The sequence below is a fragment of the Zingiber officinale genome, chromosome 2A, assembly GCF_018446385.1.
Source record: "Zingiber officinale cultivar Zhangliang chromosome 2A, Zo_v1.1, whole genome shotgun sequence".
Classification (NCBI taxonomy): Eukaryota; Viridiplantae; Streptophyta; class Magnoliopsida; order Zingiberales; family Zingiberaceae; genus Zingiber; species Zingiber officinale.
Window position 1 is genome coordinate 105,916,172 of NC_055988.1, and position 72,089 is coordinate 105,988,260.

General features: G+C 36.8%; 2 protein-coding genes across 2 annotated transcripts; both read right to left on the bottom strand.

Moving 5' to 3' along the window:
* Positions 1-29,412: 29,412 nt before the first annotated feature.
* Positions 29,413-40,919, bottom strand: LOC122041864 (uricase-like). Its single transcript, XM_042601719.1, has 8 exons — positions 40,638-40,919; positions 40,465-40,557; positions 40,292-40,367; positions 39,694-39,803; positions 30,676-30,767; positions 30,261-30,434; positions 30,068-30,161; positions 29,413-29,681 (listed from the first exon to the last, which is right to left on the bottom strand). The coding sequence occupies exons 1-8, from the start codon at positions 40,833-40,835 to the stop codon at positions 29,598-29,600; spliced, it is 921 nt and encodes a 306-aa protein (XP_042457653.1). The 5' UTR covers positions 40,836-40,919; the 3' UTR covers positions 29,413-29,597.
* A 17,005-nt stretch (positions 40,920-57,924) lies between these two features.
* LOC122041865 (receptor protein kinase TMK1-like) lies at positions 57,925-62,734 on the bottom strand. The gene is made up of 3 exons (XM_042601720.1): positions 62,280-62,734; positions 59,778-62,152; positions 57,925-58,740 (listed from the first exon to the last, which is right to left on the bottom strand). The coding sequence occupies exons 2-3, from the start codon at positions 62,143-62,145 to the stop codon at positions 58,232-58,234; spliced, it is 2,877 nt and encodes a 958-aa protein (XP_042457654.1). The 5' UTR covers positions 62,146-62,152; positions 62,280-62,734; the 3' UTR covers positions 57,925-58,231.
* Positions 62,735-72,089: the final 9,355 nt, after the last annotated feature.

Here is a 72,089-nt window from a genome sequence, read left to right on the forward strand (position 1 = left end):
TTAGTTCACCATCTTAACATCTCACTTATATCTAACGTGTATTAAAATACATACAAGTCACCTTATAGTTCTTTGTGAGATGTATATTTGGTCTTGCCATAAACTAAGGGATCATGCATCTCTATCTAGGCATTGTAAAAATCATGATCATCCATCTAGGATGACACTTGATATAATCCCTCTTGTTGGGATATTTACCATTTATAATAGATGCCATTTGTCCTTAAATAACAAGGGAATTAAAGTAATGCATGATGTTACATGGCATACATCAAAATAAGCAATTTTCAAAATGAAAAGCAAGCTATAACTACATGATGTATGTATGACACGACATGGTATTTTTGTATTTTTCATAATAAAATATGAATGCTAAATATAAATATGATGTCATGACATATGATAGGCAAACAAAACATGACAAGTTAGCATAAATAAAATTTACCTAGATTACCTATCTAAGTATTCTTAACCCTAGCTAACTCAAAATTTAACCCTAAATTGCCCATGATTTTCCATGAAAATGTCAAAACCCAATTTTGACATTTATTTTTCCTTTCTAAATTTGTGCCAATTTAACTTAAACAAATTTCTCAAAGTATGGTACATTTTACTCTTTCCAAGAGTAAATGAAATCAAATTAAAACTTAGATTTGCCTTTTACCTTTTAAGAAAATATCAAAACCCCAACTTGGCATTTCTTATCCTTTTCTAAATGTGTCAATTTAAATTAAGTTCAAAACCTCAAAGTTTGACACATTTCACTCTTCCAAAGAGTGAACATCTTACATTATGACCTAGATTTTTCTTTAATTACTCTAAGAAGATACCAAAATCCCAATTTGGTATTTCTTATGTTTTTCCACATTGCGCCAATTTAATTCAAACATAATTCCTTAAGATTTGCCACATGTTACTCTTTTCCAAGAGTGACAATTTGGATTAAGGTTTACATTTCCCTTAATTCCATAAGAAAATGTCGAATTCTAAATTTGGCATCACTTTTGCTTCTCTCTAGTGTGTCAATTTAAATTAGATTTAACTCCTCAAATTTTGACACATTTTACTCTTTCAAAGAGTAACACTTATCATCCTTTTCATTTTCAAAGGTTAACAATCACTTTGAAAATGCTCTCAAGTGTCAACTTTCCCAAGGTTGGGTGTAGAGAATATGTTCCTAGGAACCCAATACCTATTGGTGCTCCTTGGATGCTCTAGGTACTCACTAGGGATGACTTCCCTAGATACCTTCCTAACGACCTTTCTTGGCTTCTTAGAAGCCTTGGTCACTTCCACTAGGTCACTTCTAGGGTTAACTCCCTTTGTAACCTTATTTGTGACTTTATTAGGCCTTTTTGGAGCCTTAGTCACATTGGTCTTGCCAAAAATACTCTTAGGGATTCCTTCCCTAGTATCTTTAACTTGACCTCTAAACCTAGGGTTGGTCCCATAACTATATGGAACCCTATGAAAGGAAGTCACATCCTTCTTGGCTTTAGGTTTGTATCCCAAACCTCTATAGCCATTGGATGGCTCTTGTCTAGCTTTTCTTAGGTTATGCTCATTTTGACCCCTAAGAATATTTTCCATTCTTGTTAAGGTCCTTTCTAAATTATCAAGTCTTGTCCTCAAGACTTGATTTTCTCCCCATAAATATCTAGATTTTGGTTTTTCATTGAATCCTTGAGCATTTCTATTTTTAGGCATATATCTAAAATCCTTGGTGTTATTGCCTAAGTTGTTATTTACCTTCCTAACCTTAGGTGTGGTAAATCTAGCATAAGGAGGAATATATTTATCCTTAAGGTTATCATGCCTCCTATTCTCATGATAAATAGCATTAAGATGATAAGAGTTATTTCTAGCATGCTTTTTATCATATGTCAACGGAATGAATTCATTAAATGATACCTTGGTTTTTACCTTGGAAGCTCCCTTCTTCTCCCACTTCTTCAAGTGCGCCAATTTCTTGAGCTCTCCTCTCCTTGGGCACTTTGTGTGGTAGTGACCCCACTCACCACATGTAAAGCACCTAATGTGCTTCTTCTCCTTCTTCTTCTTCCTACAACTCACATTAGTTTCTAAATTAACTTTAGTGAGTTTAGGGTTTACCTTCTTGAGCGAAGGACACCTACTCTTGTAGTGCCCCATCTTACCACACTCAAAACATTTGATGTGGTCCTTTGTGCTCTTCTTGGTAGTTGAACTAGAGGGTTGAACTTCCAAGATCTCCTCTTCCTCGGATTTCTCTTCTTCCTCTTCACTTGAAGATGTGGACTCTTCCACTTCTTCATCTCTTGAGGATGTGGAAGATCTCTCCTCTTCCACCTCTTCCTTCTCTTTCTCTTCCTCCTCTTTCTCTTCCTCCTCTTCCTTTTCCTCCTCGAATGTTGACCTCTTGTCAACATCGGATTGGTCCTTCTCTTCTTGGACCAATGAGCCATTTTCCTTGGGCTCTTCCACTTCTTGGATTTTTATAGGGTCTTCATGATAGGCAATGATCTTTTTCCAAAGATCACTTGCATTTGTGGTTTCACCTACACTCAACAAAATATTAGAAGGTAGTAAATTATTCAAAATTCTCGTTACCTCCTTGTCTGCCCCCGATTGCTCTCGTTGCTCTTCGGTCCAATGCCGAGGTCGGAGGCGTTTACCCTTCTTGTCCGTAGGAGCTTCAAATGGGTCACTCAAGACAACCCATTGGTTCCAATCCATTTGGAACCATGTCTCTAACCGCTTCCTCCAATAATTGAAGTCTTCTTTGTCGTACGGAGGTGGAATTCGGATATCCCATCTGAGTGGTCCTTCGGACTCCATCTTCTTCTTCCTCTAGCTTCTTGCTCTCTTGGCGGTTAGTCCGTAGAAGAGCGCCCTCGCTCTGATACCAATTGTTGGGACCTTGACGTCCGCTAGAGGGGGTGAATAGCGGCTCACCCAAATCGTTCTCTTCCTACGTTGTTAGCTTGCGCAGCGGAATAATACAAAAATAAACAAGCTAAACAAAATACAAGACAAGAAAGAATGCAAACCAAGCTACACGATCATTTACGTGGTTCGGAGATAAAGCTCCTACTCCACGGCGTGTCCGTAAGGTGGACGATCCCTATCCGTCGGTGGATTACTCCCCGGAAGACCTCCGGCTAGCTCAAACTCCTTGTGGGTGGAGAAACCTCACCACAAACTCACCAAGACCTCTTGGACACAAGGAAAACTCTTGAGCACTTGTAGACTACTAATTAGACCTTAACCAAGTCTAATTTCGTCAACTCAAACCAAGCTCCCAAGCTTTGGTTTTATAGCCCGCGGGTTGAAAACCCCGCCTACCAGTCGACTGCTAAAACATGCAGTCGACTGCTTTCACACATTCTGTTCGCTGCCAGTCGACTGCCCCAGTCGACTGCACCAGTCGACTGCTAAAACATGCAGTCGACTGCTACAGTACTGCTACAGTACTGCTACAGTAACGCTACAGTACTGCTACAGTAAACCCTAATTCTTATATTTTACTCCGAGTACAATCTCTCAGCACTCGTCCCTGCCCGACCAACCTAGACCTTGCCTTCTAGCCTCCTCCATCATCCTTGCGTCCCTCGGATGCCTCCCCATCCTTCACGTCTTGCCTTCTGGAGCTTCCATCGGCCTTGTCATTGTTGTCGGGTCTTCCTTTGCCAAGAGGTCGCGCCTCCGGGACTTCATCCATTGCCAAGTTACACTTGGACTTACGTTGCCAAGACTACATGCTTGGACTTACACCGCCAAGACTCATCCTTGGACTTTCCTCCTTTGCCAAGATCACACTTGGACTTCCTTGTTGTACCTGTATCCTGCACACTCACAATGCATATCAAATACAACAATAAAACTAACTTAAACCTTTGCCCAAACATCAAAACCTAGGGTCATTAGATTGCTCCAACAAGTTACACTAATAATCAGATTTTGTTGTATGATAAATAGCTTAAAGTTAGCTGTGTTGTTGTCTAACCTTGTTACCAAGTATGCAGGATTGAAAGTGTCACGCTCTGAGGGTATACTTGTCTCTCAAAACAGACGGTACCCCTAGTGATAATATAGGAAATATGATATTGAACCAGTTCAAGCCAACATAAAACACCAATGAATTATAATAACACCAAGTCACAACTAGCATTAATGATAATGCGTGTATGTATGCATGCACATGTGAGCATATTAAATTAACCAAAAGCATAACCAATGATATAAACATTCGATACAAAGAGGAAATTCAAACTATAAGCAGCGGAAAGTAAAGTAACAACTCATATAGAAATCCAAACTCAAAAATCTGAACTCGAGTGGGACTAGCAGCCAGGACCTTTGAGTGACACACATCCTCTATCTGCTAACCTGGAGGATCAAAGAAGAACAACAGGTAGTGAGCATAAAAAAATACTCAGTGGATAGAAGAAAACATTGCATAGATAATACACTGATAGGAGATCAAATGATGAAGTCTCAGGTAAAATACTTACTAGCCAACGTAGGTGTCCCAACATAGTCACCAGCTAACCAAAAGTATAATCAATAATATAGCACTTCATTAATCTACTCAACCGAGTATAACCAACAAATCAGGAGTACATACAGTACATCCAAACCTGCACGAACAAATACATGATCGACATACAGCAAGTATATAACAAACACTGACTGTAGGAGAATGCTCTACCACAGATGGTCCCGTAGGCAGTCAGGGTAAATGACTAGTCACTGTCTGCAAGAGAACGCTCTAGCAGGATGGTCCCATGGGCAGACAGGGTAAATGACTAGTCACTGTCTGCGAGAGAATGCTCTACCATAGATGGTCCTGTGGGCAGACAGGGTATATACCAATGGTCACTAACGACTCTCTCAATCACGCATGGGAGACAAGATATACTAACGGTCATTGACGACTCTCTCAACCACGAATGGAAGATAATGGTCGACAGGATATACTAACGGTTGTTGATAACTCTCTCAACCATGAAAAGAAGATAATGGTCGACAAGATAATCTAACGGTCATTGACAACTCTCTCAACCATGAATGAGAGACAATGGTCGACAAGATATACTAACGGTCGCTGACGACTCTCTCAACCACGGAGGAGAGATAACAGTCGACAGGATATAGCAACTAAGGATCTAGTGGAATACTCAAATTACTACACTAGGGTATAATCTTACTAATATATAGGCATAAGTCTATATAATAAGTAAGGGTCTATTAGGATACTCGGTATCCTATACTAAGATATAATCCTACTAATTTATAAGCAGAACATAGACAATCAGGTCCCCAAGTTACTAGTCACCTAGTATTATTATCTCAACTAATTCCAGCATATCATCACATATATAATATACAATGGGGTCAAGATCAAGTAATCTTAGGGGTTGATCCGCTAACATATATGCCCTTGCATCCAACTATACTACCTATAGAATCAGTGACTTATAGGCACGAACCTAAGTATATAACCATACTATAACCTAAATTCACGAACATAAGTTATAGGCCTAAATAACAACAAGGGTCTATTAGGATACTCAATATCCTACACTATAGTATGAAATAATAAACAAAGGTTTAGCAAGATGCTCAATATCCTATACTATGATATGATCATCCTAACAATAAACATAGAGACAAATCATCTGCTAAGGGGTCTAGCAGAATATCCAATGTCCTACACTATAGTATGGTAATATCATGCATATCCATAAACACAATCATGAATATTAAACATAACTACATAGTTATCCACAATAGATCAATATATAAGGGCAAACAATAAAGTATCAAACTCTGGAGTGATATAGGGTAGACTTAAAATAAGTAACCACGACATCATCAAAACATAACAGTAAACAATCATGCACTATAATCAAAACTATCAAGAAGATAAGCAGAATCTACCCATCTCGATGTAGTGTATCCAAATCATCTTCAAGTCCATGAGATCACATCGAGCTCAAATCCTATAATTATAGAATACGGGGAACCTAAGAATCTATTAATCAATAATCAAACCTTTGATTAACTAGTCGACTTATTAGTTCATCTTCAACTTAGTAATTTGAATCCTTTGAGGTTAGTCAACTAACTATATTTCCTAACTTGTGAATTAACCCATTTAATCAAGTCACATTAATTAAAAATAATCTGTTAATTAATCTAGTGATTAATTAAACTTAAACAGTAAATCCTAACCAGATTAATCCATCATTTAAAACTTACCAACTATTAACTTATTAATTAGAAATTTAATCATCAATTAATCAACCTAATCAATTAGTTAGTCAATACATTAATAACCAAGTATATAAATCAATATCCAGCAAACCTAATTAATCCTTCAATTAATCAATATATCAAACTGAATTAATTATCAAACCTAATTAGTGATATGTTCAATTAAACCTTATTGTGGACGTGCCTTAATCATATAACTCTAATTCCATTGTCCTGGCAATCGAACAATAATTGATAATTAATCCACCTTAGTTAATTACTATAATCAAATTAACACTAGCATTTAATCATTCGATCCTAACAGGAACAAAAAGCAACTAATTCGTTACCATATATCCTGCCTCTTCTTCTTCTTCAACGGCAGCGGTAGCATGGGAGGTCGGCAGTGGCCTGGTCGAGTAATCTTCTAGCAGGCGGCGGGGGATGCAATCGTGGCGGCAGGAGCGATGGTGGGGTATGCGACGGCCGGTGCAGCGACGAGGCAGGTGCCGCGTGTGTCACTCGTGCGCTTGATGAAAGAACAGACAAGTCTAGGATTGCCGGAGCTCAAATCCACCTCGAGTTGGCTGTGGCGACGGCGTCGTCGCACAGAGGCATCGTTGTACAGTGGCGCGGCGGCAGGTGGGATCAGGCGAGGTAGAAGAAAACGTCGCACGGAGGGAGAGGGAGGGCTACGACAGCATCACTGGGCTCGGCTGAAGATGACAATGGAGGTAGCGCACTGGCTGCAGGATCGGAAGCACGCGACGTACGACGACGGCTAAGAGCAGCGCGATGGTGTCGACGCGGGACGACGGCCATGGGCAGCAGCGCGTGCATGAGGAGGGACGACGCTGAACCGAACTTAGGTTAGGAAATATAAAGTTAGGCTAATTGACATTATCAACTCCTCACTTAAATAGGTATTCTTAAATAGTGTCTAAATCCTGTCCATTTGTCCCCATACAAATCTAAAATGATCTCTTTAAAATCTAAAAAAATATAGTAAATTCCATAAATTCATATCAACTTAATTCCTGATAAATTATTCACTAAAATAATTTAATTAAGTCAAATTTTAATTATTTACATCTTTATCTATATTTTGGCATATTATAGAAAGATAGGGACCTGACACCAAGCTAAAGCTCAGTTAGGTCTAGAGGACCTGATAACTGGCATGAAGTCCAAATAGGCCAAGAGTAACCTGATATTTTGTAGAAAGTTTAGTTGGGTCTGTGGGACCTGACAATTGGCTGAAGTCCAGATGGGGCATCTGGCAGGAAGACATGGTGGGTCGAAGAGTCAAGTAGGTTTGCAATGGTAAGTAAGGTAAACACTTAAGGAGATAGTTCTAGTGAAGGCGAGTCCCAGTTAGAGGCTATAGGTGTTGGTCCAACTTAGAGTCATTTTAGAACTCTAAGCTGAGACTGTGACTAATTCTTGGTCTTGAGAAGACAGGATCTAATTAATAATCATTCTATTTATGTTATACTGTTCTAACTCCGTGTTGCGGGGTGTTTTTACTAACACTTTGATACAGGAAAACAAAGCTGGAAAAAGGGCTTCGGGTTCCCAGAGCATGTCTGGGTGCCCAGATATCTAAGCGCTCAGAGGTGCTCCAAGCTTCCGGACAAATGGATAGGCACCTCGGACAATAACTTGAGGTGGAGTTCATTAGTTGTCTAGCCCGTGTTAGCGGTCCTGGCGCCCAGAGGTGGATAAAATTTACGGATAAACTTTCGATGAGGTGCAGCCACGTCAGCACACTCCAAGCACCCGGAGAGGAGCTCCAGACGCCCGGAATAGCCTATATAAGCAGCTTCGACTAGCAGCTTCAGATCACCAATTCCTATGACTTTCATACTCACGCGTTGTTCCGAAAAGGTCTCCGGGATATCGAAAAGCTACTCCGACAAGAGACGATCGAATCTTCCATTTTTGTATTATCAGTATACTTTTATTTCCTGTAATTATACTTAATCTTTGTATTCATCATTCCTGATTATAGTGATTGACCAACGAAAGCACTCAGCGAGTGCAGACCTTAGAGTAAGAGTCGTCGAAGACTCCAAACCAAGTAAAACTATTTGTGTTAGCCCTTGTGTTTTCTCTATTCTTTTCCGTTACGTATTCTCGATTTTTGAACAAATAAAGAACGTTATTCCCCCCCCCCCCCCCCCCCTCCCTCTATCGTCTTTACGATCCTACAACATCCTCCAACATGGATTTACCATCCCTGTTAAAAAAAATAACAGTATTAAAAATATATAAAAAAACAAACTCAATCAAATAACCAATGTTCATACAAAAGAAATTCACGAAGAATCACCACAGCCGCCATCATCATCACCACCATTGATAAGCGTGAAGTATATAAGATTTTCATATTATTTTTACATCATATTTGACTTACTTTTGTATGCATGATTTATGATATCTTGACTCTATCATTCATTTTCATGCTTTATTTCTCCTAGATACTACTCTCACGTATTTTTGTTGATAGTGATGTGAATCAGAGCAAAATTGGAGGAAGGAGATCAAGTTTGGATGGCACAGGTCGTGCTAGGCTCGACCTGCTCACCACGGGTGCCTGTGCCTAGTGGCACGGGTTGTGCCCTGCTTGGTCAACTTGCCACGACTGCTCGTGCTCTGCTCTACCTCCATGCCACGACTGCCCGTGCCCAGCTACACGGGTCATACCTGTTGGTGCAAACTGCACTAGAATCAAACCTAAGTTTTGATGTTGTCAAAGGTTCAAGTTAAGTCTTGTTATGATCTAACAAGTTGACTGAGTGTGCAGTATGTTTATTAAACCGGGAAAGTCCTAGCTGGAGGCTAGGCAGAAAAGTTTTAGCAGATCGTGGAACCTAGGTGCAAGTCCAAGTAGGTCAAGGGGACCCAATGCTTGGCGATATGATCGAGAAGTCTGGAGGACTGAAGATCAAGAGAAAAGTCCTGGGGAGCCGATCAAGGCTGAGTGAAAAGTGCAAACTGGATCTGGAGGATCAAAGTTTGGCAGGTAGGTTGAGGTAAGCAAACTGGAGGAGCGACAGTGAGGTCGGGTTCCCAGAGGGAACAACCTTAGGTCGCTGATCCAACTGAAGAAACTGGGAAGGTTTCTAAGTTGAGATCAAGACAGCTCTACTGTCTATATTACTCATGCATTATATTACTGTGCTGACACTTGTTTTGCAGGAATATTGTTTAAACTCTATTTTACATATTCGGCCTGATCGGTCGATCGAACAGAAGGATTGGTCGACCGAACTAGCTTGACTCAGATCATAGATCAGTTCAGATCAGGCAAAGCAGAGTTCAGTCCGGTCAAAAGCTTGATCGGTCGACTGAACCAGAAGATCGGTCGACCAAACCATAGTGACTCAGCATAGGACAGATCATCAGAACCGATCAGCAGCAAAGGAAATAGAAGCTGATCGGTCGACCGAACCTGGGGATCGGTCGACCGATCCAATCAGCATTTAATCATCATTAAAGGGTGATCTCGGCAGATTTCAACGAACAAGAAAAAACCTTGTTCGGTAAACCGATAAAGGGGTTCGGTCGACCGAACCATTGAAGGCTAGTTAATGCAGAATTTACGAGCCAGCGTCAGACTCCAGCTGTTGGTGATCGGAGCTGGTTCGGTCGATCGAACAGAGGGATCGGTCGACCAAACCTCAGTGCACCTATAAATTAAGGCTCGAGGTCAGAGGCCAGCAACAATTTTTCTGATCACAAGTTATTGCTCTGCAAGCAACTCATCTTCATAAGTACAGCAAGCTACGTCATTCGAAAGCACCGACCTACGCTAAATCTTCGATTCATTTGTCGGTATATATATTTTGTTTTTCACTTAATTGCAAATAAGATAGTAGGCTTGCTACTATCTTATTCTATTGTACCTATACGATTTGCTTCTCTTCGAGGACTTCGGAGAGAAGAGTTTTAGTGTTTGCCCATCGGTGTGTCAAGGACCGCGGGCCTTCGAGTAGGAGTCGAGCTAGGCTCCGAACGAAGTAAACAAACTGTCTCTATTTACTTTCCGCTGTGCACGATTTTGATTTCAAGAAATGATTAGTTTTAAAAGAACGCGATATTCACCCCCCCCCTCCCCCTCTATCGCGCTACTCGATCCTATCAATACCCAGATTAATCAGCTTGCCACGACCACCTGCGCCCCATTAGATCCAGAGCCCTGTGCCTGACATGGGTGCCCATGCCTAGCGGCACGACCCATGTCGAGCGTCTAATTGAAGAGATTATAAGAGGACTCTCCTCCTTTGGAGGAGACCACACCTCCAATGCAAGGAACCACTCTGAAGACACCAGGAATCTTCTCCCTAAACATTTCTTATCTCTATTATCTTTTTTTGATTATATAAATGCTTCTTTTAATATCTTTGGTTTGTAATTTTCTTACAATGGAGTAGTTCTCTTAACTCTAGGATATAAGGAGTAGCCCTTTTGATATGTGAACATCTTTTCATTTAATCTACTGAGTTTGCATGTTTCTTATTCAACAAAATATACCTTTATGGTCCAGATCTACCGTATTAACACGACCTTGATGCCAAACGCATGAGATTCATATCCCACGAGAGTTTGGGGATAAACCGAAAGGAGAACCTGAGACGCGAAGAGTCGGATGTGAAAGTGCAACCCAGTATGCCGCAAGGAACCCTAGGCCGTCATAGAGCTTAATGGATCAAACTTAATTCATTGTCATGCAGTAGGAAAAGTGGTTAATTAGAGGTCGAGGGATCTTGTGACAGGGTCCCCCTAAGTTTCGATTACTAGTTACGATCCTTCCGAAAGTAGACAATGATTCCGGTTGGTACGCCATTGTAGTACCAAAAGTTCACATTGAATATCATAGGATGGTCTACCTATATAAATATCCATTGAAGATAGGAAATCAAACATAGATTACGTGTTTACCGTCATTTGGGTGAAATCGAAGTCCTAGAATCACTTCTCCCTTCACTCACTTCCCTGACTCAACTCTCTTCTCTGCCTCTCCTTCAAACCTCTCTTAACTCTTTCAACTCTCATTCTCTTAAGCTTTCTTGTGAGCACACACCACCACGATCATCTAGATAGCTTGTTTTGTGAACTTAGCTAGTGTTTAATCAATAGTCCCTGTGGATTGATATTTTATTACTTGACAACACTTCTGTGCACTTAGGGATTTGTACACATTAAATTTTTGGCACCGTTGTCAGGGACTGTTTCAATTAACATTAGTTGATTAGTATATAAGTTACTCTAGATATTTTTCTTTTTTTTTTAATTATGCACTCATTTTTTTATCAATCCAAAATTTGTTAGGTGTCTTGATTACTTTATATCTTCTATATCCATGTGTTATGTTATGATTTCTCCCTGTGTCTTGTGATTTTGTTGCTACTGTTTCAGACGAGACTAAGAAATTTATTTCTATTAAAACATGGATCCATATTTTTGATAATTTGGAGGCTTCAATGAAACTTATAATTCTGAAAATAATCAAGTGGAGTATGCTTGCAGAGTTTGTGGTAGCTCATCTTATCCGACTTGTTTACACCACATATTTCAACAAGTTAATATTATGTCTACGGAACCCAATATTCTCCACCTCCACAACAACCACAAAAGTCTAATTTGGAGAAAATGATGGAGAATTTTATAGCAGCCAAATTATGCACAAAACTATTTCAAATAAATCTGATTATGGTTCCATGGATCATTTGGGATTCGAGTATGAAAATACACAACAGAACCCTGACCCACCTCAACACTATAATCAGGATTGGATGGATCATCAAAATTTGGATTATAATTGCATACAAAGTGTTGAGCAATTTTCTCAAGCAAATCATAGTCCATCAGAATTTCAAGATCCCTCTCTGGGGGAAACCCTATAGCAATCACATTCATCCACTCCAATGATTCATCCACCTCTGGCACAAGGAACGACTTTGAAGATACCAGGAATCTTCTCCCTAAGTATTTCTTATCTCTATTCTCTGTTTTGAATTGTCTGAATATTTTTTTTAGTATCTTTGGTTTATAATTTCCTTGCAATGAAGCAGTTCTCTTGATTTTAGAATATAGGGAGTAACCCTTTTGATATGTGAACATCTTTTCATTTAATCTAATGAGTTTGCATATTTCTTGTTCGATGATATGTGTTTATGGTCTAGATCTACTGTATTAACATGACCTCAATGCCAAAAGCATGAGATTTATATCCTATGAGGGTTTGAGGATGAATCGAAAGGAGAACCCGACCCTCCGATCCGTAGAAAATTGAGACGCGAAGAGTCGGATACGGAAGTGCAATTTGGTATGCCGCAAGGAACCCTATGTCGTCATAAAGCTTAGTGGATCAAACCTAATTAATTTTCATGCTGTAGGAAAATTAGTTAATTAGAGGTCGAGGGATTTTGTGATAGGGTCCCCCTAGATTTTGATCACTATTTAAGATCCCTCCGAAAGTATGATTAGGGTTGATACGTCGTTGTAGTACCAAAAGTTCACATTGGATACCATAGAATAGTCTACCTATATAAATACCCATTGAGGATAGCAAACTAAACATAGATTAGGTCTTCACGATCATTTGAGTGAACCCGAAATCCCAGAATCACTTCCCTATTCACTCACTTCCTTGACTCAGCTCTCTTCTCTACCTCTCCCTCAAACCTCTCTCAACTCTACCAACTCTCATTTTCTCAAGCTTTCTTATGACCACACACTGCCACGATCATCTAGATAACTTGCTTTACAAACTTAGATAGTGTTTAATCAACAATCCTTGTGGATTGATATTTTATTACTTGATGGCACTTCCGTACACTTGCGAATTTGCACACATCAACCATCATCGCCGGAACTAGGAGGAATCTGACTTGGAGCAGAATTTAACTGAAAATGTCGCAAAATCAAGTCCTGTTGTAGGTGCATTTATCTCATTTGTTGATCCCTTTCAGATATAATGTCATTCAAATGGGTAACCTCTTCAATTAAGTTATGTATCTGAGTCCTTACTGTTGGTGAGGAGGAAGAAGATGTATGACCAACTATATGGGTTATGCTTAAAAAACTCATTCCCAATATCTTTCCTTCTCCTTTTGCACGAGAAGGTACTGGCGGAAGTGTATGAGAAGATTCTTCCTGATAGGGGGTGTACGTACAGTATCTGGTGTTGTATCAAACTTCCCCTAATATCTCCGTCTACAATCACCCTATCAGAATATATTTTAAAATTTTAAAAATATGATAAAATAAATACAAATTTGATGCATAATGAATAATATGAAAAAAAAAACTTACCATATTTCTTAAAAAATAAAAGAGTGGGTGAATCTTGAGACGATAAGATATAATTTATAATGGCCTATAAAAAAATACAGAACATTAACAGATAAAATATATAAATTTAAGAATGAGATAGTTTCATAACTAATTGAGACGGATAAACTAATAAGCTTTGAGTTTTGTAATTTATAGATTAAAATTAAATTTGCTCATAAAAAAGCAGTATCATATATGAAAATAAAATATAAAAATTTTTGTTATATTAAGATAACAAAACTTACCCATCATCAAAAATCAAAGTCCTTATTGTCATTGTCATTGTCATTCTCATCCTTATTGTCGTCGCCCTCCTCCTCTTCCTCCTCCTAATCATTAGTCTCATGAATTTCACTTACATTCACATTTATCACTATTCTACTGGGGTCTCGTAACGTTAGAATAATATATTCCTCGGTATGAAATGTTTTCATAATTTCTCTTGTTGATATGCAATGTCCTCCCAACGTTTCTCAATTTTTTTCCATGCTTTCATTTTACAAACAACCCACTAATCAATTTTATCATATTTCAAATTAGGATATGAAGTATAGAATACTTGAATTACTTATTGTGACAACACAAATAGTTCATATTTCTTATATCATCTCTTATAATTTATTTTAGTCAAATTATATTGTGGATGCACCTTCATCCCTGTGATAGGGCCAAACCAATTGCACATGAATAGAATAACTCGTATTTTTGGGCCAAAGTATTCTACCTCTATAATTTTATCCAGTAAACCATAAAAATCATTGTTTATCTCCATTATTGGATGACTTAACACAAACTCCACTATTTATTGTAGTATTTCTCATTCCATATTCTTGAGTATGAAAATTATATCCATTTATGAAATATCCTGACCAAGTCGGTACCATTACTTTTAGACCCCATGTTAGATGGATTAGTAATTCTTACTTAACCTGAGCTTGATTATCATGAACATAAGTTCAAATACACCAATTGTTACGAACCTTCATATGTGAAAACCAAATTTAAATTGACTACTTACATATGATTTGAACCATGGTTCAAATTCTTCTTGACATAAGCGATCAAACTCTTGTGTCGATAATTCAAAATATAAATTTTCAAAAATCTTATGATAAAAAAAAATATAACAATAAAAGTTACGACATAAGAAATATAAAAAATAAAAAATATATACTAACTTGTAATATGATAATACTTTTGGACAATTCAGTAAAATATATATATGGGATGCCCACCATTCTTGATCAGTTAAATATCTCTGTTTACATGGTCCACTTGGTCGACAAAGGTAGCTAAAATTGAGAATGAGTTCAAATTGGGATCAATAGAACCCTCATCATTTCTTCCTGATCTTTGCCTTTTTGTTCTGAATGTGAGGCTCAAAATAATATGATGCAAAAGTTGTTACTTCCTCCAAAATGTATGCATTAATAATAGAAGCTTCAATTTATGCCATATTTTTCATTTTTTTTCTTCAAATAATATAGGAATCTGATTATAATAAAATAAATTATATTAGATATTAATATATAATAAGATTAGTATATTTTTATGCATTCAGATTGTCGAAGTATAGAAGATGAAAATTTTACCTTTCAAATGGATACATCCATTGAAAATAAACAGGTCCTCCAACTTTAGCCTCGTATGACAAGTGAACCAAAAGATATTCCATGGAATCAAAAAATGAGAGTGGAAATGTTCTTTCCAAATTACATAAAATGATTGAAATGTCTCTCTCTATCGTCTCCATGTATGAGTGTCTCAAAACTATTAAGCAAATATCATATAAGAAAATACTTAACTCCATAATCACACCTCATATAAAATTTAGTAATAATTCCTTAAAAGCAATAGGAATGAGCCTTTGTATGAATATGATAGTCATGACTTTCATACCAATCAATTTGCATGGCTTCATATCGACACGTCTTCTAAGATAAGAGACATAATCATCTGGAAATTTCAATTATTTCAACCATTCACAAACAACACGTCTCTGATCCTTATTCAATGTATAAACTGCCTTTGGATTTGGTCTCCTACTATTTTCATCGACATCAAGAGTGAGTCTTTTACAAAGGAGTCACATATCCTTTCTTGTATTGAGATTGTCTTTAGTTTTTCCATTGATATATGTCACTGTATTTATCAAATTAACAAATATATTCTTCTCAATATACATTACAATAAGATTATAATGAATCAAATGATTAAATTAATACGACAAATTCCAAAATATACTCTATTTTATCCTTTTATGTGTACTTCCATATTCATATATTATACCATGTGGATTTTCAATAACAGATGAAAAGTTAAACACTATGAACCAAATCTATTTACCTATTAATCTCAATGGCAGAAGTGTTCTTTCTATTCTATTCTTAGTGAATTGATTTTTATTTTTTCTAAAATTATGATTTAATGGTAAAAATTATCTATGACAATCAAAATAACTCGGCTTCTTCCCATGTTTCAATTTGATTGACTTTGATCACTATAAACATATTGGGCATCCTAAGATCCTAGCAGTACTCCAACCCGATAGCATACCATAAACTAGAAAGTCAATTATGGTCTAAAGAAGAGTAGGCTTCATTATAAACATTTGATTAGTATAAACATTCTATGTAGGAATACCTTCATTCCATAATTCTTTCAATTCTGCAATCAATGGTTACATATAAACATCTATTAATTTCTTCAAATTTTGCAGGTTAGGCACAACCAATGTTAAAAACATATAAGGTGTTTTCATACACATCCTAGGTGGAATATTATATTGAGTTAAAAAAACTAGTCAATATGAATAATTTCTTCTTGATTTTCCTAATATAGTAAATCTATTAACACATAGACCTAATCTAATATTTCGAGTCTCATTTATAAATTCTGATTATGCTCTATCAAAAAATTTTCACGCCGTTGCATCTGATGGATAACATATTAGCCCCTCTTATATTTGATTATTTACATGTCAAGTTATATGTTCAGCAGTAGCCTTTGATGCATAAAGCTTTTATAACCTAGGAGTTAAAGGCAAATAAAATAACTGACAGTATGATTTACGTTGTTGTTGACTCCTTCTAGTGCTCTTGTACCTATCTTGATTACAATATTTACAAACATCTGCATGATCTCCCTAATATAGTATACAACCATCTCTGTAAACATCAATTCTTTCCATCGGAAGACCCAAGTTTTTTCATACTGTAAAAAGTATTAGGCAGTGTGTGATCACATGGCAATGTCTCTCCAATAACTTGAATAAAATCATTAAAGCAATCTTGTGACACATTATGCTCTACCTTGACATTCAACAGTCTTGCGGTGAGAGATAATTTCGTGTGACTGTCACAACCAGCCCATAATGGTTCATCTTCAATACTCAACACTTCCTGAAATTGATAATATGTTTCATCAATATATGATACTTCTACTTCCTCTAAAAGTGATGTATAAGTAATAAACATTTGTTCAACTATTGAAGGACAACTAAAACTTACACCATGTGATTCGGGAAAGAAAGTATGACCCACTGCATCAATTACCATCTTCTGATATGGATTTAATTGATTATAATAACTCTGAACCCCACTAACTAAGACTTGTATGTTTTGTCCATAATTCTCATCAGCTATGAATAATTCACCATGATATGTTTAAGTATAGTAATTCTGTGTGAAATCAAATCTATAAAGATGTTCTTCAACTTTATTGCAGTGTAAAAATTTACCATTGTGATACTTTTTGCATGGACATCTTATATGATTGTCATCCATATACTTAACATTACTAGATGCAAAATTCAAAAATTTGGTCAACACAGTCATAAACTCATCAATTAAACCCTAACGATTAAGCAAATTTTTGTTATACATCCAACTTCTTTCATTCTGCATTTTATTTGTTTCTAATAAATTACATTAATAAAAACTCCTAGACAATACACTAATGGTCAACATGTACTTAGTTCACGTACAAATGAAAATAAAATATAATAAAGAAAATAAAAACATGGGATAGTATAATAGGAAAATTGGTATCATTATTAAAATAAGGGTGTGCGGTATAACCTAACAAAGTAAACAAGGACAGAAGAAGGTCGCAGCCAGTAGAGGCCAGCGGTGTCCGCCTACGGCCAACGGGGGCGAGAGGCCCAGCCTCCCTCTATCATTCCTACACTAATGCTATCATTATTAAAATATATCATTCCGACACTAATCCTATCATTATTAAAATAACATGTCTAGATATATATACCCAACAAAGGTGAAAAAAAGATGACCGTCTTTCTAATCCATATCAAATACAAACCTATACAAACTGTTGGTTAGTCCTAGGAAAATGTACCGGTTCCACTGTACAAAAATTTTTTGTACAAGTGTCGAACCTTTCCTTAAATAACCTATTGTGTTCTTTAGAAGTTAAATTAGGAATCGCAGACAGAACTTAACATCATTGATTCCAAATTTAACTTATCTGTTCTTAATGGTTTAAATTTGAATCGCAAGCGAAACTTAACACTATTGATTCAAATCCACCTATGTTATTAATTCCATTAAATATTAATTTCTAAAATAAGCTTCCAGGACTGCATGGCGAGGCACATGACCTTCTTGGATATGGGAGCAACCACCGCCGCCTAGACAAAGCATTTAAGGAAAGCTAATATTTAATTTCCTTAAATAACTCTAGGTTAACTGAAAGGAACAATCGAATCACAAATTTGAAAAATAAGAAAACACAAACTCGAAAAACTTATTCGAAAAACTAGATCTAATACCTCTTGTGTTTGGAATTCATACAAAGAAAAATAAACTAGCATGATGTGGAAAATAAATACTAGTAATACCTTTCTTTGTAAACTTTAATGACCTCTTGATCTTCTACTGTATTCCTCTTCTAACCTCGAACGTTGTGTGGGTAACGATCTTCCGAGATGAGAACCACCAAACACCTTCTTCTTCCTTCTATGTTTCGGCCACCAAGAGTCCTTCTTGATAGATAGGTTCGGCCACCACCAATGCTCCAAGGGATGCTAGAGACTAGACTTCCTTTCTCTCCTTCTTCTCCTTGCTTGATCCGACCACCAAGAGAACTCCACCAATGAAGAAGTTTCGGCCACAATAAGGAGAGGAGAGAAAAAGAGGGGCCGACCGCACCACCGAGGAAGAGAGGGAGGAAGAAAAAGAATAGAGTTGTTCACCATGAAGGCACCTCTACCCCCTCTTTTATATTCTTTAGTCTTGGCAAATAAGGAAATTTTAATAAAAACTTCCTTAATTCCTTTGCCATGAAAAAAAAATTATTTAATTAAAAACAATTTTCTTTTCTTAATTATAATGGCCGGCCACTTTTAATCCCCAATCAAGGAAAGTTTAATTCACACAAGAATTAAAACTTCCTAATTTGTTTCCGGAAATTTATAAAAAATTTCTCTAATAATTTTTCCCTTCATCCCTTCATGGTGGTTTGTAAAAAGGAAATTTTATAAACTAAAATCTTTCTTTTAAATATGTGGATGATTTCCAAAAAGGAAAGTTATCTCTAAAAATTAAAATCTCCTTTCAATCTACAAATAAGGAAAGATATCAAATCTTTTCTTAATCTTTTGTAGAAACTAATAAAAGAGAATATTTAATTTTTAAACTCTCTTTTAAATCATGAATATGGTTAAAAAAAGAAAAGTTTTCTCAAAATTAAAATCTACCTTTCAATCTAAAAATAAGGAAAGATTTCAAATCTTTTCTTAATCTTTTGTAAAAAGCTATAAAAGGAAATATTTAAATTTTAAACTCTCTTTTAAAACCATGGAATCCACATAAGAAATTTTAAAAAAAAAAAAATATTCCTTTTTATTTTAATAAGGCCGGCCACCTAAGCTTGGGTTCAAGCTAGGGTCGGCCACCTCATGAACCCATGAACCATGCTTTTGGCCGGCCCTAGCTTGGACTCCAAGCTAGCTTGGCCGACCCCTATAGGATGGGTAAGAAGGTGGGTATAGGTGGATATAGTACTATATAATTAAGATGCTACGATAGGGACCGAGAGGAGAATTTGGTTTTGGTCTCCCGATGAAATTAAGCATCCCGTGTTCGCCCGGAATACATAACTTAATTTCATCAATAATAATTCATTCTACCAAAGAACTATTATTGAACTACCGCACCAATCCCAAATTATATTTTGAGCTCCTTCTTATTATGAGTGTGTTAGTTTCCCTGTGTTTAAGATATCGAATGCCCACTAATTAAATGAGTTACTGACAACTCAATTAATTAATATCTTAGTCCAAGAGTAGTACCACCCAACCTCATCGTCATGTCGGACTAAGTCCACCTGCAGGATTTAACATGGCAATCCTTATGAGCTCCTCTTGGGGTCATTCTCAACCTAGATTACTAGGACACAGTTTCCTTCTGTAATCAACAACACACACTATAAGTAATATCATTTCCCAACTTATCGGGTTTATTGATTTATCGAGCTAAATCTCACCCATTGATAAGTCAAAGAAATAAATACTAAATATATATGTTTGTTATTATATTAGGATTAAGAGCGCACACTTCCATAATAACTAAGGTCTAGTTCTTTTATCAAGTCAGTATAAAAAGAACTTACCTAAAATGGTCCTACTCAATACACTTACAGTGTATTAGTATAATTTATTAGTCAAGATAAACTAATACCTAATTACACTATGACTATTCCGATGATTTGTTCCTTTCCATCTTAGTCGTGAGCAACTGTTTATAATTTATAAAGAACTGATAACATGATCTTCTGTGTGTGACACCACATACTATGTTATTTACAATATAAATTAATTGAACATCTATATTTGGTATATATAAATGTAGTCACTTGACCAATGTGATTCTTATAAATGTTTATACAAAAGCTAGACTTTTAGTATACACTCCAACACAAACAACAATATGAAATTTACAATCATATATAAGAGTCCGCAAACAAATATAACCTCGAACACCCATGGAGAGCCAGGCCCAAGCGTGGACGACAAAGACCTCCTACGATCAGCGTCGGCCCCCGCGGGGTCGCCGGCGCCCCCCAAGGGCAAGACAAGGCCAGGCTCCCCACAGACCGCTATGATGATAAGGTGTAGCCGCCCACAGTCCATCGCAACTGTCGGAGAGTAGAGAGGACAAAAAATGAAGCTTACTCGCCGGAGATCATGGTCGAAGAAGAGGAATCACACCACCACTGCCAACGGCGACGAGATGAGAAGAGAAAGATTAGGATAGGGAGGATTGAGCTGGGAAATTTTAGAGCAAATTTTGTGATGAAACTATATTCGTCCTAAACTAATAAAAAAATAAATATTAAATAAAAATGTCTAAAATCGATTAATAGACCTAGACATCTCGGAATGACATGAAATAAGTTCTTATATGTTCGTATCGATCTCCTGATCACATTAATAGCCTCAAATATCAATTTCACCCAATATATTAAAGTCCAAAAATTTTTTTAACAAGAATGAGTATAAAATGTAACGCCCTGACCCGAGCGAGCCCCACCCGGACCGAACTGAGAACGCCACCAGAATTGCCCATAAGGTTGACGACTAGCTCCACAGACCACCGGAGGTCCTTTCAGTGTGCTTTGTCCCCACTCGTACACACCCTAGAAAACTTCCCAGGAGGTCACCCATCCTCAGATTTTCCAAGTCATGCACGCTTAACTTTAGAGTTCTTAAGTTTGAGATTCTGAAAAAGAAGATGCATCTTGGTGATATAGATAGTATCATCTAACCTTTTAAGCCATATTTAACCAGAATCTTAGAACCGGGGTATTACAATCACCCCAACTTAAAGATACAACATCCTCGTTGTGTAACCACGAATCACACCACAGATAAATCCCAGAATCTCCCTCACTAGGTGGTGCCTTGGGTGCTCCTGCCACAGGCGCACTCACGGTCACAAGGTCGCTCTAATACTATCTGTAACGCCCCGGCCCGAGCGGGCCCCACCCGGACCGAACTGGGAACGCCACCAGAATTGCCCATCAGGTTGACGACTAGCTCCACAGACCACCGGAGGTCCTTTCAGCGTGCTTTGTCCTCACTCGTACGCACCCTAGAAAACTTCACATGAGGTCACTCATCCTCAGATTTCTCCAAGCCAAGCACGCTTAACTTTGGAGTTCTTAAGTTTGAGCTTCCGAAAAGGAAGGTGCACCTTGGTGATATGGATAGTACCATCTAACATTTTAAGTCATACTTAATCAAAATCTCAGAACCAGGGTATTACATAAAAAATCTAATTCTTGTTCCAAAAATCATTTATCTCAATATATTATGTGGAATTCATGTTTGAGGTCATTTATGTAATCAGAAGATAGATATGAATATATAAGAACTGGTTTCATATCATTCTGAGCTTTCTAACTCTGTCGTATTTCTTTTTTATTTTTAAAAAATTAAAAAGTTTGCAACGAATCTTCATATTCATCGCCAATTGGCAACGAATCCTTGACAAATCTAAAGATCCGTCCCAAAATTTTATGTTTTGAAAAAAAAAATTAAAATGGATCCTAAATGCAGAAGATGGACCTAAAGAGTTCGAAATGATACGCAACAAGTTCTTATGTGTTTGTATTGATCTCTTGATAATATAAATGGTCCCAAAACTAAATGTCACCTAATATATTGAGATTAGTAATTTTTTGAACAAGAATTATATTTTTCATACTCATTCATGTTTAAAAAAATTATGGACCTCAATATATTAAGTGAAATTGATATTTGATATCATTTATGTCATTAGGAAATCGATACAAACATATAAGAACTTGCTTTTGTTGAAGCAATCGATGTACCATTATGTTTTGATATTTGAGCAAAGGGTTTAAGTTAAAATTTGATCTGTATTTGATATGCGCTGTTAAGTGTGCAGGTGACAGGTGCAAGGAAAGACTAAGTGTGATCTTGAAAAAGGTGAAGTCCAAGAATGAGAGTCTTGGCAGTGTAAGTCTAATCTTGACGCTTGATCGTGTAAGTCAAGTGTGACTTGGCAAGATGAAGACCCAGAGCGAAGGGCTCTTGGCAAGGATGAAGTCCTGGAGCGAAAAGCTCTTGGCAAGTGAAGTCCCAAGAGTGAGAAGCTTCTTGGCAAGGATGACGATCGAGAGGTAAGGAGCCTCTTGGCAAAGGAAAACCCGACAACAAGGATAAGGTCAAAGGAAGCTCTTGAAGGCAAACCGTGAAGGATAGGAAAGCATCCGAGGGACGTAAGGCTGATGGAGGAGGCTAGAAGACAAGGTTAAGGTTGTATGGGCGAGGACGAGTGCATGAGTGATTATACTCAGGGATAAAATCCTAAGTTAGGGTTCACCAGTCGACTGGTGGTTGAGAACCAGCAAACCCAGAATGGAATTTCAGGGTTTGTGGTTCTAGGGTTACCAGTCGACTAGGAACGAACAGAATGCTTCTGTTCGCTCAACCCATGAAGACCAATCGATTGATCCACAGTGAGAAGGCGACTGGAATTGAGCCATTAGGTTGTAATAGTTGAATTCCACAGAGGCCAATCGACTTGTAAGTGTGACAGTCGACTGGTAGCAAAAACATAGCTTGGGTGTTTCCTTCCAAGTTCTATATAATGAAACTCAGATTGGCTGACTTTAGTGATGAATTAGAGGTGGTTAACTTCTAATAGAGTTTCTAAAGCTTAGAGCAATCCAATAGTTCTTGATCAAGTTTGCGGTGATATTTCTCCATCGCTGAGGAGGATTGAGTTAGCCAGAGTTCCGAGAACTAATCCACCGACAGATTGAGGGATCGTCCACCTTACAAACAACCGTGGAGTAGGAGCATCATCTCCGAATCATGTAAATAAACGTGTTATGGTTTATTTTCTTTCTTCTTGCCTTTAGGGTTAACTTTTATATTTGGGTGTGTATTTCCGTTGTGATAACAAGTATAGGAAAGAGAATGAAGTGAGTGACCGTCTATTCACCCCCTTCTAGCTGATGATCAAGGCCCCAAGAATTTCATATCATTCCGAGATCTTTAAGGTCATCCGTCGCATTTCTTTTTATAAAAATAAAATAAAATTTTGGGATAAATGCTTGTATTCGTCTCCTATTGGAGACAAATCCAGGTATTCGTCACCAATTGTATTCATCACCAATTGGTGACGAATATTAGGATTCATCCTAAAATTTTAATTTTTAAAAATAAAAAAATACATCCTAAATACGATAGATAATCTTAGAGATCTCAGAATGACATGAAACTAGCGTTGAGTATTCGGTCAAAACTGAACTGACCAAACCGAATAGACCGAAAATCGAAAAAATCAAAATTTTTTCGAACCAACTGAATCGACCGAATTTTCCTATGAAAATCGAATCGACCGAACTGATAAAATATTAGTTAATTTAGTTTTCAATCGAATTAACCAAAATTTCAAAACCTTATTCGATTTTAATTAAAAAATGAGATTTTGTTTAATTAATTATATTTTTAAATAAAAAATCATTTAATTAATATTCTTATTCAATTTATTTGATTTATTCAGATTTTTCTAAATTTTTGCTCACCCCTACATAAAACCAATTCCTATGTGTTCTTATCGATTTCATAATAATATTAATAATCTTAAACATAAATTCTACCCAATATATTGGTATGTGATTGTTTAATATCAAAATAAATTTAATATTTTCAAACTTTAATTTTTTTTTAGTAAGGCATTGGATTTATAAAGTTAATCTAATTAATTTAAGTATGAAAAAAATATGTTAAGTGAAAATTAATATCGGAGGTCATTTATTAAGAAATCGATATAAACATATATGAAGTAGTTTCATATCTATTCGAGTTTTCTAGGCTTATCTGTCATATTTAGGATGCATTTATTTTTATTTTTAAAAAATTAAACATTTTAAATTTGTCCCAAAATTTTAGTTTTTGAAAAATTAAAATAAAAATGAATCATAAATGCGAAAGATGGACCTAGAGAGCTCAAAATGACATGAAACAAGTTACTATGTGTTCGTATTGATATCTAGATAATATAAATGACCTCAAAAATAAATTCCACCTAATATATTAAGATCAATGATTTTTGGAATAAGAATTAGATTTTTCATAGTCATTTGTGTTAAAAAAAATTATGAACCTCAATATATTTGGTGGATGATGTGTTAAACTACAAGCACACGGTCATCGTCAAGTAATAAAATTTATAAGTCAATCCCACGAGAATTGAGGATTAAATGCTAATTGATTTTTGCACTTTGAATTTAGCTAGACAACAGTTGATAAACGAGTGTTTTGTATTTTTCAACTAAGATGCGAAAATAAAAGTAAAGAAAGATAACTGAGGAAGTTCTTTGTTTAGAAAATATTCTAAGTCAAAGGTTTTATTGTAATGGTGGAAGTTGTGCTACGAATTAGCCCACTCCTAGTTCTCTTTTTGTAAGTTTGCAGGATTGTCTAAACATATACCGAATTCCACCCCGCGACGGTATATCGGAGTACTTCCCCTGCCAGTAACCAAGTATGTCATCAAGTGAAGAAGTAACTTAGAGAGTCCAGGTTTTTAGTAAAGTACCTCCTGTCACAAAGTCTCCCCCGGGTATATGTCTCTAGATTACGTAAGTTACTTGCGTAGCATATGATTAGGGGAAGCCCATTAGGTCAAGTGATAGACTTATCTATACATAGAATCATTCTCCCTTAGGAGGTTACGTTCCATATAGAATGATGGTTACCTTAAATACTCAACTTCAAACAAGTATCTTAAGGTCATGCTGAGCTATATCGGAATGCACACTCAAAAGAGACGACAATTTATGCATCTGATCAACGAAAATTCAGGTTCACATACAATCCCAATATAGACACACAACAATGTATCTAACTCAGAAATAAGATCTATGCATACAAAAATACAATCTAAATAGACAAATTTATTATCATAAGGGAAAACCTCTATGCAAGCGTTTCGTCAAACAGAACAAGGGTCACACAAGCATCATCAAACAAGGGTATTAGCAATTCAATAGAGTTTACAACATTCCACACATTACAATTACTTTCTACGTCCTAGAACAATGAAAATCTACTCCATAAGTGAAAGATCTACAATCCAAGAGCTTATATACATAAGAATTTCAAGAACCCTAAAGGAAGGGAAGAAAGACTTATCCTTGGAGTCGAGTGAAGCTCCCGAATGAAGATCTTGGAGTGTCGATAAGGATGGAGCAACAGGACGACCTTGGATCGCTCAGATGACGCCTCCAAGTGCCAAGATTTGACCTAAATGGTCACTTTTCGCCTAAGATCCTCCTCTCCCAACAAGGAGATGAAGTGTCCATCTTATAGAAACAAGGCACGGGGTGGTCGTGCCTCTAGGCACGGCCTAACCATTGCTTGGGTTTCTGGCCGTGCCCTGAGGCATGGTTAGAGCCAACTTTGCTCTGGCTCTGGTAGCTTGGCCGTGCCTTTTGGCACGACCTTACCTGCATCTGGCTTCTTGGTCATGTCATAAGGCACGACCATAGCCAGATTGGCTCTGTCCACGCGGCTAGGTTGTGTCATTTGGCACGGCCAAAGCAAAGCAACTCTGCTTTTTCTTCTTCTGGGTCGTACCATTTGGCACGACTAGCTCTTCAAAACTGCACCTTTAGATATATGGTCATGTCTAAAGGCACGACCAAGTCTAACTTGGCTCTGGAGATGGCACAGGTTGCTTCTGGCCAGTCTTTGAGGCACGACTTCTCCCTTTTCTTATGCTATTTCTTCTTTCTGGCCGTGCCATTTGGCACGACCATGTCTTGTTTGCTTCCTTGGTAAAATGGCATGACCATGTCTTGTTTGCTTCATTGGTCGTGCCATTGCACACGACCACCATCTGGATCTTCATCTGCCCGTGCCTCAAGGCATGGCAAGGCCCAGTTTAGTTCTGAAATGATTTGGGCACTCCAATTCTTGCTCCATTTGATCTTCATTTGCGTCTTAAGCGTCCTTTTTTGCTCCAAACTGCACCTGAAAGTGAAAACAAACACCAAGCATATCTCTGGACGTAAAACAGTACTTATGCTGAAATATGATAGAAAAGGATGTAAAATGCATAGATCATAGGCATGAAATATACGTAGATGTGAGTCAAATAGTGCAAAATAACATATATAATCTACGTGCATCAGTGGAATTGATATTGATGTCAATTATGTTATTAGGAGATCAATATGAACACACAAAAACTTATTTCTTGTCATTCCGAGATCTTTAGGATCTGCTGCATTTAGAATGCATTTTTTTTTTAAAAAATAAAGTTTTAAGGGGAATCCAAGAATTCATTGCCAATTGGTGACGAATATTATGATTCATCCCAAATTTTTATTTTTAAAAAATAAAAAAAAAAATACGTTCTAAATGCAATAGATGACCCTAGAGATCTTGGAATGACATGAAACAATTCTTATGTCTTCGTATTGATCTCCTGATGATATTAATGGCCTCAAACATGAATTCCACTCAATATATTGATGATTGTTTAATATCAAAATGACTTTAACATTTTCAAACTTTACCTTTTTTTTTTTTACCAAGTCATTGGATTTATAAAGTCAACCTAATTAATTTAACTATGAAAAAAATATATTAGGTAAAAATTGATATTTGAGGCTATTTATATCATCAGGAGATTGATACGAATACATAAGACCTAGTTTCATGTTATTCCGAGCTCTCTATGTCCATCTACAACATTTAGGATTCATTTCTTTTTAATTTAAAAAAAATTAAAAATTTTACAACGAATCCAGAGATTTGTCGGAAAATTGGCTACATTGGCATAAGCTTATGTGACAAACTTTTTCTTTCGTCGTAGAGTTTGCAAATATTGCAATGAATTTCATATTTCAACGTTGATTGGTAACGAAATCTGCAACGAAAACTTATTTGTTGCTATTTTGCAACAATTTTATTTCGTTGCCAATTAGCGACGAATTCTATTTTCGTCGAATATGCTGCAAATGTACGACGAATATTTTTTGCTGTAAAATTTCATCCCAAATATAAGGTTTTTTTTAGTGAAATGGGTCGAACGTTTATGAATAAGCTTGGTATTCAGCATGATAAGAGTTTGTTTATATTTGTTCAATACACACAAGATTAATTAAATAAACAAACTTGAATGACTCGTTAAACTAAACAAATAAACTTGAACACATATATGTTCATCTTATTAATGTTCGTGAAAAACACTCATGAACAATATTCATGAACGTCAGTAAACAATATTCATGAATAATATTTATGAACAACTTTCGTGAACCATATTTATTAATAAAACTCTTATCAACATGCTAAATAAATAAAAAAAACTTTTAAAATGAACAAACAAATTTGAATTATCAAACTCAATAACCAATCAAACAAGCAAAAATTTTCAAACAATCAACAAAATTTAAATTGAAAATTCGATAACATCTAAATGAACCAAGTTCAAGCCAAACTTCAACAAATGTCAAGCTCATAAAATATAAATCAAGCCAAGTTTAAACAAGTATTTCAAAGATTTAGTTCATTTTAGGCTCAGTTACCTTATCAAATAAGCTTGAATACCCCAAATCTTAGCTTATTTACAACCATATAAATATGGGTCAACTATCTGGACCCATCTAATCTAATAACGTCATCTGAACTAATAGCTTAATCATCACGAGTGATATGACTAAATAGGACAAAGGGTCAATTTATGACGGGTACATGCCATCGAAAAAAAAAATCCTATCACCTTCTAACCACTTAGCGGTCGGTTATAAACTGATTCTGTGATTACTTTCCTTCACATAACCTGAGAACAAACTATGAAAGATGCTTGAAATGAGCGTAATCATCTTTTACTATAAAAGTGAGTGATGTAACTAGTTCATCTAAGCCGACCAACATATTGAGATTTAAGAGCCCCATTACCTCTTTTTAAGTGGAGGTTTTAGTAAAACAATTCAGGGAAGATGAGTCATAAGTCATAGATGAAGAACATCCAAGCAAAAAAGATTACATGAAGCAGACACCAAAATTCAAAGCAGCATGCAATCAAACCTATGATTTGTTCCAAGAAGCCTCATAGCCATCAGAGATGAGTCTATCTTCTCAAGGCTGCCTCTAGTGTTTGGAGATTTGATTAAATCAAAGAGTGGAAGGGCTAAAGCGAACCTACGAACTTGGTCTAAATCAAACTGGGTGGCTTAGACATGGTCCCTCAATCGGACAGAGACTACAAGTACACCCAAGAGTAACAAGAGCTTCTCTTCTAAGTATTGCATAACACCATGCCAGCCACTATAAGGAAAAGGACTATATAATATAAGGACAGTCTGATCTTATCAAGTCAATCCTATAAAAAAAAAAACTAGAGAATGTCTAGGAAGAGGACAAATCCATTAGGTATAGAACTAGTCTCTTTATCATTTACAAACATTGTCAAACTTCCTTTGTTGAAATCCAACTTATACCTTGTGCGTTGCAGGATCAATGTTAGGGATCCCCAAGGCAACATTTGAGAAGACACGCCATCTCAACTCATAGACTTGAATCAGCTCCTAATATGGCTGCTTGGGACCTACCAAAACCGAATCCTCTAGAAGACCGAATCCGAGTTAAACCATGACCTTCCCTTAACATGCATTTACCTTTCATGGTCATGTACAGGTTTCTCCTGCAAGAATCTATCCAGAGAGCAATTCTTGCACAAGGCCAGGATATGTAGTGTGTGGGGCTTGAAGCATCTCTTTACATGTGTTAGAAAGGCCAAGCAGAAAGAAACAATCAATCAAAGCTTATTGTCATCATGAGAGTACTTGGCACTATAGAATTTTGAACGAGTTGTCATATAGACTACTACAGACAGAAGCATGAACTGATACAGCAAGCTTGATGGATGAAACAAGATGAGCAGAATGGAGCATCAGCATATGTAACCTGTGAATTAAGACCTTATTGTCTAGAGTGTTAAATGGTTCTGTGTTTACAGCCTGGACATGGTTCGGCTAAGTGTTGCTTCTATTGTTCCATGTGGTTCGTCTATTGGCATGTAGACATCATCAGCAAACTGCACAGTAATGAAATCAATATTGAGATACTAAATAAATACATTCAGACGGGATACTGAATAGGAAATAGCATAAATCCACGATGACAGTTATATCCCAAGCTCAAAATTCAATCAACATTTATCTATCCTTGATAAACATGTTAGGGAATCATTCAAAATAGTCATAATTCATGCACAATATTGTAATCAATTCAAACAATCACCACAAAGCTCCACCTAAAATCGCTAAACAAATTGCAGGTTCAATTCACCTAATTCACTGTCAGTTACATTCAAGCATTCTTGAAGGTGCATTTAATTAGTTGATTCAAAGTTTCTCAAGCAATCAAATGCATAATGCCAAAACACTGGATTTTGTCACAGAAAACTAGTCCTCGACTCACCTTTACCAGGCTGGGTTTATCTTTGCTTGATAAGTTCACGGGTAAGAAATGGATGTTTGGCATTCTAAGCTTTACTGATGTGATATCAGGGAACCTGGAGAAAAATAATGAGTTCCAGAAGGTGGATATGTATATAAAAAGTATGATCTGCAGGATAAGACAAGAGTAGAGTTACTAATCACAAGGAAGAAACCTGTTCAGAACATCTTTTGCCATGAGGTACAGTGTATTCTGAACTGATGGGCTGTAAACACCCTCCACTGGAGGGCCAAAGAAGGTATCTACAAGAACCTTCTTCACGCCCAGATACTTTTCCGTGAAACAAAATTGCTTAGCAGGAATGTCTGAAATATGTGTTAACGAATACCTGCCAAAATAAATAAATAAATAAATAAATAAAAGAAAGAGAGAAAGAAGTGTGGAACAATTTAATACTGATGAAAGTTATCCATTTCTTCTCCAAAAACCAAAAAAAAATCCTATTTTACAAGTGACTTCTTTTACATTGTTGCAATGAAATGAATCATGAAAAAATTGCCACTCAATGGAGACACAGTTCTTGCTTACTTAAGCTGGATCAAATTACTCTATAGGAAGTAAAATAATACCTCCAAGAAGCAGTGACTTCAGTTGCTACCATCCTCTCCCTTGTCTCTGGGAGAAGGGTAAAGTGATCCCTTACAAATCCTTCAAATCCTGACTGCATGAAACAGAGAACATAGAATTTCACACCATTCTTTCATTATATATAGAATTGAAAAAAAAAAAAAAATCAAATCCAGAATAGTATAGAGTGAATTTAAGTCTTCATGTGCAGCAAGGACCCATTTGTGGTGTAAACTTCTCCAAGAGCTAGCACTCCAACATCCCTAAAACTATTCAACGTTGTATTTTGCTAAGAACTCGATATAATAACCATGTTTCTAGATGAGACATAATAAGAACTAAAGATGAGACTATTGCCTCAAAGTTCCAGAATAGTATATTGAGCATAAGAGACACCTCATGAAGAGCAAAGAACATTTTTTCCTAGCACGAACTTAAGGTCTCTGATGTTCTTAAACTTCAATATCCACTCTGAAAATAGTAAGATAACAAATTTAACTTGTTGGGGTTCAATAAAAGTCCCGCATTAAAAAGATTTGATAAAAATCATGGGTTTAAAAGGATGTAGGATATCTCTATTGAAATGAGGTCTTTTGGAGAGAGCCCAAGAGCAAAGTCATGAGGGTCTAGGCCCAAAATGGACAGGCCTTGAACGAAGTTGAGGGTGGGCCCGGAACAAATCAGGATGACCGAATGCTTGTGGGAAGGCCCCGAAGTAGATCAGGGTGATCGGATACTCGCGGGGAGGCCCGAAGCAGGTCAGGATAATTGGATGCTTGCGGAGAGGCCTGACAGGTCAGGTGACCGGTGACCGGATACTTGCAGGAAGACGAGTAAGTTAAAGTGACCAGATGCTCGCAGGGAGGCCCGAAGCAGGTCAAGGTGACCAAATGCTCGCGGAGAAGCCCGGAGCAGGTCAAGGTGACCGGATGCGGATGCTTGCGAGGAGGCCCAGATCAGGGTGACCAAATGCTCGTGGGTAACCCGGACCATGAGAGTAAATTGTAGTCCTTCGTTTGAGGGGAGGATTGTTGGGATTTAATCAAAGTCACATATTGGAATGATTTGGTAAACATCATGGGTTTAAAATGACATGATATTGTCCACTTTAGCACCATTTTCCAATAGAATAAAAGAGAAACACGAGTATTAGTCGATTAATAGGTGTATCGATTGACTGATAGACTCTAAACCCCAAAATTAGGATCTCAAGTATTTTTAGGGTTTGCTACGGTAATTGTGCTAAGTAACAGTGAATATGAAGTAACATTTGATCGATGGGTTTGATTAGTACTATGATACTGTAGCAGTGAATAGAAGCTTTAGAAATCGATTGGAAATTGTATCAGTCGACTAATGGAGTCTATCAATCGGCAGTGAATAGAAGCTTTAGAAATCGATTGGAAATTGTATCAGTCGACTAATGGAGTCTATCAATCGACTAATGTTATTGTTCCAGCAAACAGAGAGTTCAGAACTCGACTATGGAATTCGATTGATTAGGCAACAGTCGACTAATGCTGAGATGGATGGAGTCGTTGAGGTGACATGGAAGAGCAACGTTCAAACTGATGGGTGGTATGTGAAAATCAGCCTGACATCAACCCTATAAAAGAGGATTTCGAGGAAGATCGAAGGAGCTAGTTCTCGAGGGGTTTTCCTACCATCAAGAGTCAATCCAAAGTAACAAGAAAGCATCTAAAGCCAAATTTTCATTAATAAAGTTGTTTTGCTTTCATTTATATTTGTATTTTGGTTTCTTGTTGTATTGTTTGTAAGAAACAAGTTATAAGAGACTTCTCCACCTTCGGAAGATATCCGAGAAGGAGAAGGATAATTGTGGTAATTTGTTAGGACTAGGCTTTAGGCATAGCCACCTTGGAGGCGGTTAAACAAGTGAAATCTCGTGTTTGTGTTGTGTCATCGAATGTATTTCAAGTTTCCATTGTGCAATCCACTCAATGCGAAAAGGAGCTATTCACCCCTTCCCCCTCTAGCTCACAGTGGTCCAAGTGGGATCATAGCAAGGTCTCTCTTCATCAGACTAACTGCCGGAATGAGCACAAGGCTAGAGGGAAGAAGAAGAAGTCACATTCTCGAGCCCTCCAATATCAACAAGTCATCGGACTTACCATTAAAGAAGCTCAATTTCAAAATGGATCCCCAAGACAAATTCGGTTTTAATATCTGAGTACCTCCACCTTTCGGAATGAAAAGCTTTGAGTATTGGAAACCAAGGATGGAAATTTTTTGATGATGAGCATTGAGAATTGGTTCATCCTTATGAAGGGATTTCAAGCCATAGCAAAGGGAGACTTCTCTTGAAGAAAAAATAAATTGAGGATCAAATCCGAAAATATGAGATAAACGACAAAGTAACTAAAATTTTTGATTAATTTAGTGTGTAACAATATTTTGTGTAAATTAAGTAAATATACGAATGTATATGATCTATAGACCAAGTTGGTCAAGCTCCATGAAAGTCCATCACTAACACAAAATGAAATAAAGATGAATCCAAGAAGGAAAACTCATCGGCTCAAGAACTAGAAAACTTGGAAATTCAGAGGCACTCAGATTTCCGAGATGGAGGATGAAGAAACCTCAAACTCAAGAATTGAGGAGGATAAATCAACAATATCGAAGCCAATGAAGATGAAGCATGTGCCACCTCTGCAAGCATGGGGAGCTCAACTCATGAAAGTATAACAATTTTGATTGTCAAAAATAAAGATCATATCATTTACTTTGAGTATAGGGAAAAAGGACACTACAAGAGTAAGTGTTCTAAATTAACAAAGAAGAAGATTCAAGTGGCATCAAGGGCTAAGGAGAAGCCAAACGAAGGTGAATCTTTGGTGCAAAAAGGAAAAGAGCATATTGTGTGCTTGATAACCATCATTTTATCATGACATTTTGATTCATATAGGAATACTTTTTAATCTTCTCATGTGTTAATTTCGTGTTTACATCATGTTTTATGAGTTAAAGTCGTTTTTGGAGTTAATTATAAATTTTTATATTTGCAGTATTTGATGCTAATATTTAGATATATTCTTTGTAGGTATCAAAGGGCAAGGACTCGAGTCGGATTAATCCAAATTGGGCTCAATTCTGAGATTAATTGGGGAGATCAAGCTTCAAAGAAATCTAAGCCGTCCATTCAAGATCCGAGGAGATCTGTGCCATCCATCAAACATATGTTCCATCTAAGAAAGGGTAGATCAAGACCATAGATCAAGATCTGAAGCCTTTAAATCAGATCTGAACCAATCTAACCGTTAATCAAGATGTGGAAGAATCACAGCCATCCATTAGATCTAGGATCAAGTTTAAAAGGATGAGAAGCTACAGTGCTCGCATCAATTTTGCTACAGGCAGAGCGCGATCGCGCGAAGCAGAGGAGAGCGATCTCCTTCTGATTTCCACCGCCGGCGATCATCTAAGGTCAAGGGCACTTCCCTTCCTCCGGTCACCATCCTATCTACCGCCGGCGACGCCACTTCAACCATGTGATCTCTATCTGGATTGCGATTCTTGGAGACAAAGCAAAGGGTGCGACTTCATCTTCTCCATCCACCTTCCGCCAGCCACCGGAGTTCCTTCCACCGTCGGAGTAGGGTAAAGGGGTTCACTTCTCTATTCCACCTCCATTTCATCCAAGTTCCGACCATATTTCAACCATCTCCGGCATCATCTTCTTCACCACAGAGCCACTGCCAAGCCACCATCTGACACCATCTTCCGTCGCATTTTCGACGCCGAACATCGAAACTAGATCACCGGAGGAGAGTGGGGTTTACCTTCTTCTTTATATATGAGTTCCGAGCATCTATGTCATCATCTTTTTCGCCACTGATTTCCTCTGTTCTGCCTTCCTTCAGATCCGATCCGGCCCTAGCTTGGGTTGTAAGCATCTTTAGATCCCTAGATTCATTCTTGTTAGCGATAGATCCCCTTCCATGTGACGAATGTTGGTTTGTTCCCTTAAGCATTTGATCTTTGTAATTCAGGTTGTTCTTGCTTTGTTCTTGTTTAGTTTTCATTCTGTGTTCAATTTGAAAAGCATTAGCTAGTTTCATAAGTTCAATTGTGGAAGGAGTTCAGTTTGATTTTGTTACATAATCTTTATTCTTGTTTGATGTATGTGACTATGCTTAATTCATGCTTTGATCTTGTTTGTGTTTGAACGTTGTAGATGTTTGTTATTTGTTTAGAATGCAAATAGAATAGGTTAGACCGGTTTCAATTAAGTGCTCAAGTTTCCTTAATTGCTTTGCTCTTCTCAATTCATTCCATCAGTAGTTTAGATAGGTTGCCTTTTACTACTTGTCTTTTAGAATTTATAGTTTAAAACCCAAAACCCCATATCCCATAAACTAATCCTAAGATTCCATCATCGTTGCATTCCTTGTGACATACGACCTGGGCCATACCCTATACTTCATTAGTGTAGTTAGGGGGGTTCGGTACCTTATTATTTGATACCCAATTCATGACAAAATACGGGTTTATCAGTGCTTCACATGCAACCAAAGAAGAGATTACCGAAATTAATGTCCAAAAGGGAGGCACCAAATAAAAGACAAGAGAAGAAGCTTAAACTCAGGGGAAACCACTAAAGTATCATTTTGTAATGAAATTCCTTTCTATCATAATAAAAAGCATGTTAGACCTAAATGTTATGAATTTAGAGCTTATTATCATGAAAATATAGAGTATGATAATTCTAAGGACAATTATAAATCATATCATACTAGAACTACCCCACCTAAAAATAGAAAGGTGGAAAACAATCTAGGCAATATCATAAAGAGGTTTAGACATGCCTAGAAAGAGACATGATCAAACCGATCATAAAAAATCAAAATTTGAGGATTTGAGTATTGAAAATCAAGTTTTGAGGTCAAGACTTAATACAAGATGAAAAATATATTTAAAGAGTCAAAGAAACCAGATCTAGGCTTATATAGGCAAGAATTGTCTAAGGATAAAAGGATTTGTGATACAAACCAAAGTCCAAGGATAATGTGTCATCCTATCATAGGATGACACATTATCCTATAAAAGGATTCTATCATAGGTTCCATATAACTATGGAACAAACCATAGGTGTAGGAGTCAAGTCAAGGTTACAAGGGAGGTTTCTAAGAAGACTATAATGACTAAGGCTTCTAAGAAGCCTAGAATAGTTATTAGGATGTTATCTAGGAAAGTTATCTCTAGTGAATACGAAGTACACCCAAGGAGCTCCAATAAATATTTCCTAAGAGTGTGAACCCTTTATACTAAATGGGTATAGGGTGTGCCAACCTTAATTAGAAGAGTGGTTAACCCAATTTAAAGTTTACACTTTAGGGCATTGTCAAGGTATTATGATATCTTGGAAATAAAATCTCAAATGCTATCTCTGAGGATTTTTATAGTGTGTCAACTTGGAATTCAAAAGTGTCAAGTTGGAATTTTTGGCACATTCGAGGGAGTTAGGCCGCTTATGTCAAATCGTGTATTTGATATAATGATTAGTTGCTAACGCTTAGATTAGAAATCTAGGTAAAGTTATTATTGTGTCATACTTGTCATGCTTTGCATGTCATAACATCTATCTTGTCATCATATCATACATTTATCTTATCATGATAACATGTACATGCATTATTAAATTATGATATTTTTCTTTGAAAGTAATGCATTTGAAAGATGTCATATTCATTTACATGCATAAATTTTAATTCCTTGCATTAAGGATAAATGACATTATTGACATCCTAGGTAGGATAATCAAAGTTAGAATACCTAGATAGAGATGTATGATCCCTAGTTTTAGGGACAATAAATTTTATATCTCACAAAAATAATGTTGGGTGTGTATTGAGATACATTAGACACAAGTGAAAAGTTAGTATGATGAATTAAGTTCAAGATGCAAATTTGGTACATTCAAATTGAGCTGGGTTTCATCAAAACATATGAATTTTACATGACCAATCCTGAAGAAAGCTAATGTGCAAGTCATGTGCATTTAGCTCTGGTTGGAAATTGACTTTAAAAGTCATTTCAAAATTATTTTGAAAAACCTTGGTGAAGTTTATTTGTTAATAGGAATCATCATTGATTAAATTAATACAAAGTTAGAGTGAAACATTGAAATTTCAATGATTTCCAACTTTATACCAATATTAAAAAATAAGATATGTTTTCATAGAAAACTATTTTTTCTTAATAATATTTAACATAAATAATGTCCATATGAAATTTCATTATTTTTCGAAAATCGTAGAATTACTTATGCATTTCTAAAGTTGGTCTAAAATTGAAGTGCAGTTTTTCAGACGAGCAATACTGATGGCTGGGTTTTTGACCAAAATAGGTTTGCTTAAGTCGTTTAAGCTCACTCCAAATTATCCCTAACGTTCTGCTATGCTTAGATGAGCATTCAAAATGATTTCTTGATGAAAATGAGAAAGAGAAATTAAAAAGAGAAAATATGGAATTAAGGTTAGGTTAAATTAAAGGTTGAATCCTTAAACTCATGATTTGGATTTTGGATTTAATTTCCTAAAAGTTTAGGAACTCCAAATCATTGTTGGTGCAGTGATTGAAGGGAGTATGCTTTCAAGGGAGGTCCTTTTTGAAGGCATGATTTCGACATGAGAGGAGGAGAATGCAAGAATTTGAGGACTAGCGAATGAATGAAGGATTATATGCTCAAGTTTGAGCATTTGAAAAAATTGAAGGTAGGGAACCTCCATTGTGATGTTGAAAGTTAGGAATGGAAGAAGAGAATGAATTTTCAGAAGAGATTTTCGATGTGTGCAAAAGGAGGAGAATGAAGGGTTTAAGTTAGGAAACCTTCGTTCGTGCCTTGGCATGAGAAGAAGGATGAGATAAAGGATGGTGGGCTAATAAGTTAGTCTAGCTTAAATAAATATATTGTCAAATATCAAAAAAATGAGATATTTTAGGAATTTAGGATTTAGGGGTTTTTAGGGTTAAATCAAATATCACTTAAATATTTTAAATTCGGGTTGACCTGAATTTAGGATTTAGGGGTTTTTAGGGTTAAATCAAATTTTATTTTGAAAATTAAGATATTTTATGTACATAAATAGCATAATGTTACTACAACATTGATGAAATATTGAGATAAAAGTGAAGAATTATAGGAACATAACAAAAAAAAAAAAAGGTTTTGTTTTCAGGTTGAGTTGATTATTCGGGTTAGTCAGGCTATCTAGGTTCGAATTTAGAGTTTTCAAGTTGAGTTCGGGTTCGGGTCAGGTTTGAATTGGGATTTTTTATAATATTCTTGCTTTGACCTGACCTGAACCCATCCGACCCACCCAAATTGACACCTCTATATCGAATGCTAGGCAACAAAAAATCTTAGTAGGTCAAGATTGATCAAATACTAAGCAAAGGAAGTCTTGATAGGTTGAGGTCAATAGGATACTAGGCAAGATGAGAATTCAACCTTGATAAAGCTAAAACATGAGTATTAGTCGATTGATAATGTGTATCGATCAATCGACGAACTCTAAACCCCGAAATTAGAGTTTGAGATATTTTAGGGTTTGTAAAGTAACTACGCTAAGTGACAATATTCTGCTACAGTAATTATGAGCAGTGATATGCTACCGTAATTGCACGGAGTAATATGCCACAGAAATTGAATTGTGAACAGTGCTTTGCTACAGTTAAGAGCAGTGATTTGCTATAGTAGCGTTTTGATTAGTCAACTGATGACAATGTGACAGTGAACAAAAGCTTCAAAAATCAATTGAAAAATTAGATTGATCGTCATCGACTTATGGAGTGTATTAGTCAACTAATGTCATTATTCAAGCGAACCGAGACTTTAGAACTCGGCTATGGGATTATTAGGCAATAGTCAACTGATGCTAAGATGGATGGAGCCATTGAGCTGACAGGGCAGAGCAGCGTTCAAGTCTACATTGGAGTAATCTACTAATTGGTGAGATTAGTAGTCGACTTATAGGAAGAAATCAACCTGACATCAACCTTATGAAAGAGGATTTCAAGGAAGATCGAAGAAACCAATTCTTGAGGGGTTAGAGACAAAATCCTTCGGCCTCCTACTATCCAGACGCAATCCAAAGCAACAAAAAAACATCCAAAGCCAAGTTTTCATTGTTTTTCTTTCATTTGTATTTGTATTTGTATTTTGATTTCTTATTGTATTGTTCGTAAGAAACGAGTTATAAGAGGCTTCTCTGCCTCCGGAAAATATCCGAGAAGGAGAAGGATAGTCGACTGATAGGTGGAAATCAACCTGACATCAACTTTATGAAAGAGGATTTCAAGGAAGATCGAAGGAGCCGGTTCTTGAGGGGTTAGAGATGAAATACTTCGTCTTCCTACTATCAAGAGGCAATCCAAAGCAACAAAAAAGCATCCAAAGCCAAGTTTTCATTAGTAAAGTTGTTTTACTTTCATTTGTATTTGTATTTTGGTTTCTTATTGTATTGTTTGTAAGAAACAAGTTGTAAGAGGCTTCTTCACCCCTGAAAGGTATCCGAGAAGGAGAAGGATAGTGGTGGTAGTTCGTTGGGACTAGGCCTTGGGTGTAGCCGCCTAAGGAGGCAGTGAACCAAGTAAAATCTAGTGTTTGCGTTGTGTCGTTGATTGTATTTCAAGTTTTTGCTGCGCAGTCAACTCAACGCGAACTAAACTATTCACCCCCTCTAACTCGTATGGATCTGATATATTTACCATTTGAGAGTGTACAATCTCAGCTTCTAACTATATTTGTGCATATTTTCTATTAAGTCGGGTCATTTTCCTGTCATACGCATTAATCAAAATTAAACAAGAGAAGAAAAAGTCCGGCTTTATTGATGTAGCGTTGTTCAATGGGTTGATCAACTTGTTTCATATGTAGAATTTTGTTATCACAAAACGAACACAACAATGAAAGAAGAGGATGACAACTATATTGGAAAGAAGATAAGCAACTCAACTAGGAAGTCAAAAGCTGGAACTCGTTAATAAGAAAATACCTGTGTAGTTTTCAGCAGTGCAAGCCCTTCAATTCCAGAAGTTATACTTAAAGTACCATATTTTTCAACTTTGACTTCTGTTGTATGTTTCTCTGAGCCAAGTCTGAAACCTGATGGAAAAAGAATCCAGTAAAAACGAAGAAAAACTGTAACAATAGTAATTGCAAAAGGAGATTTTCCTAGAGAAAACAAAAAGATTTGCCAGCTAGAAACAAATCAATATACCAGCACAAACACATGGTTTCATCTAAATCAGTGCAGGTGGATTGATATTTATATTATCAATAGACTGTTTTAAGACCACGAAGTGTAGCTTGGTGATCTGTCCCCCTTTTTTTTGTACTTTCCATGTGATTTCTGACGACCATGTTAAACCCAATAAGAGGCGGAGATTAGAAACCATTTGATTAAGAATACAAACTTGATTCAGTGTAAACCATTTAGCTCTATCCAATCTGCACGAAAAGTCTCATTCCCTATCTATATGGAGAGTGAATGAGAAATTCGAATATGAAAAGACAAATGCCAAAATCCTCCAAATTGGGAGCGACGCGAAGAGAAACAGTCAAAGATGAGATCGTAACATGAGCAAGCTCACCATGCGAGTGCGATCGGCCGTCAATGTCCACCCGCTCCCATGGCTTCTCAACTATATTGATCACAGCTGCGCTAACCTACAAAAGATACAGAAAAAGGGCCGCTACTTTCCCCAAAAAGAATCGTGACACGAGAAATCAGAACAGACCTTGAGAGGGCAAAACGCCATATTACCTGAGGATAGAATGAGGCGAAGTGCCTCCCAAGAAGAATGGCGAAGCCCTCCATGGAAATGACTTCCGTGCACTCTTTCGCCTTCGCATATACCTAACGTCACACACAAAAGAAACAACTCGAACCCCAAAACATAAAGCTATCACCAAATCGAAACCCAACAACAATCTCACAGTGTTTTTTATGGAATCAGTGGCGACGATGGCGGAGTTGTCGCCGGAGGTGTAGGCGGGAAGGCAATCGGAGAAGAGACTGATGGCCACGTTCCACTCGACGATCACGTCGCCGCTGCCGTCGACATTCTTCCAGACCCTGGCAACCCTAACCCTGCTCTTACCGTGCTGCTGATCGATCTTGAACCCTTCCGCCATGGCCAATTTGCTCCACCTCGATCCCACTCTCTTCGATCAAATTATAGAGGCGGAAGGCCCACGCAAGCAATTATTCACATTAGGAGTGCTTTCATACAAAATCCACCGAGCTTAGTAATAATATATATTTTTATAATATATAATTTATTTATTTATTTATTAAAAAATAATAATAATAAATTCGAGCTAAGTTTAGCTCTACATGCTAGTGAGAGTCAAGCTAATATAAATCAAATCGAATGAAGCTCGAATCTAGACGGACTCAGCTCGGCTATAGTTGATCGTCCCATGAAAACCAATGCAATTATTAAATTAATTAGAATAATTTTTTTAATAAAAAGGCAATAAATAAATTCTTTTAGCGGACAAATATAAATTATATTTAATTGCTTTAAATGGAAATTCTAACAATAAATGGAACGGACTGAAGAGGGACGTTGAAAAACAAGGAGACTTTAATTATTGCAATTAAGAAAAAAAAATCCATAAAAACAATATGGATGAGGAAATGCGTGGCAGAAATAATATATAAAGATTGGAAAGGATAAGGAAGCGGAACCCAATTCGAGTAAGCTGGTTGTTCATAGGCGGCGGGTTATGTGATTCGGTAGGAAAAGATCACAATAGAAAAGTGTCTGATGCAGCGGTAGGAGAGAACGCACAGGAAAGTTTATTTCTGTCCAATTTGAAAAAAAAAATATAATGATAATATATATTTTTATAATATATAATAAGTTTATTTATTTATTAAAAAATAAAAAAATTTAAAGTCGAGCGGAAGCTTAACTCTACATACTAGTATGAGTTGAGCTAATATAAATGGAATCAAGTCGAGCTCAAATCTAGACGGACTCAGATCAGCTCTAGTTTATGTCTGTTCAATTTGAAGTGAGGTCTGAGCATTCTGTTAAATGTATTCAATTGAATTATTAATTTTTTTATAAAATTGAACCTATTAAATATCGATTAATTTAATTTTTGACTGAATTAAATAAATTAATAAAAATTTTAAAACTAAATTAATTATATTTAAATTATATTTAATTAATTATATTTTTAAATAAAAAATAATCGAATTAATATGATGTAATCGAATTACTAATTTTAAAATCGAAATCAAATAATTGAAAATCAAATTGAAATTTTTTTAAAAAAATCAAATAATTTTTTAAAATCAAATTATTACAGTTCATTACATACTTATAGTAACTATATATTACGTCATTGTACGATGGATCCCATAATTATTATAATCTAATATTGATAAGTATTGATTAGAAATGAGCCGTTTATATATTGGAGTAGATATGATTTTATAATTATTATAATATAATATTATTAGTATTGAAGCGTAGCCAATAGAATGGAGCGCCAATAGAATGGAGCGGGGTTTGATAATAAAAAAAGTATCATTTTAATTTTTTCACTAATTTTGTTAAAGGAACCTCGTATAGAGAATACAAGGACTTTAATAAAAACTAATTTTTCACTAATTTTGATAAAAAAAGACTTAATTATAAATTTAAAACATTACTGGGCTTTTACCCAAAAAATCTAATAAAAACCAACCATATTTTTTCTCCTCTCCCATGTTTTCTTTTTCCCTTCTCATACCCGTTTTTCTTTTATTTTTCTTCTTTACCATTTTTTTACCTTTGTTTTCTTTTTTTTGTTCCACCTCTCTCCCTATTTAATTTTTCCTTTTTCTCGTAATTTTAATTCCTTTCTCACTGTGTTTTCTTCTTCCTCTTTTAATCCCCTACTTATTTGTTCGCTAAGCCTAATTTTATCCTAAAATCCTCCACCACGTGTCGTTCCACTACCGGCCACATTGTTATCGCTGCACAATATTACTGTCAACATTGTTGTGCTGCCATTGTCACTTCACCGACATTCCACAGTAAATACTTTTTAATTAAGATGAAATTTTTTTATTTAATCTCTTTCAATTATAAATTTAAGTGTTGAAGAAATAGATAGTGTTAATTTTTTTCATATTCATAAAAATATTTGCTAGTCAAGTATGTTATTAGTTTACTATTAATTTTGTTTGTTATTTATTTTTGAATTGTAAAAAAAAAGATAAATATTAAGCAAATGATAAATTAAGTGAAAGAGCAATGTCAAAATATTTTAAGAAAATACAAGATGTATTTACTTCAAAAAGGGGATCTCTCCTCCACCACATCCTGTGTTTTTTTCACTACTTCTTGATGCTAACTTGAATGAATGTCGAGTATAATGTGAATTAAAGGGAGATTGTTATAAATTTTATTTTATTATGTTACTAGTTTATAATGATTATTTAGATTGGAATGAAGGTTTCGGATATAGAAATACTAAATATTACGAGAAAGTGAGATCACAAATGATTCTTCAACTTTGAGTTATAGATAAGCTCTAACAATTGACAAATTGTTGTTTTAACTAGAACTAAGGGCTAAAGTCAAAAATTTTGAATTTAAGTTTGTTTTTAACTTCTTAAGTTCGAAATTTAAACTTTTGGATGGTAAAAATTAATCTTCACTAATATTTGGAAATTTTAAAATCATCTCTCTTGGTCTAAAATCCTAGCTACACAACTGATGGTAAAAATTAATCTTCACTAATATTTGAAAATTTTAAAATCGCCCCTCCTGATTTAAAATCCTAGCTATGCCACTGTGTGCAAGTATCTCCAAATATTTACCAAAGCCTTTGTAAATTTTCAAAATTTAAGCGCTCTAAATTTATACTATCAAAATTAAGGGATGAATACATTAAAGAGACTTTCAAAAGTATATTGATTTTGATTTCGATAAATTTAGAGAACTTTGAATTACTTTAAATTAAAACCAATGTAGTCATACAAGCCTTTTTAATGTATTCATACCCTTACACCGGCATGTTATAGCATAAATTGAGAACTTGCAAAGGCTTGAATTTTTTTTTATCAAAAGTTCATTATAAGGCTAGGACAATGATAGTTACTAACCAATATGACCAGTGGATTTCTAGGATTCCTTTGGTTTAGAAAATATCAAACTTTTAAATTTTTGAATGGTGTATGTCTATCAACCAATTTCGTCTAACCTAGAGAACTTTGAATCATTTTAAATCAAAACTAATATACTCTTGAAAGCTTTCTTAATATATTCATGCTCTCATATTTGAATGTGATAGCATAAATTGATAGTAGTGAATTTTTAAACTTGTAGACTTAAGAAAATTTAGCATGAGCTCATTATAAGATCTAGGACAATGATATCCACTAACTAACATCATCAATGGGTTCATATGACTCCCCTAGTTCAGAAAATATCAATATTTGAAATTTCTGAAAGGTATAAGTCCATTAGTCAATTTCGACTGACATTGACTGATAAATCTAAAGAACTCTGAATCACTTCAAATTAAAAATAATATATTCCTTGTGTTAGATTACATATTTTTATTTATTTATATCTGTTAGAGTAATTTAGTCCTTTTTTTTCCTTTTATATTTAGGGTTTAGAGTTTCGTAACTTAACTATATAAGACTTTATACTCTGTATTTTTAAGTATTAATTTTGGATTCAATAACAAGACTAGGTTTTTTCTTTTTCTTAATTTCTACATGGTATCAGAGCGGTTCTCCTTCTCTGACCTAATTTTTTTGTCGTCCCTTGTTACTACTTCCTTTTGTCATAGTTGTCTCCTATTGTTGTTGTCGTCTCCTATTGCTGCTGTTGATTTCTGTGCTAACATCTTTTTCTATCAATCTCGGTGTTGACACCCTGTGCTACTGATTTCGGCGTCGATACTCTTTTCTGCCAATTTCGACGCAGATATCCTGTACTACTAATTTCAACGATGACTCTCTTTTCTATCAATTTTAGCGCTGACGTCTTGTGCTGTCGATTTCAGCGCCAATGCCTGGTATTGTAGATTTCAACGTCGACGCTCTTTTCTACCAATTTTAGTGTCGACACCCTGTGTTGTCAATTTTAGCATCGATGTCCTTTTCTACTGATTTTGGCACTGATGCCCTGTGCTACTGATTTCTACGCTGACATCCTTTTCTGTCTTAAATTTTTCGTGTGACCACGTGTCATTCATATAAATGTGTATCCTTACAATTTGATTTTTCTAAGCATTATTCATTTTGTCATCATGTCTGGTCATACAAATGCTTCATGGAAATCTAATCTATATATGTTGGAGTAGTTTTAACATTCCTTGCTTCACAGTCCTCTGCCATGTTAGCTTCCTCTCATATAGGTTTATCATCATCTGGTATTTCAGGTATATCTTCATTCTTGTAGATTTTGGACTCTGGTGCCTCCCATCACTTGTCATCTAATTTATCATCTTTTGTTTCTTTTTTTCTCGATTTATCTATATCTATTGTAACTACTGATGATACTCTTATATCCTTAGTAAGTAGTAGTTCAATTGTTACATCTTTTTTTATCTCTTACTAATAGTGGCGTAGCCAGAATTTTTAACCAAGAGGGAGCAATTTTCAAAAAGTTCAAATATTAGTGTAGATAGATTTTCACCATCCAAAAGCCTAAATTTCAAATTTAAGGAGCTGAAATGAACTTAAATTCGAAAACTTTGACCATAATCCTTTCTTCTAGTTGAAACAATAATATGTTGATCCCAAAACTTATTTATAATTCAAAGTCAAAAATTCATTTGCGATCTTGCTTCCTTATAATATTTAGCAATCCTACATATGAGACTTTCATTGAGATCTAAATAACCATCCTAATTAGTAACCTAATAAAATAAAGTTTATACTTTACAACTCTTCTTTAATTAATGAAACATTAAAAGAAGAAAAAAATAATTTACTTTTCTTGGAATATCATTACTTTTGAGAAAAAAATAGAGAAGATAAGATAGGGAGGAGAAGCAAAAGAGGAGAACAATACATTATTTATTAACAAACTTGACTAGTTTTGGTGAGTTTGGCAATGCCACAAAGAGAGAAGGGCAAGACAAATAAAATCCTAAAAAATATGAGAAGAGGAAGAAGATGTGAGTGCTAAGGGTTGATCTTATTGCTGAAAGAGGGCAGCAGTTGATGCTGCATTTCTTGCTTACCGAAAAAGAGAAAGAAGAAGAAAATAGAACTCTTGTGCTCGAGAAGAGGAGAGGAAAAGTGGTAAGTTTACTACTATTGTAGAAGAAGCAAATGGGGAAGAAGAGGAAGAGAAAAATAAAAAAGAGAGATGGATGAAAGGGTGACATAAGGTATAATGGGTCAGGGTTGCAACATGCTTATAGAGAAAAGGGTGAGAAAAAAATGAAATAAAAAAATTACTCAAAAAATATCCTAATTGGTTTTAAATTGATCAAACTTGTTTAAACCTTAAACTTGGTTCATCTATAACTTAACCAAATCAACTCCAAATCAATTCTTTTTTGAATCAACATAATACTTATCTCCGCACCTACCTGTTAGAGTTAGTTCAAACCTGATTCAATTTTAATTTAGCACTCTCACTTTGAGTCTTACGATTTATTTCATCCATTTATTATTATATATTTTATTTTAAAACTCAATACTTAATATTTCAAGTTGCGATATTTCCTAATAAAAGTGATACCAATTGATAGCTTATGCCATTGGCTTTTCAAATATGTGATCAATTTCAATTTCTAAGAACGAACGGTGATGAATCAGCCCATCAAAGTGATGATGAAAACTTTCAAATATATAATATTAATATTTTAATAAAATGTGAGAGGGGTGGTCGCACCCCCTCTCGTCCATGTGGCTATACCCCTGCTTACTGATGTTTATTATATTCCAAGTTTTACTTTAATCTTATTTTTGTTAGTCAATTATGTAAGTTTGGATACCTAGTCTCTTTTTCTTCATCTAATTATTATATTCAAGACCCGCAATCTCAGAGGCTAATTGGGACAAGTCATGAGCAAGGAGTACTCTATGTTTTAGATCAACTCCAATTACCAGAAGTTGTAGCTTCGAGTGTGGATTTATCATCTTTTCACCTGAGTCATTCATCTTCTGATTTTTATTTATGACACTCTCGTTTAGGTTATGTTTCAGCATCTCATTTGTAGTTTTTAGCTTCTATAGGAGTATTAGAACCTTTTAAAAATTCTGATATTTTTTATTATAGTGGTTGTAAATTGGACAAATTTTTTGCCTTACCATTTTTTAAAAGTTTTTCTTTTTCTTCTGTTTAATTTGATCTTATTCATTTTGATATGTGGGGACTCTCTCCTATTCCTACAAAAGGAGGGGTCAAGATATTGTGTTTCATTTATTGATGATTACACTCGTTACTTTTGGTTTTATCGTATGAAATATAGGTCTGATTATCTTACCATTTTCAACAACTTTAGATCTTTTATGAAAACTCAACATTATAGTATCATAAAGTATTTTTGTTGTGATTTGAAAGGTGAATACACTTCAAATTATTTTTCACATTTACTTGCTTTTGATGGTACTATTCATCAAACCTCGTGTACAGATATTCCTGAATAGAATGATGTGGCTGAATGGAAACATAGGTATCTTGTTGAAACAACCTGTTCATTTTTATTATCTGCCAGTGTTCCTAGTACCTTTTGGGGGAAGAAATCCTTACCGCTGCTCACATGATTAATAAAATTTCAACCTCACACAATTCAGGTTTGTCACCTTTTGAAAAATTGTATGAGTATTCTCCTCTCTATTCCTCTTTACGTGTTTTTAGTTGTATTTGCTTCATCCTTCGTCCACATGTCGAGCATAATAAGTTAGTCTCTCGGTCTGCTCTTTATGCTTTTTTGGGTTATGATGTTAGTCAAATTAAATGTCTCTTATCATGTTGTGTTTCTTGAGCATATTCTATTTTTTTTCTATTTCAGCTAGTTCATATAATATGACAACGTCAGAGCTACTTTGCATTGATCCTTTTATACTGATACTGAGGAAGCTTCACCCACAACTCCTACTGGTAACTCAACTGAATCTGGAACTTTGGTTCCCGAGATATTTGCTCAACATGTGTCTCCTTCTACCGTTACCTATAAGTACCTCATGGTAGTTTTGATGTGGTCAACCAAGTTAAGTTAGGTCTTGTTTGTATTTGACGCCTTATGTCTAAGTGTGTTAGAACTTAGGAGTACAAGAAGTCGAGTGGAAGACGCAGTGGACAAAAAGGATGGCATGGGAAAGGAACCAACGAGCCCGGTGCATCCAAGGGACGAGAAGCCACAAAAGAGTACGCTGATGTACGAGAAAGATGTGCACAATGCTTCCAAGAGACAAGAAGTCTGAACGGAAGTTTGCTCCAAGAGAAGGTCGGAAGGTGAGTTTGGGTGAGTTCAAGTTCGGATGACCGAAATCACCCATACGTCTACCAGTAGCTGTTGGAGGAAGGCACCTTCAAGCTTATGGAAGGCGCCTTCGAGCCCTCATGGAAGGGGCCTTCAAGCATGTTGAAGGTGTCTTCAATGACCATTAGCCAAAGATAAAGTTTTATCTTTGGTGATAAAACTTGTCACGTTAAAGGCGCCTTAGACCACCTTGGAGGCACCTTCAAGTCACGGATAAGATTTTCCAAGAGTTATAAAAAGGCCTCTAGAGTTAGGAATTAAACAACTTGAATAACAACTACTGTAATCATTCCTAGTCTTTATTTTGAGCTGTCAACATCTGTAAGAGGCTACTCCACCTTCAACAAAAGAGTATTTCTAATAGAGCTTTTTTAATGCCTTGGATTAACAACCACCTAGGTTGTAACCAAGTAAATCCAGCCTTCTTACTTTCTTTCTTTAGTTGTTCATTTTTATGCACTTCATTTTTGTTTAAATTAATTGTGCATCCTTGCTAAGAAAATCAAGAGATTTTTTTTCTAACTCTGATTTTAGGCAATTTACCCCCCTCTTGTCGACTTACTGGGACCAACAATTGGTATCAGAGTCAAATAATTTCAGAAGGACTAATCGCCTCTAAAGCAACAAGACGATGGTCAGTTCAAGTATTCATCCATCGAAGTTCAAGAGAGACTTCGCGTAATGGAAGTATTTTTTAAAATAGACTTTGAAATATTTTTAATAATGAAATATGGTTTTGTAACCCCACATGGACCAACAAGGAGCTGAAAAAGAAGAGTACTCATGGATTAAAAAAAAAGAACAAGCCGACTTCATGGCGAACGACAAAGCAAAGTTCCAATCTATTGAGCGTTCTTCCACCCCAAGAGGTCAATCGGATTAGCAACTACGACTCCACCAAAGAACTCTGGGAGAAATTTCTGGAACTACATGAAGGTACTTCAGAAGCCAAGTTAGCAAGATGACACATCCTCTGAACCTAGCTAACAAATCTCTGGATGAACAAGGTAGAGAAGGTAGCTCAACTCTAAGTAAGGATTAAAGAACTCATCACTCAACTCAACAATCTCGATGAATCGGTAACGAACCATGATTCTATCTGGTACGCGCTCAATGTTTTTTCGAGAAATCCTGAATGGTCATCCTTAGTAGATGCATATTACATCTTTAAGAACTTCGAGGTAAGTGTTGGGACCTTGACACCGCTAAAAGGGGGGTGAATAGCGTCTCACTCAAATCGTTCGCTTCCTATAATGTCAGTGCACAGCGGAATACAAAACAAACTAATAAATAGAAAGCTAAACTAAAACAAGAAGAATGAAGATAAGCAAACTACAAAGACACGCTCGTTTACATGGTTCGGAGATAAAAGCTCCTACTCCACGACTATCCGTAAGGTGGACGATCCCGATCCATCGGTGGATGATTCCCCTGAGAACTTTTAGTTAGCTCAAACCTCCTTCTCGGTGAAAAAACCTCACCACAACCTTGATCCAAACACCCTTAGATCACAAGAGAAGCTGGGAGCACTTAGGAGACTTCTAATAGACTTTAACCAAGTCTATTTCGTCAACCATGGACAAGCACCCCAAGCTCTCTTTAATAGAGCTCAGGAGAAAACACCTAGCTGTGTTTCCTGCCACCAGTCAATTGGTACAACCATCAATCGATTGGTCCTAAGTGAAATTCAATCATTACAAACTAATGGTCAGCTACCAGTAGACTGGTACAGTAATGCTACAATAACAATGGAATTTTACCCTGAGTATAGTCTCTCATGCACTCATCCTTACATGCACAACCTAGACCTAGCCTTCTAGCCTCCTCCATTAGCCTCGTGCCCCTCGGATGTCTCTCCATCCTTCACGTCTTACCTTCTGGAGCTTCTATCAGCCTTGTCATTGTTGTCAGATCTTCCTTTGCCAAGAAATCACGCCTCCAGGACTTCATATATTGTCAAGTCACACTTGGACTTACGTTGCCAAGATTACATGTTTGGAATTTTCTTTTTGTACCTGTATCATGCACACTCACAATGCATATCAAATATAAAAATAAACCTAACTTAAACTTTTGCCCAAACATCAAAACGTAGGGCACCTAGATTGCTTCAACAATCTCCTCATTTTTGATGTTTATAACCTGTTTAAGTTAGGGAAACATAAATGTAATAATAATGTAAATAGACATGCAATCTACACATGCATAAGTCATGGAACCTAACTCTATGCTTCCCCTTCACCTAAGCTGCTCCTTAAGTTAGGATTTCTTGCAAAGGTAAACTTCTCCTCCTTTGCCAATAAATGAGCAATCGCTCCCCCTTCAACTAAGCTCCCCCTTAAACTAGGATTTCTTGCAAAGATGTGTAGGTTTCCTACTTAAACCTAAAATTCTCCCCCTTTGCCATACATCAAAAAGAGCTCCAATAATATCCCAATTATTGGACTCTTTAACCTCCAGTGACCATAAACATTGTGCATTAATTCCCCATAAGATTACATACATGTTCATCATATTTTTGATCAATTTCTAATGTTGAAAAATAGTTTCAGATTGTATCAGTCGATTGATATAGGCTCCAGTCGACTGCCCTCATCAAAATGAGCTTACAGAGACATTCTGTACTCAAAAATATTGTTACCAGTCGATTATCCTCATCAAAATGAGCTTATAAAGATATTCTGTGCTCAAAAATATTGTTATCAGTCGACTAGTATCTGCACCAGTCAACTAGTACTCTATTTTGGCAAAAAAAATTAACATTTCTGATCCAACTTCAGAAATACACCAAAAATTTTACAGACTTTCAAAAATCCACAAATTTTGTGGAGAGATATATTTTGCTAATGTCTACTTGAGAAAAATATATATAAAATATATATATATATAAATATATCTATCACAGATCTTAAGATTGATATAAAATCCAAAACTAGCTAAATAATTTAATTAAATCTTGACATAAAGTTCTAGTTTTAGTTTCCTCTTGATGTATTTGCTCATACTAAACCATAATGCATTCATAGCATTAGTTTATATGATATCTATACATCAAAAATCAATTTTTATGCAATATGAATCCAAATCATATTTTCATGCATGAAACTCAACTCAATTGTGCCAATTCCCTAGGTTTTAGACTCAAGTCCGTCTCCAAAACCCTTTGACACATTTCATGGCTCTTCTAGACTCCCAAGTAATATCTACTTCAAAATTTAAAATTTAAATGGCTTAATTGGTATTTCAAATTTCACAAGGACCAAATTAGAAAAATTTCTAGAAATTATATACCATAAAATTTTTTGATTAATCTAGTATGAAAGATTTTATTTTAGATATCAAAATCATACTTAGATCAATAAATTAATTTCTATACATGTTAAAAAATTAATTTGCTTGATTTATTTTTTTAGTAAATACAATTATTTTGTCAACTTTCTAGTCAAATTTTTTACTCAAAATTTTATCTATATAAAATGAAAATATTATCTACAAACAATAAAATTTTAATTTTTTTTACCCTTAAGTTATTTTTTATAAATTTATTAATGAAAATGATATTTTTAAAATTAAAAATATTTTTTAGACTTATATTTAAAAAAAAATATTTTTTTGTGATAAAACATGATGTTCTCTATCATAATAAATTTTTTTAATATTTTCAAATATTATCTGAATTATTATGAATTATTTTCTAAATTTTAATTTTTAATATTAAAATTTTAAGAAAATTTAAATTTTCTCGCATTAAACAATATGTTTTACACATCTAAGAAAATTAGTAAAATTTTTAAAGTTGAAAATATATTTTTAAGATTTATTTTTGAAAATTATGTTACTTTACTGAAATAAATCATTTCTGCTAGATCATTTAATATCTTTCTGTGTAAATTTTTCTAATGATCTAACTTACACTATTTAAGTTTGACAAAAAAATTTTAGGATTTTTGAAATTGAAAAATAATTTTTAAATTATTTTCGTCAAAACAAAAGATTAATTAGTAAAAATAGGGTATCCTAAAAATTATTTTTAAATTTTTAAAATTTTTCTAATTGTTTATTTTATTTTTCCTAATTTTTTTTTGATGTGATCAAAGGAAGAAAATAGATATAAGTTAAGGGGGGTTGGAAAATTAAAAATTTATTTTTTACACTAATTTGCAAAATAATTAGTATCATTGCATTTTTCTTCGCTTAATTATTGTATTGTATTTTTAACCCTAACTTTAATTTGGGTTGATGCGCATCAAAAAGGGAGAGATTGTAAGTATCCCGTGGTAGTTTTGATGTGGTCAACCAAGTTAAGTTAAGTTCTGTTTGTGTTTGATACCTTGTGTCTAAGTGTGCAGAAACTTAGGAACACAAGAAGTCGAGTGGAAGATTCAGTGAACAAGAAGGATGGCATGGGAAAGGAGCCGACAAGTTCGGTGCATGTGAGAGATGAGAAGCTACGGAAGAGTACACCTGCAGATAAGAAGGACGCGCATGGCACTTCCGAGGGATGAGAAGCCGGAGCGGAAGTCTGCTCGAGGAGAAGACCGGAAGATAGGTTCAGGTGAGCCCAATTTCGGATGATCGAAATCACCCACACGAAGCTACTGGAATCTACCAGCAACTGCTAGGGGAAGGCGCCTTTAAGCTCATGGAAGGGGCCTTTGAACCCTCATGGAAGGCGCCTTCAAACATGTTGAAGGCGCATTCAATGATCGTTAGCCGATGATAAAGTTTTATCTTCGGCGATAAAAATTGTCACATTGTAGTCACCTTGGACTATCTTGGAAGCACCTTCAAACCATGGATAAGATTTTCGAGGAGTTATAAAAAGTCCCTCAGAGCTAGGAATTAAATAACAACTACGGTAATCTTTCCTAGTCTTTTTCTTGCGCTGTCAACGTCTGTAAGAGGCTACTCCGCTTTCAACAAAAGAGTATTTCTAGGAGAACTTTTTTAACGCCTTGGATTAACAATCACCTAAGTTATAACCAAGTAAATCAAGTCTTCTTACTTTCTTTCTTTAGTTATTCATTTTTATGCACTTCATTTTTGTTTAAATTAATTGTGTGTCCTTGCTAAGCAAAGCAAAAGATTTTTTTCAACTCTGATTTTAGGCAATTTACCCCCTCTTGCTAACCTACTGGGACCAACACTAGCCAATCATCTCCCGAGGTTGCGGATGATCCTTCTCTCCATGTTCGTCAATCTACTCATGTTTGTAAGTCTATGAAACTATTAGATTTTACTTACTCTTATTATTCTTATTCTTTTACTTCATTTGTTGCATCTGTTCATTATCTTTCTGAACCTACATCATATAGAAAAGTTGTTTGTAACCCACTTTGGCAGAGTGCTATGGCTGAGAAATTAACTGCTTTATATCAGACTCATATATGGGATTTGGTACCATTGCTACCAAGAAAACACACTATAGGTTCTCGTTAGGTATATAAGATCAAAACTAAATTTGATGGATCTATTGAATGGTACAAAGCTCGTCTTATTGTTAAATGTTATTCTCAGGAGTATGACATGGATTATGAAGAAACATTTGCTCATGTTGTAAAAATGATGACTGTTCATATTCTAATTGTTGTTGCTTCTATTTGTCAATGGAGAATATCTCAGATGGATATCAAGAGTGCACTTTTAAATGGTGATCTTCATGAAGATGTTTATATGACACCTCCTCTTAGTATTTCACACTAACCTAGTAAAGTTTGCAAGCTTTATAAAACACTTTATGGTCTCAAACAAGGACCTCGTGCTTGGTTTGAGAAGTTTTCAACAGTGATTACTTCGCTTGATTTTCATCTTAGTAATCATGATTTAGTATTGTTTGTTAGATGTATGAGTGTAGGTCATATTCTTTTATCATTATATATTAATGACTTGATTATTACTAGTGATGATTCTGATGAAATTGCTTCCTTGAAGTTTTAGTTAGCTCATTGTTTTGTTATGAAAGATTTGGGTATACTACACTATTTTCTGGGCATTAAGGTTGCTTATTCCCTAAAAGGTTATCTTTTATCCGAGTCAAAATATATATATCTGATCTGTTTGAGCGTGCTTGATTTACTAATAATAGAGTCATTGATACTTCTATTGAGACTAATGCTCGATATTCTCCATATGATGGCTCTTCTTTGTCGGATCCTAGTTTGTATAAAATAATTGTTAGAAGGTTGGTTTATCTCACTGTGACTCATCCAGATATTGCATATGCTATTCATATAATTAGTCAACTTATCACTGCACCAACTACAATTCATTGGACTACTATTCTTTATATTCTCAAGTATTTTTAAGGCACTCAATTTTAAAGCCTTTTATTTCCTTCTACATCATCTCTAGAGTTGTGTGCATACTTTGATGTTGATTGGGCTGGTGATCCTATAGATCGCAAATCTACCACTAGCTTCTGTATTTTTCTTGATGATTCTCTCATTTTTTGGAAGAGTAAGAAATAAAATGTTATTTCTAGATCTTCCACAGAAGCTGAGTATCATGTCATGGTTACAACTACTTGTGAAATAATTTGGTTGCATTGGTTGCTTACGGATATGGGTATATCTCTTCATCAACCTACTCCACTATATTGTGATAATCAAAGTACTATGCAAATTACACGCAATTTAGTTTTTCATGAGCGGATGAAACATATTAAAATTGATTGTCACATTACTCGCCATCATCCTCACATTGACATCATCACATTGCCTTTTATTCTTTCAAATCTACATATTACTGATATGTTTACCAAAGCACATTCTGCTTTACGCTTTCATTTCTTGTTAGATAAACTCTCAATGCTTTTAGCTGTAACATCATGATTTTGAGGAGGATGTTAGATTATATATATTTATTTATTTATAACTTTTAGGAAAATTTAGTCTTTTCCCTTTTATATTTAGGGTTTAGAGTTTCGTAACTTAACTATATAAGACTTTATACTCTGTATTTCTAAGTATCAATTTTAGATTCAATAATATGATTTTTTTTTCTTAATTACTACACCTAGAAATCTCCTTAATGCATTTATGTCCTCATAACCTGAATTTGATAACATAAATTGAGATTAATAAATTTTTTAAAACTTATGAAGACTAGAGAAAATTTATCGCAAACTCATTATAAGGCTAGAACACTAACACTTACTAACCAACACCACTAGTGGGTTTCTATGACTCTTTTGGTTCAAAAAATATCAAACTTTTAAATTTTCAAATGATGTAAGTTCATTAACTAGTTTTGGATTTCAAATCATATCAAACCAAAACTAATATATTCTTGAAAATCTTCTTAATATATTTATGCTCTTAGATTTGAATTCGAAAGCATAAATTGAGAGAGATTAAATTTTAAAATTTTACAAAGGTTTTTGTAAAGTTTTGGAGGCACATGCATGCAAACTCACATGGGAAAAAAGGAGGGTTATAACGGAAATGTGTTGTGTTTTTGGAATTACGAAAGTTACATACGCGAAATAGGTAATAATGAAACCTATTTACGTCGTTCAATAAAATATTATTGAATAAGCTCTTTAATCTCTTTAAATTTTCCAATTTCATCCCATTGATAACTTAGTAAATCATCTATGTGTCATCTCCCTTGAGGTATTAAGAAAAATGGACAAAAATCAAAGGGAAGGTCTGAGCACCCTCCTCTTTCATTTATTTATTAAAAGAGTGTTTAGTTCCACCAGCCCCCTATAATGATACATTTGCCCTCAAGTATAATATTCAACTGATTTTTGGTTTTTTGATAGGCCGGTTTTAAGTTTAAATCTTGAACTGATTGAGTGAACTTAACTTATTCAACAACATTCATATTGTAGGACCTACAGTTTCATATTTACTTCAATTTATATTGTAACAGCTGCAAAACTGTAACTGCCAGAACCTGGACTTGACTTGTTTACCTAACATTAACGTTATAGCAACAACGATTTCATAATTGCTATCATGTAGATTCATGTTCTATTTCACTCTCCGATGGGGGTGGTTCTTTTCACCTTTCCCTCATGGTACTATTTCGCTATCGGTCGCCCAGGAGTATTTAGCCTTGCAAGGTGGTCCTTACTGATTCACATGGGATTCCACGTGCCCCATGCTACTCGGGTCAAAACGTAAGCTAGTGATTCTTTCGGCTACTGGATTTTCACCATCTAAAGTGTAACATTAATTCCATCGCTTCGCCTAACAACACTCTTGCTCAATAACATTCATGTTGTAACTGATACAAAACTATAGCTGTTATAACTACTGTAACACGGGATTCCACGTGCCCCATGCTACTCGGGTCAAAACGTAAGCTAGTGATTCTTTCGGCTACTGGACTTTCACCATCTAAAGTGTAACATTAATTCCATCGCTTCGCCTAACAGCACTCTTGCTCAATAACATTCATATTGTAACTGATACAAAACTATAGCTATTATAACTACTGTAACATTTGTAACAGTTATAATTTCATAGCTGTTACAATGTGGACTTGTCATGTTCATACAATTGACTTACCAATTCAGGATGTAATACGTGTGATAGAAGATAAAAATGTCAAGCAGTTACTAGAGAGTACCTATATCATTTTATAAGGGATTGATGGGATGAGACGTTCTTTGATTAAAAAAATAAAAAATAAAAGAGAGGCGCTCATGTTATGATTCCAAAAATAATGGCACTCTTTTTATTTATTGCCAAGAAAAATTCCACCACCTTAAGCCTGCCATTGTGCACTTATTATCTTTTCCCAACATATTTTAATAGTGTTATTTTGATAATAAACAAAATAAAAATTCTTTTACGATTTTAATAAGATTTTTTTATATAAATTGTGTTACTGATAGGTGAATTAGGAGGATCTTACTTTCAAAATCAGTTGGACAAAATTTCAACATCTAAATTATCAAATAAAAAAAAAAGTTATGAATCATAGCTGCTACAATACTACCACCAAACATATTTTTGAAAATAAAAATGGTTGAAATAGAATAAAGTATTGTTTTGGTAATAAATAAAAAAATTGCCCTTTTAACAATTCCAATATAAAGATGTTCATTTGATTTTTACCCTAAAGGCTCCTTGTATTCAGATTGAGGACTTTTACAAGTTAATATTTTCACAAATCCAGACAATAACTCCTCGTAGAAAAGATCCAAATCTTTGAATAAGCTCTTCAAATTTTCCAATCTTTTCCGATGGATAACTTAGTAGATCATCCATGTGCCATCTCCCTCAAGGTCTTAAGAAAAATCCCGTCACAATATTTTTCTTCTCTTTCAAATATGCCTCTTAGAGCTTGATTCCCTCGCTTCCTTATGCTCAACTAAAACTCCCATTAATTGTCTCCATCAAATACACCTAGACACTGCAAACCCTCCTCTCTGCATGAATCAATGCTCATCCTAGCCCCAATAGAATCGCGTCTACCCAATGGGTTCAATTATACTCATCTAGTTCCATGTGTGATGGCGAATTTGGGTCTTCACTAAGCTGCAAGACATTAGATCTCCAATAATCATCTATATATTGAACAATCAATGATGAAATATAATCTGGAGAAGAAATATAATGGTACAAGAAAAGGTTTCAACCTGAGGAGAAATCAAACCAAATAATCGAAGAGAGTGCACCAAGAACTACCACTATTTTGATCAGCATTCAAATAAAGATTATTAGGGATGCTCAAGAACATGAAGCAGTGCATGAATTATTGTGAGGATGCAGACATAGTATCACAAGAACCAACAATAGCTAGAAGTGCATCATTAAACCAGTGCGTGAATCAGATTGCTCTTCATTTGCCCGAAACAAGATATGCATATACTCGTTGATTATATAATAAGAGTTTAGGACTTTCTCTTTCTATTTACAACAAATCCAGACAGTCGATTATACCTTGTAGAAACAAACCCCACAGTTCTTACTGACTGAACATAACAACAATCATAAAACTCTAATTGATCGCCTTAAGGACTTGAAAGACACCTATCTGAAAGAACTTGCAAGATATTTAAGAACAAATACCAAAAGAAGTAGAAACAAAAGCAAGGAAACTATCATTTGAAGGTTTAATCATCGGCCATCGGCAGAAGTGAAAGACTCTGCAAATCCAGCAGGCCTTGCAGGGATGCTTCCTTTACTATCATCAAGGCTAGCAGAACTAACATCTGTAGCATCAGCAGCTTGCCATCCCTTAACCATCTGAAGAAGGGGTTTACCAAAATCAATACCTAAATTTTCCTCCTGGTCGTCATTCACAGGCTTCCAGTTGTCGACGAGTGGAGCAAGCACATTAACAGCATGCCCCATCTCAGGTCGCTGGTAAGGCTCTCGAGCAGCACAATGGCCTGCTAGATCAGCAATGACAACAAAACTTTCAAAAGTTTCATCTGTAACAGAAAGAGATGCGTCGATGATGCTCCTTAACTTATCTTTACTTGTCTTCATGCGACAGAACCAGGAAGCCAAGTAATGGCTTTCTTCAGGCCTTTCTTCATCTAGAGCCATCATACCAGTCAATAGCTCCATGAGAACAACACCAAAACTGAAGACGTCAACTTTTGTCGTCACTTTTCCGGTCACTGAGAAAACACAATAGAAGATTTGGATAAATGCGTGACTTAGCCTTGGAGAGACAAAAGTGCAATATTTGAATTTAAAGTACTAAATTTCCAAAATTCAACAATAGTATTGCACTCAATGAAATATTTATTTGTCAAAGGTAGCTAGAGGCCCTAGAACATTAAAATGCAATACGAGTTGAAATTTCAGATTGGGGAGTAAGCCAGTACATGAACCAAAGCAAACAACTTGGAAAATCAAAAGGATCCCCAAAAAAAAAAATCTAGATGATGAACTAATCAGTAGCATATATCCAAAATCTTACTCTCTTTTCTAAATATAACTAAGAGATAACACAACAATGTGCAGAAAATAATGTATTAATTTCCATTCAGTTTGAAAAAAAATTATAATCTCATGAAATATATATTATATTAAAAAAACAAATGTCCAATTTTCTAATCTCATAGGATATGCTTGTATAGATATTCAGTTCAAATAGGAGCAAGTATGTATATATTGTTGCCCCCGGTACGAGCTAGAACACAACGAGGGTTCGATTCTCTCGCAAGGCATATTATACTCCCGCGGTGTTTAAACCGCTTGTAATGATGGGCCATACATCAAGACCACCTACACTTCCCAAATTTACCTTGGTGGCAAGTGGAAAACTTTCATGGGATTGGGCTGGTCGCCTCCAAAATTTGTCGGTTCAAAGAGGATACCTAGATTAACCAAAATAAAAAAGGATGTTGCAGTGTTACAAAATGAGAAATCATTATCAACTTCCAGCATCACAGTTTTCAACGCTCACCTACATCCTAATGCAAAGTGCAAATAGAAAAGGAGTGACAAATTTTCAATCAGGATACTTTAATTGTTTCCTGAGTGCATCAAGTGTGGCACATATTGTTTGCAACAAAACTTTATTCGTTTGTGAATAACACACCAAATATGCCAATAACTTAAATTCAAGTAAGCAAAGTGCCATAAATCATAAATTGACAATGGTCATAGCATGATCTAATGATAGTGTTAAAATAGTTCATGAATTTACCAGCATATTCTGGAGCTAAGTATCCAAAGGTCCCAGCAAGTCTCGTTGCAACAGATTGTTTCCCATCAGGTGCAAGCTTCACTAATCCAAAATCTGAAATTTTTGCTCTGAAATCATCTCCTAATAGTATATTCGAGGACTTCAGATCTCTGTGGATAAAGGACTGGTGAGCCAAGTTATGAAGATACTCTAACCCATGAGCAATATCCAATGCAATGTTCAGTCTCTTTTTCCAAGATAAAGGCTCCAACCCCAGCTCTTTCCATTGGAAAAGATGCCTACTTAAAGCTCCCTGATGCATGTATTCATATACTAAAAGTCTCTCATTGTCTTCTGCAGAGTAACCCAAAATATAGACCAAATTACGGTGTCGAACCTTTGAAAGAACAGCAATCTCTGAATGGAACTCATCTAAACCCTTGTTACTTAAAACAACACACTCCATTCTCTTAACTGCTATCATCGTCCCATCGTGCAATTCTCCCTTGTAGACCACACCAAATCCACCACGACCAAGCACATTTTCAGAAGCAAAGTTTTTTGTAGCACTTCGAAGAACTTGAACTGATATTATCAAGTTTCCTGAATCTATGGCATAGGTATTAGTAGTATTGCTGCTGTTTTGGCTGTAACGTTCAGTGATGCTGGTGGCTATGCTATTATTGGCATTATCTTTTGCCACCGACTTATCTAAATTAGCTGGACCTAAAGAGTTACTAGGTTGAGTTGTGGCGGAGCCTGTTGATGCTGTTACAGAGGTTTTGCCCTTCCAACGCCGGTAACAAAGTAGCATGACAAGGACTATTATTAAAATTCCAAGCACAATTGGAATGATGATAAATAAAACATTTGGCTTTCTAGAACTTCCTGCAATATCACTTGAACTGGATGAGGAAGATGGCGCTCCAGGAGCCTTTGGTGAGTCTGTTGATGGGGTATCAGCACTTGGAGGAGAGTTGCTAGGAGAAACAATGCTGGGAGATCCTGGTGGCGAAGGATTTATCAGTAACTTATTTCCATCTAGTAGGACCTTTACATTGCTAGCGAATTTTGGCACCGGAGGTGAGAGATCATTGGAAGAGAGGTTCAGCACTCTTAAAGATTTCAAACTCGCCAAGCTATTAGGTATTAAGCCAATAAGATTGTTTCCCTCTAGAAAAACATTCACTAGAGAATCCAATTCGCCCAGAGTTTTACTGATGGTGCCATTTAACTCACTGTTTGGCAAATTTATAACTGAAACCTTTTCATTGGAACAAGAAACGCCTAACCAAGATCCAGTGCAAGGATCATTACCGGACCAAGAATCTGCAAGCTTTGGTGGAAAGTTTACTCCATCAAGGAAATACAAAAGTGCAGTCACATCTGGTGAGCAAGGCACTCCTGGTTTAGATTGGCAAAATGAGTTCTCAGCATATGTGAAGTTAGTGAAGCTCGCTTTTGGAATTGCTCCCATCAACATATTATTATCCAATTGTAATGACTTGAGCTGTGGCAGGTTTGTCAAATTTTCAGGAACAAGACCAACAAATCGGTTGTTGTTAAGCCAAAGTCGTGACAAGGAAGTTAACGCACCAATTGAATTGGGGATAGATCCTGAAAACTGGTTCCCATGGAGCCAAACATCATTCAACATTGTCATTTGTGCAATGACATCAATTGGACCAGACAACCCTGGGTCATTCTGATTATTAAGCCACAGAATTTGCAGAGGCAAACCCGAGAAGCTTGCTGGAATGCTGCCGATTAGATTGTTATAAGAAAGTTTCAGGGCAGATAAAGAGCTCATGCTTCCGAGGAACTCTGGTATTTCACCAGCAAGGTTACATTGAATGAGTGACAGATTCACCAGCTGCGCTGAATTCGCCAAATCTGAGGGTAAAACCCATCCGGTGCTCTGATTCAGGGGGTTCTTATCCAAGGACAGAACCTGCAAAGCAGTGAGGCCGACAAAGAAATCCGAAGGAATAGTGTCGAACTGGTTGCCTCCAAGGTAGGCATACTGCAAATTGGACAAACCTCTGAAAGACGGCAACTGCCCGTTGAAATTGTTCCTTTGAAGGCCGATATTGCTCAGCATAGAGAGCTTGTTGAAGTCCTTAGGTAGAGGCCCGCTCAACCCCATGTTCTGGACCTGAATCTGAGCGACCCGAGAGCCAGAGCAGAAGACGTGAGGCCATTTAGGAGTGCCGCACGGATCCTTATTGTTCGTCGGCCATCCAAGCAGCTCCGCGTTAGATAACCCTTTCCTGAATTCGTCGAGAATCGCATAATCTCCCGGGTCTGTGGCGCTCCAGACCAAGGATTTCATGCAAACCAAGCACAAACATGCGATTCTGATCAAGCTCTCCCGCGTCATTCGCAACATTCAGAGCCTAGATAGAACCGATCCCCCAAATCCCAAATCAAAATAACAAACAAACACAAAGCTTCCAGAACAAGAACCAGCAAAAAGGGCAAAAAAAAAAAATGTAAGGCCCTAATCTCCACACTGCAACTTACCCTCAACAGCACATGATCCAAATGACGCTTTACAACTGGGATTCCTGGGCCTCCTCGGCTTTCGCGCCATCGAAAGAGGGGGCAGAAGGCATCGCCGAGATCTCCAAAGCCAAAGGAAAGGGATTGCGGCAGTAAAAGAAGGGTTTTGATCGCCTCCCGTAGCCTAAAACCACATCAAAGTGGGGATTTGGTTTCCCCAGGGATTCGCGGCGAATTCAATCAACGAATCCCTGGCGAAGGGCCGAAGCGCAGGCGCCGAGATCGAAGAAGGCAAGAAGCATCGATGGAGCATGCCGCATTTAGATTTCGATCCCGACGAACAACAAAAATGGCGGATGGCATTCAATTTTCCTTCCCGACCTAATTATATTGTTCTTATTCTACTTTTTTCCAATTACATTACTCATCAAATGGAAATCAAAATAGCACATCCCTAATCCTCCACAATGCCATAATTGTCAAAAACAAACGGTTTGTTATGGCTATAAAATCAAATTTCGTGAGATTTATCAAAAATATAAGGTCTGAAAAGAACATATTAAAAAATTGGCATTCATACTCTTTCAATTTTGTTAGTCCGCATAAATGCCAATTATGTTGCAAGTTATATTCGGAAAAGATACAGAGAATTATTAACTTCTCATTTTAAAAGCTGGAATACATAAATTATCGCTTTATCATTTATTTTATTGCACATCTTACCATAATAAAAAATAATAAAAGTTGGCCAGAAGAAATATTTAGGTCAATTTACTAAATCAGGAGTTTCCTAAATCTGCATCTGAGTGCATTCCATTTTGTTTAGGATTTTATTAGGGATAAATATTCTAAAACTCTTATAAACACATTTCATCTACCAACCTCACTTCTCCATGCTGTCAAAAGATGAATATATTCATCCTCAGCGACTCCACCAATTCATCCCAGAGCTAACACGTAGGAGTAAAGACGAATACGCTCACCCTCAGTGTCCCCACTGTTGATACAGTCTGACCTGGATGTTGTTTTGCTGTTGACACTGATTTAAGTTTGTATCAGATATTTAACTCAGATTAATTACTAATCTAGGTTGACTAGGTTGACCTGATTGAGAAAGTCCTAACTGGGATGTTAGGCAGTTGGAAAGTCCTGGTAAGTGAAGCCAGGCAGATTGGAAATCCTGGTGAGTGAAGCCAGGTGAAAACCCTAGTGAGTGAAGCTAGGTGCAAGTCCTGGTGAGTGAAGCCAGGCAAGGGAAAATCCAGATGGATCAAGGGTGATCGGACATCTGGTGTTGAAAAGTCCAAGAAGGAAGCTTGGTATGCGAAGTCAGAAAGGGCTCGGTAGCTCGTTCTCTAGGACCAGATGAAGTCGGAGAGAGCTAGGGAGCTCGTTTCTCCGGACTAGGTCAGAGAGGGCTCGACCCGGACTGAGTCAAGAAGCTGGGATCAAGCCTGATCGGACATCTGGTGTTGAAAAGTCCAAGAAGGAAGCTTGACAGGCGAAGTCAGAAAGGGCTCGGTAGCTTGTTCTCTAGGCCCAGATGAAGTCGGAGAGAGCGAGGGAGCTCGTTTCTCCGGACTAGGTCGAGAGGGCTCGACCCGGATGAGTCAAGAAGCGATCTGCCGATCCGGTGAAACCTTGACACCGATTCTGTACGGCTCTGCCTTTCGAATTTTCTCAACGACGGTGAAAACAGCGACCTAACGACGTGCGACTCGCCCGAGACGGCCCGCACCGTCGAATCGATCGATAGCCTCATCAGGATGTTACCGATCGGTCGAGACCGATCGTAAGCGTTTGGGAAGAACGCTATCCGATCGGCGGGACCGATCAGATTGATCGGTCCGCATCGGAGCCGCGTATTTTCAACAGGCTATCTCGATCGGTGCGGGACCGATCAGATTAATTCTGATCGGTCCGCACCGATCGAGATGATCCAGCATGGATCGGTGCAGACCGATCCACGATTGTTTGTTTTGCATGTACTTTTTCGATTGCCGTATTTTCTTCACCATCTGCTTTTAACCATCTGCTGTGAGTCTTTCTAGCTTGCAGGTTGCAGGTCACATTCTCATGTTTGGATTCAAATTAAGCTTCATTAATAGAAGGAGACAAGTACCCTTTTCACTGTAATTTGCTGCAACAGATACGTTTGGGGCATCAACGTTCACTGGCGAAATCCGATTACGATTGGGCTGCTCAGTTTGACTTCTACCCATTGGTTGGTATCCAGAGACGCCAGTGATTTCCATTGGCATGTGTTCAGAAAATCAGAAGAGGAGGAGAGGTGATTGGCTACGCCTTGTTGGCAGCAGCGATTCTGCAGACGGCGGTGATACGAGCAGAGAGACATAAGTAGGAAGAAGAGGAGTTCAGAAAGAGTATTCTGAATTCTCTGTCTTTTGTGATCAAGCCTTCGAGAGAGCAAGTTGGTGAAGCTGTGAGCTCCTTGCTGTGAAGGTTGATTGTGCGCTCTCTGCTCTGTTCTCTTCTCCGCGTGGCTGTAAGCTCATCTTAATATTTTTCTCAGCCACTGTAAGTCTTGTGCTTAAATCTATAATCAACTGAGACTTTGTTGAGAGGTTGCTCCACCGAGAAGGAGACATCTTTAGCCGGATCTTGTCCGGGGTGTGATCTACCGAAAGATCAAGGAGTTGTCCTCCTTACGGGCACGCCGAGGAGTAGGGGCAAGTTATCCCCGAACCTCGTATATCCTTGTGTCTGCTGTGTGTTTGTTTTTCCTTCGCTTTAGTTTTCTGTTTCCGCTGTGCTGTGCTAACAAAGTTCTTGAAGAAATTTGCGTTTAGTGTTTTTCAAAGAGGCTATTCATCCCCCCTCTAGCCATCTAAGATCCCAACACCCACTAATCCCTCCCAGGATCAACACGGAGAAGTTAAATCATAGACGACTACTAACCTTTGAAATAGTGACTAGTATATAAGGGAAGCATTTACCTAAGCTTTGCCAAGATTTGAACTCCATACCTCATGGTGGTAACACCTCATGCGCTAGCCACTAGATCGTTCCGAGAATACATCCCCACCTCCATATGAACCATAATTGAGTTGTATTTGTTCCCTCGGGCTGGTGCAGTAATTAAGGCATGGAATATTATCACATGAGGTCTTGGGATCGAAATTCGACATGTTCGAGCATGTTCTCCCTAAGTCTTGGCCACTTGCACTAATGACTAGTAATCACTCATGATTTACCTCCTCCATGTTGACCTAGAGATGGGCTAGCAAAGGCGCTGGGTGAGTGAATCACCTTTTGCCACATAATTAAGTTGTATTCTCCTCCATGTTGGCAGGGGTGTTGGAGGCCAGCGAATCGTATTTTGTCACATAATTGAGTTGGTATTCCGGCGCATTCGAGTATATCTTTCCTCATACCTTGGCCACCTGCACTAATAGTTAGTAGTCGTCTGTAATTTACCTCCTCCATATTGACCTAAGGACGGATTAACGGGGCACTGAAACAAGCGAATTGTCTTTTGCTACATAATTGAGTTGGTACTCAACCGAGGACAAGGTGTCATGATTAGATCCTCTAGTGATCGATCAGTATTGAGAATTATTATTTTCTCATAGCGGACCTAAGAATACTAGGCTCATGGTGTCAACCGTATGGAGTCATTGGGATGACTGATTCTACTTTTTACTATCATAATTGAGTTAGTACTCGAACATGACTTGTTAATAAAAAGACATAGTTTGATTTATGATAAATTGCTTGAGTGGTCTCGTGCCCCTCATTTAGGAAGATTATTTGGTTAAGATGTGATTTAACTCTTTCTAGAGTCTATAGAGTGATTTTGAAGTGGTCGTTAAAGTGACGACTTCAAAGAGATTGTTAACGTGACAATTTCATTAAAATATAGAAGAATTAATATAAATAATAATAAAAAAACAATTTCAGCACTTTCATAAGATCTGAGAATTGTTAAAATAATATCGTCAATTTGATTAAAGGATATTATTATTATTATTATTATTATTATTATTAGATAAGAAACGAGACAAGTACCTAAAATAACTCCTCTTAATTCCTACTTAAGGGGCGTATTTTGATAAAATTCCCTTATCAAATTGTTAGTCGGCGGGCTGAAATGATTAATCACGTCACGTCATTTCAATTTGTCTTTCAGTGTCGCATCTAATAATTTTGGAAATTAGGAGCAAAATGGAACTACAACGGTAAAGAGAAGGGAAAAACAACGGCGACAGCGAGGAGCAAAATGAGAAACGGTGGAATTAGAGAGGCTAAAATGCAATTGCTCTTAAATTAACAAAAATATCATTACGCGTCCACCGACAGAATGAGAGGGCGGAGTGGCAGTTTGGTAATTATACGGTTGGGACAGGGTCATGAACTCCATCCAGCCTGTCGTGTCCTTCGGAATGATGCCTGATGATGACCAATTGGTTGGGGCAAGTACTCAATTCATTCTGTGTAATCAATACATTCCGTTATATTTATTAATCTGCAATAAAATAAATATTAAAAATGAATTTTAATTTATATTAAAACTACAAATTATAAATGAAAAAAATAGTTCACACAGAAATAAATAAATAATAAATTAGGCCAATTTTGACCGCCGCATGCGGCGGGCGTTGATTGGGAGGCACGAGAGAGTTGGCAGTGCTCCGTCACGTGGAGGGGGAGAGTATGTCGCGATTTATTTATAATTTGTTCTATGCGGGCAAACCATCACGTGGCGGAGATTTTGTCACGATTTATTTATAATTTGTTCTATGTGGGCAACAATAAAGGGTGTCCTAAATTGTGCCAGTGATAAAAAGACGCTACTCTTTTTTATTTTTTTAACCATTTTATCATATATTATTATTATTATAAAAAAAACTATTAGTTGTATGCGATAGTTATTTTTGAATGAAGGAAAAAATATATTGAGCATGTCAAAATTTTACGAGAGAATTATTTAGAAATCTAAACACATGCGTTTAAATTTTTTAAACAATCTCTCAATATCTGATTCCTCTCCTTCATACTGCTTCTGATTCCTAGTTTATCAAATAAGAGATAACAAATTAGTTCCACTGAGTAGTCTAGCATTATTTAGCCAAGTATCATTAACTTAAAGCTGTTTATCATCTCCAGCGTGGTGCTAAATGTGATATTTATGCACAATGCCAGTACTTTTATCCCATAAAGGCCTAACCATCAAACAGTACAAAAACAAATGTGTTGCATTCTCCTCTTCTTATTGACATAATATACAAAGTTTGCACTCCACATAATCTCACTTTGTTGTTTGCAAGTTATCAAGAAAAGAAATGATGCTTTGTATGTATGATTTCCAGATCACAGGTGCCCAAGTCTCATTATGCACAGGTGCCCAAGTCTTCATTTCAGCTCACGGTGAAGATTCAACCGAGGGATCGTGCGGTCGATTGAATATGAAGGTTTGGTCAACCGAACGATGGATAAATAGCAAGTTGATCGGACCAAATAAGTTTAAGAGGATCAGAGGATTGATCGACCGAACGGTATGGGATTAGTCTACCAAACGAAGACTTTATCTAAAGCGTCAGCATTTGGATAAGAAATTAGTTGATTCAGAAGGATTAGTCGACCGATCAAAGAGAATTGATCAGCTGATCAAAGTCGAGTCAAATAGTGATCTCGAGATCAGTGGATCGAATCAAGTTCAAATTGACTATAAAAAGAGGATTCGACCAGTAGCTAAACACAACATTCGTCTACGACTTACGTGCTTGCGCGCTACTTCGAAAAGCTCTCAATGACGCTCACACGTTGCTCCAACGACAACGCCTAAGATATTACTTTATGTTGTCGATATAATCATTTTGTTTATTATACTTTTAATTCCATACATTTATAATCATTCGAAGATTTAGTAGATTACTCATCGAAAGCACTCAACGAGTACAGACCTTAGAGTAGTAATTGTCACATACTTCAAACTAAGTAAAAAAAAAAAATATTAACGATTGTTTCTTTTACTCTTTTTTTTCTATGCTTTTTATTGCTATGAGTTTTTACCAAAAATTAAAAAAAAAAATCATTAACACTATCCACCTCTTCTCTTACACTTTAATTCGATCCAACATGATATTTATGCACAAGCATGCTAGTACTTTATCCCATAAAGGCCTAATCATCAAGCATTCCCAAAACAAATGTGTTGCATTCTCTTCTACTATATACAAAGTTTGCGTTCCACATAAATCAATCTGTCTTTTGTTCGCACTTTGTTATTTGCAAGTTATCTGGAAAAGAAATAATGCTTTGGTAGTATGTATGATTTCCAAGTTACAGGTGCCCAAGTCTTCATTATGCATCTTGGTTTCATATAGTCATAAGCCTCATTTACACTATGGTTATGCACATTTTCTGTATCAAACCACGATTGTAGAAGACACCTAACCTATTATTGTGTAGAGTCTATTGAAATTCAGATCTGAACATGAATTTGGCTCAGTTGCTTAAGAAGAGGGTAGTTGTCCGTCGGCTTCACCATCCATTTCCACACACTAACACTCTGAAAGTATTGGTGATGAACTGAGTCTTTCTTTCTATAAATGTTCCATAAAGACTTGGAAAATAGTGCAGAATTCTAGGACCATAAATCCCTCAATTTGTATCCCCTTTCTCCCTAGCCAAGTATATTATTGCCCAAAAAATAGATAGATGCTTAGATGACCAGATAAATGAGCGACATATATTGCAAAAGTAATATTCGATAGTTATTATAACGTCTAATAACTATCAAGTAATTGTTAAAATATTATTCCTTACTTTCACATGATTAACAACTATAATTTGTAGAAGTTTCTACTTTAGTATTACAATACGTAACAGTTAATTAAATACTAGCTCTGTAGTGTTGTAGCATTTATTTAATAGCTCCTGTTACTATTTTAAAGTTAAATCATTTTAATTAAGTTGATAAAGAGTATGTTAATATAGTGGTATTTAGAATTCAAGAATTTGATATAGTAAGCAGTTGTTATAATACTACAATATCATTATATTATATAATGTGTTATGTATTATAGCAACTAAAAAATAATTTCCACAAGTGGGAGCTAAAACATGATAGCGCTCATGCCAAATACTTTTCATCATCAATCATACAGTAAAATAAAGAGAGATAAATTAGGTACCGAGTGTCTCTTAAGTAGGAGGATTATTTATCATAGTTATGACTAATATTTTTGGAATCTGAATTAGAAGGATCGTCAGGTGAGATAGATAGAATGTTAACGGAGTTGCGATGTCCCGGAGGAGAGTATGCTGAGATGACTTTTACGTTGACCAAGCCGTCAAAAGTCTTCTAGTCAACGCCGCCTGTAGCCAGCGACCGAGTTGTCCTGGTATCTGGTATCTCGAGGCTTGAGACAGATCCAACGAATATATAAGTAACAGACTAAGACATAAAATAATGATATGCACATAAATGAACGAAGAACGTATCCAGGCCCAGGAGTGCGTCCTCAGATGGGGCGCTGCTCGAGTTGTTGTGATCCGGAAGAGAGAATAGATGACTCTGAGCCTGATGAAGGACTGGATCTGACGAAGCGGAGCAGGACGCGGTATGGAGCTAGTAGACGAGCTGCAGGTCGGGAGATAATAGAGGCACGTAGACTAGGAGATACTAGCAGCACACAAGCCGGGATATGAGATCAGCACGCAGGTCGCGATACAATGGCTACACGAAGGTCGGAACATGAAAACATCACACAAGTCTGGTCAGAACATAATGACAGCAACGGCTCGGGGGCCCAATCGGCATCGGAGGCATATGACACTACAAATCGAGCGTCGGAGAATTGAACCGACGGATCTGAGGTGCTAGCAGCGGCGGCGACAACTAAGAACTACTCGTCGTGGGCTATGGAGTGGGTGACTATGCTAGAAAAAGAAGGGATGGCCGATGACATGCCTAACCAACGACAAGGGTGGTGGCGACTGAGAAAGAATGGAGGAGGCATGCAAAAAAGGAGGGAAAATGGCTGCGGCGATGGACTGTAGTGTCGGTAGTGGCTCCGACAGCTACGGCGGCAGCACAAAGAGAGGAAGAGGAGGGCAATGGGCTGTCGGCGTGCTGGCGGGCTCAGGCAAAGGCTGCTACAAGTGACACCGAAGGCCTCCTGGGGTAGCGGCGATGCTCTCCGGCAACGTCATTGTGGAGAAGAAAGGAGGCAACGACTCCAGTGTTGGGGGCTGAGAGGGGAGAAGGAGGCGTCGCGAGGAGGGCAGAAGCACGACGGCTATGGCGTTGGGGGTTGAGAGGATAGAAGGAGGTGTCAGCGAGGAGGGCAGCAGTGCGACGGCTATGGCAACCTCAGCGGCGTCTTCGCTTGTGTCTGTGTGGTGGCCAGGGTGTGAAGAGGCGGCAGTGCCGCTCGACGACGAAGGAGAAAGCGGCGGTCGCGACAGCGGTGGCGTGAAGAGGGAAAAGGGAAGGCGGCATCGGTGTCGAAGGAGGAGAGGAGATGGTGACCAGAAGTGCCTACTGGTCGTAGGAGTGGGCGAGTAGAAGAGAAGGGCGATGGCTTGCCAACAACGAGGGAGACGATGCCGACGGAGGTGGTGTCCCCTTCACTGTGGTGACGTCGCGAACACGAAGGAAAAGCCCCTTTCCCCGTGCATTGCTCCTCCCCTTAATGCCCTAATAGTGAAATACCTAGAATATCCCTCCTCCCCTTCCTTATTCCTTCTCTGCCCTTGAACCCTACCCGTATCACAAGTCTCCCTCTCAAGTCTAGTCGAATGAGGCGTAAGTCCGACTACTAGACCAAGCCTCGCATAAAGCAGAATCACTACTGACTGAAGAATTAGATCGCTGGGCTTGTCGTACCATGTCGGCGAGTGCCTAGCAGAGTGACGAGAAAAACCAGTGCCAACTAAGCGACAAAAGAAAATACCAAGCGAGCGATAAGTCAAACGATTGCCGACTGAGTGGCAAGCGAGATGTCGAGCTGTGCTAGGAATGGAAACCCGAGCAGGGAATCGAGCGAATGCTTAAGGGGTGATAAATCGAATGACGAAGAAAACCGAGTGATACTGAGAAGAAGGTCGGACGGGACTGAGCAGGCGGCTAAGCAAATGCAGACCAGGTGATTGTGAGAATGTTGAGCGGGTGGCTCAATGATACGAGTGAGTAATTGAGCAGGTGTCAACCGAGCAACAGTAAATCGTGACCAGACGACTGAACAATGTCGACCGGGCAATAGGGAGAATGTTGATCAGGTAGAGAGATGTTGGACGAGCGGTATCGAGCACGCGACCGAGTGACAATAAGCCATGATCGGGTGACCGAAAAAATACCGATCGGGTAATAGGGAGAATGTCGAGGTGGTGGAAAGACGACGAGCAAGTGATGTCGAGCACGCGCCCAAGAAAATGTTGATTAAGTGACAGTAAATCGCGATCGGGAAATTGAATAATGTTGACTAGGCAATAGGGAGAATGCCGAGGTGGTGGAAAGATGACGAGCAAGCGATGTCGAGCACGCGACCGAGAAAATGTTGATCGAGCGACAGTAAATCATGATCGAGCAATAGAGAATGATGGACGAGCAAAGTCGTGAGCGCGGTCGAGAAAAATACCAACCGAGCGTCAATAAATCGCGACCGGGTGATTATACGAGTGCTAAGCAAGATGTAAAACGGGTACCGACCAAGCAACAAAAAATAATGTCGAGCAAGTGGAAAGACGAAGGGCAAGTGGCAAGTGAGGCAAGAGTGGTGAGTGTCGGGCATAGCGGTGATTGAGACGCGAATGGTAAGTGCCGGGTAGAGCGGCAAGTGAGTCACAAACGATAAGTGTCGGGGC

Coding starts and splice junctions, on each gene's coding strand:
- LOC122041864 (XM_042601719.1), bottom strand. CDS start 40,835: ATGGCGGAAGGGTTCAAGATCGATCAGCAGCACGGTAAGAGCAGGGTT. Junction 30,162..30,260: donor GCAAAAGATGTTCTGAACAG/GTTTCTTCCTTG, acceptor ATTTTTCTCCAG/GTTCCCTGATATCACATCAG. Junction 29,682..30,067: donor ATAAACCCAGCCTGGTAAAG/GTGAGTCGAGGA, acceptor ATTACTGTGCAG/TTTGCTGATGATGTCTACAT.
- LOC122041865 (XM_042601720.1), bottom strand. CDS start 62,145: ATGTTGCGAATGACGCGGGAGAGCTTGATCAGAATCGCATGTTTGTGC. Junction 58,741..59,777: donor CTTAGCTCCAGAATATGCTG/GTAAATTCATGA, acceptor GTGTTTTCTCAG/TGACCGGAAAAGTGACGACA.